Source organism: Canis lupus, chromosome 16, assembly GCF_011100685.1.
Source record: "Canis lupus familiaris isolate Mischka breed German Shepherd chromosome 16, alternate assembly UU_Cfam_GSD_1.0, whole genome shotgun sequence".
In the NCBI taxonomy this organism is placed as follows: domain Eukaryota; kingdom Metazoa; phylum Chordata; class Mammalia; order Carnivora; family Canidae; genus Canis; species Canis lupus.
The window spans coordinates 21993832-22061772 of NC_049237.1; the positions used below are offsets into that span (position 1 = coordinate 21993832).

At 40.8% G+C, this 67941-nt stretch overlaps 1 pseudogene; it reads right to left on the reverse strand.

Annotated features, from left to right (window-relative positions):
- Positions 1-56488: 56488 nt before the first annotated feature.
- On the reverse strand, positions 56489-58506 carry LOC100682550 (annotated as a pseudogene).
- Positions 58507-67941: the final 9435 nt, after the last annotated feature.

Genomic DNA, 67941 nt, shown 5'->3' on the forward strand with positions numbered 1-67941 from the left:
GCAAAAATTCTCAGTAAAATACTAGCAAATAAAATTCAGCAGTACATTAAAATAATTATTCACCACAATCTAGTGAGATTTATTACTGGATTGCAAGCATGGTTCAACATTCACAAATCAATCAATTTGATACACCACATTAATAAAAGAAAGGATAAGAACCATATGATCTGTCAATAGATGCAGAAAAAACATTCAACAAAATACAGCGTTCTTTCTTGGGAAAAAAAAAAAAAAAAAAAACTCTCAGCAAGGTAGGGATAGAGGGAACATACCTCAGCATCATAAAGGCCATATACCAAAGATCTACAGCCAATATCATGCTCAGTGGAGAAAAACTGAGAGTCTTTCCTATAAACTCAGAAACGAGACAGGGATGGGATGTTCACTCTCACCATTCCAATTTAACATAGTACTAGAAGTCTTGGCCTCAGTAACCAGACCACAAAAAGAAATAAAAGGGATACAAATAGGCATGGAAGAAGTCAAACTTTCACTATATGCAGACTACATGATACTCTATGTAGAAAACCCAAAAGACTCCACCAAAAAAATTACTAGAAGTCAAACATGAATTTGGAAGAGTTTCAGGATATAAAATTAATGTGCAGAAATATTTGCATTTCTATATAACAATAATGAGGCAGCAGAAGGAAAAATTATGGAATCAATCCCATTTATACTAGCACCAAAAACATTAAAACACATAAGATTAAGCCTAACCAAAGAGGTGAATGACCTGTACTGTAAATACTATAAAAAATTTGATGAAAGAAATTGAAGATGACACAAACAAAATGGAAAGACAGTTCATGCTTATGGATTAGAACAAATATTGTTTAAAGAGCTATACTACTCAAAGCAATCTACACATTTAATGCAATCCCTGTCAACATAACAATAGCATTTTTCACAGAGCTGGAGCTAATAATCCTAAAATTTGTATGGAACCATGAAAGACTGAAAATAGCCAAAGTAATATTGAAAAAAGAAAGCCAAAGCTGGGGCATCACGACTTCAGACCTCAAATTATATCACAGAGCTCTAATGATCAGAAGAGTATGGTGCAGGCACAAGAAGTAGACACATAGATCAATAGAACAGAATGGAAAACCGAAATGAGATATGAACAGATAACTCTATGTTCAGTTACTCTTCAACAAAGCAAGAAAAACTATTCATGGTTAAAAGATAGTCTCTTCAGAAAATGGCGTTGGGAAAACTAGACAGCCACATTGGACCATTGGTATATTCATACACCATTGGTGTATTCTTACACCATATATAAATAACAAATTCAAAATGGATTAAAGACCTGAATGGGAGACATAAAACCATAGAAAGAAGACAAGATAGGCAGTAATGTCTTTGACTTGGCCATAGGATCTTCTTTGTGAATATGCCTCTGAGGCAAGGGAAACAAAAGCAAATATAAACTATTGGGACTTCATCAAGATAAAAAGATTCTGCACACGGAAGGAAACAACCAAAGCTGAAAGACAACATAGAAAATGAGAGAAGATATTTGCAAATGACAAATCCAATAAAGAGTTAGTATCCAAAATATAAATCTCAACATCCAAAATGAATTATCCAATTGAAAATGGGCAGAAGACATGAATGGACATTGTCTCTAACAAGACATCCAGATGGCCACCAGACATACGGAAAGACACTCAACATCACCCATCATCAGGGAAATGCAAGTCAAAACTACAATGAGATATCACCTGACATCTGTCATAATTGCTAAAATTAACAACATAAGAAACAACAGATATTGGTGAGGATGGGGAGAAAGGGGAACTCTCTTACACTGCTGGTGGGAATGCAAATAGGTGCAGCCACAGTGGAAAACAGTATGGAGGTTCCTCAAGAAGTTAATAAAGAACTACCCTATGATTCAGGAATTGCACAATTGGTATTTACCCAGAGGATACAAAAGTACAGATTCAAAGGCGAACATACACCCCAATGTTTCTAGCAGCACTATCAACAATAGCCAAACTATGAAAACAGCCAAGATATCCATCAACGATGAATGGATAAAGGAGATGTGGTAAATATACACACTGGAATATCACTCAACTATCAGAAAGGATGAAACTATGCCATTTACAACCTGAAAAGAATTATACTAACTGAAATAAGTCAGTCAGAGAAAGACAAATACCATACAGTTGCATTCATATGTGGATTTTAAGAAACCAAACAAACTGGCAAAGGGTAGGGGGAATTAGAGAAGCAAACCAAGAAACACACTCTTAACTATAGAGAAAAAACTAATAAAAACCTGTGGAAGGTGATGGGGGAATAGAGAAAACAGGAGATGGGGATGAAGGAGGGCATCTGTGATGAGTCCCAAGCATTGTATACAACTGTTGAATCACTACGTTGTACAACTGAAACTAATATTATACTATGTTAACAAACAGGAATTTAAATAAAACTTTAAAAATAACAACTGTTAGTATTGATGACAAAGGTACACACATACAGATAAAAACAGAAAGTAAATTGAATATCCTTACATAGAGTCACAAATCCCCTCCTTAGCTCAGGAGATGCCTTCCACGTCTATTCTAACCCTAGTAGAGGCCTGGACAGGGATTCTTGGGAGAGGCCTCTGAGTTGGTTGAGCCAGGACATCCTCAAAACAACAACCAGAATATCTCGCTTAAAACAAACCCACCAAAGTTACTGGGAGTCTCAGATGCCAGGCACAAGCCAAGACACAAGCTCACATTCTACAAACAAACAATAACCCTACACAAACAATAACCCTACTCTAAACTTAATCCTAACCTTAGAATATAAATAATAATGAAAGGGAATAAAGGGGAAAGGAGGAAAAATAAGTGGGAAATATCAGAAAGGGAGACAGAACATGGAAGACTCCTAATTCTAGAAAACGAACTAGGGGTGGTGGAGGGGAGGTGGGCGGGGAGTGGGGGTGACTGGGTGGTGGGCACTTACGTGGGCACTTGACGGGATGAGCACTGGGTGTTATTCTGTATGTTGGCAAATTGAACACCAATAAAAAATAAATTTATTATTTAAAAAAAATCCTAACCTTAACTTCACCATAATACTAGATATATCACTAACAGAAAACCAAACACACACTATAAGCTCCAAAGACATACAACTGACCCAAATGCCAACCCTAACCCTACCCCTAACCCCTAACCCCTAACTCTAACCCTAACTAACCCTTTACTTTAACCCTAACCCTGATCCTGACCCTACCCGAAAACCAAACCCTATACGTGACCCTGACCCTAACCTTTCTTTTTTCATTTTTTTTATTGGAGTTCAATTTGCCAATGTATAGCATAACACCCAGTGCTCATCCCACCAAGTGCCCCCCTCAGTGCCCATCACCCTATCACCCAAACTCCACACCCACTTCTCCTTCAACTACCCCTTGTTCATTTCCCAGAGTTAGGTGTCTCTCATATTTTGTCACCCTCACTGATATTTTCACTCCTTTCCCTTTATTCCCTTTCACTAATTTTTATATTCCCCAAATGAATGAGACCATATAATGTTTGTCCTTTTCTGACCGACTTACTTCACTCAGCATATACCCTCCAGGTCCATCCACGTTGAAGCAAATGGTGGGTATTTGTCGTTTCTAAAAGCTGAGTAATATTCCATTGTATACAGAGACCACATCTTCTTTATCCATTCATCTTTCGATGGACACCGAGGCTCCTTCCACAGTTTGGCTATTGTGGACATTGCTGCTAGAAACATCGGGGTGCAGGTGTCCTGGCGTTTAACTGCCTCTGTATCTTTGGGGTAAGTCCCCAGCAGTGCAATTGCTGGGTCATAGGGCAGGTCTATTTTTAACTCTTTGAGGAACCTCCACACAGTTTTCCAGAGTGGCTGCACCAGTTCACATTCCCACCAACAGTGCAACAGGATTCCCATTCTCCACATTTTCTCCAACATTTGTTGTTTCCTGTCTTATTAATTTTCACCATTCTCACTGGTGTGAGGTGGTATCTCATTGTGGTTTGCATTTGTATTTCCCTGATGGCAGGTGATGTGGAGCATTTTCTCATGTGCATGTTAGCCATGTCTATGTCTTCCTCTGCGAGATTTCTGTTCGTGTCTTTTGCCTTTGGATTCTTTCTTTCTTTGCTGTTGAGTTTAATAAGTTCTTTACAGATCTTGGAAACTAGTCCTTAATCTGATAGGTCATTTGCAAATATCTTCTCCCATTCTGTAGGTTGTCTTTGAGTTTTGTTGACAATTTCTTTTGCTGTGCAGAAGCTTCTTATCTTGATGAAGTCCCAATAATTCATTTTTGCTTTTGTTTCTCTTACCTTCATGGATGTATCTTGCAAGAAGTTGCTGTGGCCAAGTTCAAAAAGGGTGTTGCCTGTGTTTTCCTCTAGGATTTTGATGGAATCTTGTCTCACATTAAGATCTTTCATCCGTTTTGAGTTTATCTTTGTGTATGGTGCAAGAGAGTGGTCTAGTTTCATTCTTCTGCATGTGGCTGTCCAATTTTCCCAGCACCATTTATTGAAGAGAGTGTCTTTTTTTCAGTGGATAGTCTTTCCTGCTTTGTCAAATATTAGTTGACCATAAAGTTGAGGTTCCACTTCTGGGTTTTCTATTCTGTTCCATTGATCAATGTGTCTGTTTTTGTGCCACTACCACACTGTCTTGGTGACCACAGCTTTGTAGTACAACCTGAAATCTGGCATTGTGATGCCCCCAGCTATGATTTTCCTTTTTAAAATTCCCCTGGCTATTCAGGGTCTTTTCTGATTCCGCACAAATCTTAAGATGATTTGTTCCAACTCTTTGAAGAAAGTCCATGGTATTTGATAGGGATTGCATTAAATGTGTAAATTGCCCTGGGTAGCATTGACATTTTCACAATATTAATTCTTCCAACCCATGAGCATGGAATATTTTTCCATCTCTTTGTGTCTTTCTCAATTTCTTTCAGAAGTGTTCTGTAGATTTTAGGGTATAGATCCTTTACCTCTTTGGTTAGGTTCATTCCTAGGTATCTTACGCTTTTGGGTGCAATTGTAAATGGGATTGACTCCTTAATTTCTCTTTCCTCAGTCTCATTGTTAGTGTATAGAAATGTCACTGACTTCTTGGCATTGATTTTGTATCCTGCCACACTGCCGAATGGATGTATGAGTTCTAGCAATCTTGGGGTGGTCTTGTGGGTTTTCTATGTAGAGTATCATGTCATCTGCTAAGAGGGAGAGTTTGGCTTCTTCTTTGCCAATTTGAATGCCTTTTATTTCTTTTTGTTGTCTGATTGCTGAGTCTAGGACTTCTAGTACTATGTTGAATAGCAGTGGTGAGAGTGGAGATCCTGTCTCATTCCTGACCTTATGGGAAAGGCTCCCAGTGTTTACCCATTGACAATTATATTTGCTCTGGGCTTTTTGTAGACGGTTTTTTAAGATGCTGAGGAATGTTCCCTCCATCCCTACACTCTGAAGAGTTTTGATCAGGAATGGATGCTGTATTTTGTCAAATGCTTTCTCTGCATCTATTGAAAGGATCATATGGTTCTTGTTTTTCTCTTGCTGATATAATCAATCATATTGATTGCTTTACAAGTGTTGAATGAGCCTTGCATGCCGGGAATAAATCCTACTTGGTCATGGTGAATAATTTTCTTATGTACTGTTGGATCCTATTGGCTAGTATCTTATTGAGAATTTTTTGCATCCATGTTCATCAGGGATATTGGCCCATAATTGTCCTTTTCAGTGGGGTCTTTGTCTGCCTCTGGAAGGAAGGTTTGGCAGGCCTCATAGAACAAATCTGGAAGTACTCCATCTCTTTCTATCTTTCCGAACAGCTTTAGTAGAATAGGTATGGTTTCTTCTTTAAACATTTGATAGAATTCCCCTGGGAAGCCATCTGACTTTTGTATCTTGGGAGGTTTTTTTTTTTTAAATTTATTTATGATAGTCATACAGAGAGAGAGAGAGGCAGAGACACAGGCAGAGGGAGAAGCAGGCTCCATGCACCGGGAGCCTGACGTGGGATTTGATCCTGGGTCTCCAGGATCGCGCCCTGGGCCAAAGGCAGGCGCCAAACCGCTGCGCCACCCAGGGATCCCCTCTTGGGAGGTTTTTGATGACTGCTTCAATTTCCTCCCTGGTTATTGGCCTGTTCTGGTTTTCTATTTCTTCCTGTTCCAGTTTTGGTAGCTTGTGGTTTTCCAGAACTGCATCCATTTCTTCTAGATTGCCTAATTTATTGGCGTATAGCTGTTCATAATATGTTTTTAAAATTGTATTTCCTTGGTGTTGGTAGTGATCTCTCCTTCCTCCTTCATGATTTTATTCATTTGAGTCTTCTCTCTCTTCTTTTTAATAAGGCTGGCTAATGGTTTATCTATCTTATTAATTCTTTCAAAGAACCAACTCCTGGTTTTGTTGATCTGTTCCACAGTTCTTCTGGTCTCTATTTCATTGAGTTCTGCTCGAATCTTTATTAACTCTCTTCTTCTGTTGGGCATAGGATCTATTTGCTGCTTTTTCTCTAGCTCCTTTAGGTGCAAGGTTAGCTTTTGTATTTCAGTTCTTTCCAATTTTTGGATGGCTGCTTGTATTCTGATGTATTTCTCCCTCAGGACTGCTTCTGCTGTATCCCAAAGATTTTGAACAGTTGTATCTTCATTCTTATTAGTTTCCATGAATCTTTTTAATTCTTCCTTAATTTCCTGGTTGACCCTTTCATCTTTTAGCAGGGTGGTCCTTAACCTCCATGTGCTTGAAATCCTTCCAAACTTCTTCTTGTGATTTATTTCTAATTTCAAAGTATTATGGTCTGAGAATACGCAGGGGACGATACCAATCTTTTGGTATCAGTTCAGACCTGATTTGTGACCCAATATGTGGTCTATTCTGGAGAAAGTTCCATGTGCACTTGAGAAGAATGTGTATTCAGTTGCGTTTGGGTGTAAAGTTCTGTAGATGTCTGTGAAATCCATCTGGTCTAGTGTATCATTTAATGCTCTTGTTTCTTTGGAGATGTTGTGCTTAGAAAACCTATCGAATGTAGAAAGTGCTAGATGGAAGTCACCAAGTATAAGTGTATTATTATCTAAGTATGTCTTAACTTTGGTTATTAATTGATTGATATATTTGGCAGCTCCCACATTCGGGGCATATATATTGATGATTGTTAAGTCCTCTTCTTGGATAGATCCTTAAGTATGATATAGTGTCCCTCTTCATCTCTCACTACAGTCTTCAGGATAAAATTTAGTTTATCTGACATAAGGATGGTTACCCCTGCTTTCTTTTGAGGACCATTTGAATGGCAAATGGTTCTCCAACCTTTTATTTGAAGGCTCTAGGTGTCTTATGTCTAAAATGAGTCTCTTGTAGACAACATATAGATGAGTCCTGCTTTTTTATCCAGTCTGAAACCCTGTGCCTTTTCATGGGTTTATTAAGCCCATTCACATTCAGTTACTATTGAAAGATATGAGTTTAGTGTCATCATGATACCTATTCAGTCCCTGTTTTTGTGGATTATTCCATTGGACTTCCTCTTTCTTTTACAGAGTCCCCCTTAAAATTTGTTGCAGAGCTGGTTTGGTGGTCACATATTCTTTCAGTTTCCTGCCTATCTTGGAAGCTCTTTATCTCTCCTTCTATTCTGAATGAGAGCCTTGCTGGATAAAGTATTCTTGGCTGCATGTTCCTCTCATTTAGGACCCTGAATATATCCTGCCAGCCTTTTCTGGCCTGCCAGGTCTCTGTGGATAGGTCTGCTGTTAACCTAATACTTCGTCCCATAAAGGTTAGGCATCTCTTGTCTCTTGCTGCTTTGAGGATCTCTTTATCTTTAGAATTTGCAAGTTTCACTATTAAATGTCAAGGGGTTGAATGGTTTTTATTGATTTTAGGGGGGGTCTTTCTATCTCCTGGATCTGAACGCCTGTTTCCCTTCCCAAGTTAGGGAAGTTCTCAGCTATGATTTATTCAAATACACTTTCTGGTCCTCTGTCTCTTTCAGTGCCCTCTGGAACCCCAATTAAATGTAGATTTTTCCTTTTGAGGCTGTCATTTATTTCCTTTAACCTATCCTCATGATCTTTTAATTGTTTTTGCCTTTTTTCCTCAGCTTCCTTCCTTGGCATCAACTTGTCTTCTATGTCACTCACTCATTCTTCTACCTCATTAACTCTCGTCATTAGGACCTCCAGTTTGGATTGCATCTCATTTAATTGATTTTTAATTTCTGCCTGATTACATCTAAACTCTGCAGTCATATTCTAAGTCATAGGACTTAGCTCCTAACATCCTTAGGTTCGATGCTGGCAGAGGTTGTGGGAAAAGCATGTGGAAGTGGCGGCCCATAGTCTTGTGTATCTGAATTCAATACAGAGATTTCCAAACACCGTCCTCAATAAAGGTGGAGCTGGGTTCTACTCCCATAAATGAGCACCTAGCGGATAGCTGCCTCCAAGGCATACAAACTCCTGAGAGTAGAGCTTAGGGCCTATACCGCCCATATCCTGACTGCCTGTATGCTTGCTCTCAAAAGGCTTAGGTTCAATGTGAGAAAGAAGTGGTAGGAGGGGAAAGTGGAACGTGCAGGGCCAGAAAACTTGTGTCTCCAAGCTCAATCCAGTGATTTCCGAGGAACTCTTCCCTTATATGAGAGCTACATACTTCCTTCCATACCTGAGAAGCTAGTTGGAACCTGAATCCTAGGGGATCTACCTTCTGCGAAGTGAGCTCACCCACGGGCCTCCCAGGTCCACACTGCTTGCAGATGGAGTTTCGAACATCCTCAATAAATGTTGGTCAGAGGCTCGTGGGAGGCAAGTGGCAAGGTGGGAGTTGGATGGCTTGTGTCTCCGAGTCCAGGAGAGTGGTATTCATGGAACCTTGTCACTTGGAATGCTGCTGGTTCCTCACTCCATGAGACTGCAGCTAGTTGAAAGCTGGCTTCTCGGCATGCTTGCTTGTGAAAGCTGAGCTCAGGCCAGGACCCTCCCGCATCCTGACTGCCTGGAGACAGAGCTCCTAACCTCCTTATGTTCGAGCTGGAAGAGGTTGAGTGAATAGCATGTGGAAGTGTCAGGCCTGTACTCACGTGTATCTGTGTCCAACACAGCGATTTCCAAACACCGTCCTCAATAAAGGTGGCGCCCGGGTTCTACCTCCCATAAATGAGCGCCTAGTGGATAGCTGCCTCCAAGGCATACAAACTCCTGAGAGTGGAGCTTAGGGCCTGTACCTCCCACATCATGACTGCCTGTATGCTTGCTTCCAAAGGGCTTATGTTCGAGGCGTGAAAGAAGTGGTAGGAGGGGAAAGTAAAAGGTGCAAGGCCAGAAAACTTGTGTCTCCAAGCTCAATCCAGTGATTTCCGAGGAACTCTTCCCTTATATGGGAGCTACATACTCCCTTCCATACCTGAGAAGCTAGTTGAAAGCTGTCTCCCAGGGGATCTTTCTTCTGCGAGGTGAGCTCACCCACGGGCCTCCCAGGTCCACACTGCCTGCAGACGGAGTCTTGAACATCCTCAGAGGATGTTGGCCAGAAGCTCGTGGGCGGCAAGTGGCAAGCTGCGTGCTTGGATGGCTTGTGTCTCCGAGTCCAGGAGAGCGGTATTCATGGAACCTCGTCACTTGGAATGCTGCTGGTTCCTCACTCCATGAGACTGCAGCTAGTTGAAAGCTGGCTTCTCGGCATGCTTGCTTGTGAGAGCTGAGCTCAGGCCAGGACCCTCCCGCATCCTGACTGCCTGGAGACAGAGCTCCTAACATCCTTATGTTACGAGCTGGAAGAGGTTGAGTGAATAGCATGTGGAAGTGTCAGGCCTTACTCACGTGTATCTGAGTTCAGTACAGCGATGGCCAACGGCCTTGTTCAATTAGAGTGTAGCTAGGTCCTAATGCCCATAAATGAGTGGTCGCAGACATCTGCCTCCAAGGCATGCACACTTCGGAGACTTGAGCTTATGGCCTGTACCTCCCACATGCTGACTGCCTGTTTTCTTCTAACAGGACTAGGTTCGATGCATGACAGAAGTGGTGTGAGTGGTTAGTGGAAGGTGCAGTCCCAGAACACAAGTGTGTACACGCTCGATCGAGCGATTTCCGAGGAATTCCTTAGATTGTTGCTACATACTTACTTGCATACGCGGGATGCTAGATGAAAGCAGTGTCCAAGGGTTCCTTGCCCCTGAGAGTTGAGCTCACACGCTGTCCCTCACAGTTCCACACTGCCCGCAGATTGAGTTTTGAATGTCCTAACTACAGATTGTCAGAATCTCGTGTGAGTCACGTGGCACCCTGAAGGCATGGAAGGATTGTGTCTCTTCGGACTGTAAGACTGTATTCATGGAACGTCCTCACTTAGAATGCTACTCCGTTCTCATGAATGCAGCTAGTTGAAAGGTGGCTTCGAGGCATGCTTCCTCCTGAGAGCGGAGCTAAAGCCCAGACCATCCCGCATCCTGACTGCCTGGAGACAGAGCTCCTAACATCCTTATGTTACGTGCTGGAAGAGGTTGAGTGAATAGCATGTGGAAGTGTCAGGCCTGTACTCACGTGTATCTGAGTTCAACACAGCGATTGCCAACGGCCTTGTTCAATTAGAGTGTAGCTATGTACTAACTTCCATAAATGAGTGGCTGCAGACATCTGCCTCCAAGCCGCATGGAGGCAAATTTTCCAGGTTTCCAGGTTTTTCCAAAACCATCCTCAATCAGAGTGGAGCTGTGTTCTACCTCCCATAAATGAGCACCTAGCGGATAGCTGCCTCCAAGGCATACACACTCCTGAGAGTGGAGCTCACGGCCTGTACCTCCCACATCCTGACTGCCTGTATGCTTGCTTCCAAAAGGCTTATGTTCAAGGTGTGAAAGAAGTGGTAGGAGGGGACAACGGAAGGTGCAGGCCCAGAAAACTTGTGTTTCCAAGCTCAATGCAGTGATTTCCAACCTCCTTACTTGGAATACTGCTGCGTTCTCACACGCAGCTAGTTGAAACTGGCTTCTAGGCATGCTTGCTCATGAGAGCTGAGCTCAGGCCAGGATGCCCCGCATCTTTCATTCAGAAGGACACCTACAGCCTGAAAATAAAAAGTTGGAGAACCATTTACCATTCAAATGGTCCTCAACAGAAAGCAGGGGTAGCCATCCTTATATCAGATAAATTAAAGGTTATCCTGAAGACTGTAGTAAGAGATGAAGAGGGACACTATATCATACTTAAGGATCTATCCAACAAGAGGACCTAAGAATCATGAATATTTATGCCTGAATGTGGGAAACACCCTTTGTGAACTTGGCCAGAGCAACCTTTTGCAAGATACATCCATGAAGGCAAGAGAAACAAAGCAGAAATGAATTATTGAGACTTATTCAAGATAAAAAGCTTTTGCACAGCCAAAGACACAGTCAACAAAACAAAAAGACAACCTACAGAATGAGGAAGATATTTGTAAACGACCTATCAGATAAAGGGCTAGTTTCCAAGATCTATAAGGAACTTATGAAACTCAACAGCAAAGAAACAATCCAATCACGAAATGGGCAAAAGACATGAACAGAAATCTCACAGAGGAAGACATAGACATGGCCAACAAGCACATGAGAAAATGCTCCACGTCACTGGCCATCAGGGAAATACAAATCAAAACCAAAATGAGAGCCCATCTCACACCAGTGAGAATGGGGAAAGTTAACAAGACAGAAAACAACAAATGTTGGAGAGGATGCGGAGAAAGGGGAACCCTCTTGTATTCTTGGTGGGAATGTGAACTGGTACAGCCACTCTGGAAAACTGTGGAGGTTCCTCAAAGAGTTAGAAATAGATCTGCCCTACGACCCAGCAATTGCACTGCTGGGGATTCACCCCAAAGATACAGATGCAGTGAAACGCCAGGACACCTGCACCCCAATGTTTATAACAACAATGTCCACAATAGCCAAACTGTGGAAGGAGCCTCGGTGTCCATCGAAAGATCAATGGATAAAGAAGATGTGGTCTATGTATACAATGGAATATTAGCCATTAGAATTGACAAATACCCACCATTTACTTCGACGTGGAGGGAACTGGATCGTATTATTCTGACTGAAATTAGTCAATCGGAAAAGGACAAACATATGGTCTCATTCATTTGGGGCATATAAAAATTAGTGAAAGGGAATAAAGGGATAGGAGAGAAAATGACTGAAAATATCAGTGAGGGTGACAAAACATGAGAGACATCTAACTCTGGGAAATGAACAAGGGGTAGTGGAAGGGGAGGTGGGTGGGGGGTAGGGGTGACTGGGTGATGGGCACTGAGGCAGGCACTTGGCAGGATGAGCACTGGGTGTTATGCTATATGTTGGCCAATTGAACTCCAATAATAAAAATTAAAAAAAAAAAACAGAACTGGCCCCAACCTTACCCCTATTGGTACTCTTTCTCCTACCCCTACACCTACCCCTGATCTTATACTTAGCCATCTCCTACCCCTAATCCTACTGCAACCTCAACACCTAATCTTACCCCTACCTCTGAATTTAACCCTAACCTTACCCCTCCCCTCCCCATACCTCTATCCCTAGCCCAGCTCCTACCCTAATCCTACTGGCACCACTACCCTTACTCTTACCCCTACTTCAACCTGTACCCCTACCCCTACACCTAGCCCCAAACCTATCCCTAACCCTAATTTACCCCTAAACCTAACCTACACCTATCCATACCACTACACTTACACATATCCCTACACTTAACCCTGCCCTTAATCCTACCCCTAACCCATCCATTAACCCTGCCCTTATCCTACTCTTACCCACAACCATACCCCTACCCCTAACCCTGTCCCTACCCCTAAACCTACTCCTAACTTTCATCCTACCACTACCCCACACCTACTCATACCCCTACCCATAAGACTACTAGTCCTATCTCTAGTCTTTCATCTACCCCAACCATATATCTAACCATACTGCTAACCTCAACCCTATGCATAACTCTACCCCTACACCTACAATGACATTAACCCAACCTCTACCCATATGCTTACCCCTACCCATAACACTAACCCTACTCCTATCCTTACTCCTATGCCTACTCCTACGCATAACCATACTCCTACTCCTGCACTACCCTTAACACTAATCCTACGCCTAATCTTATGCCCTACACATACTCCTAACACTACACCAACCACTGCACAAAAGCCTACCCTACACCTAACCCTAAATGCTTTTTTACACCTAACCTTACCCCTACCCTTTACCCTACCCTACTCATACCCCTACACCCACCCCTACCTACCAGTGCCCCTACTCCAACTCCTAGCGCTGACCCTCATTCTACCCCTACTCCTACACCTACCCTTACCCCTACCCCTAACACTAAACCTACTCTTACACCTATCTCTAGAACTAATACTACCCATAACCCTCACCTCCCCTACCCCAACTCTTAACCCTAACCCTAGCCCTAATGCTCCACCTCACCTTAGCCTACACCTACACCTACCTTTACCACTAATCCTACCCCTACACCTACAACTAACCCTATCGATATTCCTAACCCTATGCCTACCCTTATCCCTAAAACTAAACCTACTACAAACCCAACCTCTATTACTAACCCTAAACCTAACTCTATACCTACCCCTAACCTTGCTTCTACCCACACCTTACCCCTAACCCCAAACCTACTCCTACACCTATCCTTACCCATAAACCCATAACCCTACAGGTACTCCTAACCCTACTTGTACCCTTAACTCTAGCCTTGACTCCACACCTACCCTTAAACTTACACATTACTCTACCTCTACCTCTCACCAAATCCTATCCGTAATCTTAATGCTAACCCTATGCCTACCTTGTCCCTTACCCTTAAATATAACCCTACCCCCAACACTACTCCTACCACTAACCCTACTGCTATGCCTAATCTGGCTCCTACTCCTATCCCTACCCCTACCACTACAGTTAATCCTATCCTACCCCTATCGTTACCCCACCTTAACCCAACCCGTAAACCTACCCCTACCACTCTTCCTACCCCTACCCAGAACCCTTAATCCTACACATAACCCAGCCCTACACCTACACCTACCCTTCCATTATTCCTGCCCTTAGCCTACCCCTACACCTAACCCAAATCATACCCCTACCCCTACCCATACACCTATCCCTACCTATAACACTACCCCTAGCCCTATTCCTACCCCTAACCCATCCACCAACCCTAACACTTACCCTTTTTCTCATACCCATACTCCTAACAATAACCCTGCCCCTATCTCTAACCTTACCCCTAAACCTCACCCTACTTACTCATAGTCCTACCTGTAACCCTACTAGTCCTACCTCTAGCCCTACCCCTACCCCTACTACTAACCCTATGCCTAACACTACACCTGCCCTTACCCCTAAAACCTACAACTACACATTTGCCCAACATTTCTACCCCTCTGACTACACTTATCTCTACACCTAAACCTACTTCTAAATCCTACCCCACCTCTATCCCTATCCCTACCACAACCCCTTCTGTACTCATACCCAGACCCTTACCCCTACCTTTGCCCTTAACTATTACTCTATTTCTACCTCAACCCCTACCTCTACCCTACCCCCAACACTAACTCTACCCTACCTGTACAGTTAATCCTACCCTATCCATAACCCTTTCCATACCCCTACCCCTAACCCTATCCTTTCCTCTAACCCTTCATCTACCTCAACCTACCACTAACCCTACCACGACCCCTAATCCCTCCCAACACCTAATTCTCCCCTACCTCTACCTCTACACCTAACCCTACATCTAACCTGTATCCCTAACCCAAACTCTACCCCTACACTTACACCTACCCATACCCTACTCCTACCACCACCCCTACTCCTAACCTCAAACCTACCTGTGAATCTAGTCCAACCCCTATCACTACCCCTACCCATACACCTAAACATAAATCTGCCATACACCTACCCCTATATCTAACCCTACCACTAAACCTACCTCTACCCCTAGCCCTACTCCAAACCTTATACCTTACATTATCATAAAACCTACTTCTACTCCTACCCTTTCCTCTACCCATACTAATAACCCTACCACTACAGCTACTGCTAACCTTACACCTACCCCTACCTGTACCCTAACCCCAAATCTAATCTACCCATATTTTTATCCCTATGCCTACACTTACATCAACCTTTAACCTTACCCCTACCTTTAATCCTAACCCTAACACTACTCCTACTCCTAACCCTACCCCTACTCATATCCTTACCATGTCCTTACATCTAAACCCACCCCTACCACTACATCTGACCCTCACCCTACCATAACCCTTACCCCTACAAGTACCTCTACCCCAAACCTATCCCTAATGATACTCCTACCACTACCCCACACTACCCCTAACCCTACTGTGATTCCCAACACAACCCATACCCCTATATCTATGCCTACCTCTACCCCTTCCCATAATCCTAACCCTAACCAAACCCCTAATCCTACTTTACACCTACCCCAACTCTACACCTATCCATAACCTTACACCTACACCACCTACTATAACCCTACACCTTATCCTACAATTAACCCTACCCCTAACCCTACTCCTATCAGTACCTCTACCCCTTATTCTAACCATAACCTTACACCTACCCAACCCCTACCACTACTTGTATCCCTACCCTACTCTCTACCCCTAACCCTATTCCTACCCCGACCCATAACCTAACCCTACTCCTACACCTACACTCACATCTACACCTATCCTAACCATACCCATACCCTACCCCTACCCCTACTCGTATCCCAACCCCTAACACTACCCCTACCCCTACCCCAATCCCTAACCCTACCCTGACACTAAACTTAATCCTACCCCTAACCCTATCCCCTATCTATACCCCTAAACATACCCTACCCCTACACCTACCCCTACCCATAGCCCTGCCCCTAAATGACTCTTACCCCTAGCCATACCCCTACCTGTATAGTGCATTTCCATTGTGCCTCCACACTTTCTGTTGCAATAAGTTCTATCCCTTATGTGAGAGGGTAGTTGAAAGCTGTATTCAAGGAATACTTGTTTCTCAGGTTTATGTTCAGTGCATTTCCATTGTGCCTCCTCACCTACTTTTAAGATAGGTTCTAACTCCCTTATATTAAAGGCTAGTTGAGAGCTGTATTTAAGGAAAGCTTTTTTTCACAGTTAAGTACAGTGCATTTCCATTGTGCCTCTACACCTACTGTTGAGATAAGTTCTAACTCCCTTATGATATCTAGTGGTTGAAAGTTATATTCAAGGAACACTTATTCTCAGAGTTAAGTACAGTGAGTTTCCATTGTGCCTCCACAATCCCTTTTGAGATAGGTTTTAACTTCCTTATATGAGAGGATAGTTGAAAGTTGCATTCAAGGAAACCTTGATTCTCAGAGCTACTCATAACCCTACACCTACCCTTACCCCTAAACCTACCCTTATACTTACTGCTAACCCTAAACCCACCCCTACACCTAACCCTAACCCTACTCCTACCCCAACACCTACTGCTATCCATACTCCTAATTCTAAGCTAACTGCTACTCCTATGCCTACTCCTACCCCTACACCAAACCTCAACTATACCCCTACCCCTTATCCTACTTCTACCACTAATCCTACCCTTACTTTGAACCCTACCCTACTCCTACTGCTTCTCCTACTCCTACATCTGTCCCTAATCTTATGCATACCCCTACCCTAAACCTTACTGCCACCCCTACCACTTCCCTACCTGTACCCTTATCCTTACCCCTAACCATCTACCTAATCCTACACCTACTCCTAACACTACCCCTAAACCTACCACCAGCCCTACACCTACACCTACCCCTGACCCTATCCCTACACATACCCCTAACCATAGTTACCTCTAACCCTACACTTAACCCTAATCCTCTCTTACCCATATCCCTATCCATAATCCTACCCTAACACCAACACTAAACCTACCACTACCATTAACTCTACCCCTATCCCTACTGCTATCCTTACCCCTAACCATAATGCTACACCTAACCCTACACCTACACCTAATACTAACCCTACCATTACCCCTGCCCCTAACCCTACTCTCAGCCCTTCCACTACCTTATCCCAAACCCTACACCTACCCCTACCACTAACCTACTCCTACACCTACCACAATCCTTACCCTTACCCCTACACCTAACCCTAACCCTACTCCTACCCCTACTCCAAACCCTACTCCTACCCCTACACCTAAACCTACTCCTAAATCCTACCCCTATCACTACCACTAAACCACCCTCTACACTTACCCCTCCCCTTACACAGATCGCTACCATACCCCTACCCCTATTCCTACATCTACCCCTACACCTACACTTAACTGTATTCCTATACTCTTCTATCACTAACTCTACTCCTACACCCATCCAACCACTACACGTACCCCTACCCCTAACCCTTCCCATTCCACTCCCCTATTCCTATGCAACTGCTACACCTACCCATACACCTACCATCACATTACACCTACTCCTATGCCTACCCCTAACCCTACTTCTACCACTATGCTATCACTATCAGTACCATTAACCTTACTCCTACACCAATCCTTACCTCTACCACTAACCTTACCCCTACCCATACCCTTACCAAAACCCCCAACGTACTCCTACCCATACCACTACCCCAAACCCTACCCCTACTCTGACCTTTACCCCAGCCCTAACTCTAACCTGACCCTAATGGTATACCTAACACAAACCCTAACCCTTAAACCTAACCATAAACACAACCCTAACCATAGCCCTAAACCATAACACTTAATGCTAACCCTAACCCTAACCTAAATCATAAACCTAACCCTAACCATAACTCTTAACCCTAAACCTAATCCTAACCCTAACCTTAAGCTTAACAGTAACCCAAACCCTAACCCTAAACCATAAACATAAACAGTAACCCAAACTCTAACCCTGACCCTAACCAACCACTAGCTATACTAACTGAATCACTAACAATAAAATTACTTTTAATCCTAGCTTAACCCTATGCCCTAACCCTAAGACTCACCATAACACCTAAATAGATATAACAACTAACGCTAAACCTAACCTTAACCCTAACCCTAACACTAAATCCATAACTAACACTAACTCATACCCCTAACCTTAACTGTAACCCTAATCCTGACCTTAACACTAACCCTAACCCCTAACACTAATCCTAACCATAACCCCAAATCATAAACCTAATCTTTAACCTAATTCTAACCCTAACCTTAACCCCTAACCCTAAATGTAACCCCTAATCCATAACCCTAAACCTACTACACCTAACCCCTCATCCTAACTGTAACCTTAATCCCTAACCCTAACCCTAATCCCTAAATCTCAAATTTACCCTAACACTAACCCTTACCCTAACCATAACCCTAACCTCTAACCCTAACTTTAACACTTATACTAACTCTAAAACTAACCCATAGCCATAACCCTAACTATAACCTTAACCCTAATCCTAACCCTAACCCTAACCCTACCCCTAACCATAACCCTAAAAGTAACACTAAGATTAACCCTAATGATAACCCATAAGCATAATCCTAAATCTATCTTAAACTTAACCCTAACCTTAACCCTAACATTAACACTAAATTCTAACACTAACTTTAACCACTACCCTAAAACTAAACACTAATCATAATGCTAAATCTTAACCATAAATCAAACCCTAACCCCTAATCCCTAATCCTAACCCCAACCCTAAACCCCAAACCAAACCCCAACACTAACCCAAACACTAACTCTAATCATAACCCTAATGATAACCCTAACCCAAAACCATAACCCTACCCTAACCATAATGAATAACACTAAACCTAACCCCTAAACCAAACCCTAACCCATAACCTAAACCCTAAACCTAAACCTAACCATAGCCTAACAGTACACCAAACCCTAACCCATAACCAGAACCAGAATCTAACTCATAATCCTCAACCTAACCCTAAACAGTAACCCTAATACTTAACGCTAACATTAACCTTAACCCTAACCCTAACCCCTAGCTTTCAACCTATCTGTAACTCCTGACCCTAACACTAACCCACCCACCCTATCCCTGCCCGCACCCCTATATCTATGCCTACACCTAACCCTTACCCTAGCCCTCCCTTAACCCTAACCCTACACTTACCCCTGACCCTAACCCTAACCCTATCCCTACTTCTACCCATACCACTAACCCTAACCCAAACCCTACAGCTCCAAGCACCCATCAACCTAAATCTACCCCTACACCTAACCCTAGCCCTACCCCTCCCATATCCCTACCCCTACCCCTAAACTGACTTTAATGCGAACCTTAATCCTTACCCTACCCTAACCCTACACCTAACCCTACCTCTACACATACTCCTATGTCTAATCCTAACCCTCACCCTCATCCTAAAGCTAATACTAACTCGGATCCTGACTCTGAATCTGACTCTGACCCTGACCCTGACCCTGACTCTGACCCTAACTCTAACTCTAATCTAACCCTCACCCTAACACTAACCTTAACCTTAACCCTAACCCTAAATCTAAACCTAAATCCAACCCTAACAGTAACCCCTAACCATAACTCTAATCCCTAGACCTAACCCTAAATATAACCCTAACTAACTGTCCAAGCACCTGTGCCCTAACACTAATCTTAATTAAGGCTCTGCCCTGACCACACCCTAAGACCTGGCTCTGAACTTCGAAGGATGGGAGACTAGTAAGTGACACCATAAAGGTCAGCTGACCCCCCATGTGGAAAATATGCCATTCAGATGAGGGGCAGAGAGGAGGACCCTGAGATAGATGAGGAGCTCCCTGAGTGCAGGGTCGATATTCAGTGCCCCCCCGCCTGCACATCAGCTGTGAGTCTGAGCCTCTCACTCAACCTGGCCTCACCTCAGCCCTCCGGGGAGGTCTCCATAGGCAGATAGGACTTTAGAAGCTCCAGGGTCATAACCATAACCATAACCATAACTCTAACCCTAACCCCAACTCTTACCTCTACCCCTAACACTAACCCAAACCCTACCTCTATCGCTAAATCAAAAACAAACTTAATCCTACACCTACACCTAACCAACCCTACCCCTAACACTACATCAAACCTTAACCTAAACCTAACCATATGCCAACTCTAAGCCTAATATTAACCCCTACCCATACCCCCTCCCCTACCCCCAAACCTACCCCTAACCTTAACACTAAACCTATCCCAAACCTTACCCCTACCATGAGCCTTACCCCAAACCAAACCTAATCCTAAACTGAACTCTACCCTTACCCCTAATCCTAACCCTAAGCCTAACCATGAGCCTTCCCTGACCCTAACTCATACCCCTACCCTTAACCCTAACCCTCCACTTACCCATAATCTTACCCCAAACCCTATCCCTATCCCTACCCCTAACTGTAAGAGTAACCCTAACCATCACCCTAACCCTAACCCTACCCAAATCTTAACCCCTACACCTACCTCTACACCTAACTCTAACCCTAACCCTAACTCTAACACTATCCTTACCCCTAACCCTACCACTATCCCTACTACTACCTCATCCCTAAGCCTAACCCTAAAACTAACCTTAACCCTAACCTTAGCCCCTACCCCTAACTCATTGACCTTGATCCTGACCCTAACTCTAACCACTCTAACACTAACCCTACCCCTACCTCTCCCTACACTTAATCCTACCCCACCCCAAACACTAACCCTAACCCTAATTCTAACTCTACCCCTACCCCTGACCTTTATCCTGATCCTAACTCTAACCTAATCTTAGCCCTATCCCTACCCCTAACCCTACCTCTACCCCTACCACTACACCATCCCTAACCCTAACCCTAAACTTAACCTTAAACCTACTCCTAATTCTACCCCTACTCCTAATCCTACCCTTAACACTAACTCTAACAATAACCCTGCCCCTGCCCCAGACCCTGAATTACCTCTAACCCTAACCCTACCATTACCCCAACCTTAAACCTAACCCTACACCTACACCTACCCTGACCCCTAAGCCTAACCAACACCTCACCCTAACTCTACCATTACCCCTAATCCTATCCCTATCCTTGACCCTGACCCTAATTCTAACCTAACACTAACTGCAACCCTAAAACCTTAACCTACTGAGTTCCTGGACCCTAATACTAACTCTAATTTGGGTTCTTTCCCGACCATGCTTCAAGGCTTGGCTCTGAGCTTCGAAGGATGGGGGACTACTGAGCAACACCATAAAGGTCAGCCAACACCCAGGTGGAAAAAGTGCCATTTGTATGAGGACAATGAGGAGGAGCCCGAGATAGATGAAGTGCTCCCTGATCCCAGGCAAATATTCAGCACATGCCTGCATATCTACTGCGAGTCTGAGCCTCATGCTGGGCCTCACCCTCCACTCAGCCCTGGGGAGGTCTCCACCATGGAGGCAGGTAGTACCTTCCAAGCTCCAGAGCCTTAACCCTAACCCTAGTTTGGGTTTTTACCCCAACCAGCCCCAGGGCCTGGCTATAAATCCGGAGGGATTGAGGACACATAAGTGACACCAGAAAGCTTGGCCAACCACTGAGATTGATACAGTGCCATTTGGGAAAATGGCATAGAGATAGATTTCGAACAATCTGAAGGGCCCAATGACACCAGTTCCAAGCTCAGTGCCCCCATGCACCCATGCCCTGCACCTGAGCCTCATGCTAAGCCTTGTCCTTAACAGCCTTGCTGGGAGGTTTGCCCAATGCCAGCTCGTCCAAGCTCCTGGGCCCTAACCCTAAAACTAGATGGTTTCTGTCCTGACCCAGGCCCTGAGCCTGGCTCTGAATTCCAAGGCATTAAGGACACGTGAGTGACACCAGAAAGCTCATCCATGCATCCAGATGAAATTGTGTAATTTAGAATTCCAACAGATGATTAAAGCCTGGAAAATCAGAAGGACTTCCTAAGCCCAGTCAACATGTTACCTGGCATCATGTTCCCTGAACATCAGCAGCAAGTCTGAACTTCACTCTGAGCCTTGCCCTCAACTCAGGTCTCTCGGGAGTTCTCCACCATATGGGCAGATAGGACCATCCGAGCTCCTGGGCTCTAACCCTAACTCTTTAAAAAAAGAGAGAAACATCATTTAAAAAAAAAGATTTTTATTTATTTATTCATGAGAGACACATAGGAAGAGACACAGGCAGAGGGAGAAGCAGGCTCCAATGCAGGGAGCCCAATGTGGGACTCGATACCAGGACCCGGGATCACAAACTGAGCCAAAGGGTTAATTTTAGAATAGGAATTGATGTTGGGGGGGATTACAAGAATCTTTATTTTATTTTTGGATGAAATTTTTATCTATTATATATTAAACATTCTTGCTGCTGCGCTGCAAAGCCATAGCAGATTTGAGGCACTGTTGAGGGCCGAAGTAACTCTCCCAGTTGAGAGATGTCCTTGGGTTGAATTAAAGCCCTACCTGAAACTGAAGTGGGGAGGAGAGCCTCTGCCTCCACTATCCCTCCCCTGCTCCCCCCCCCATAAACCCTCTGCCTTTTGGAAGCAAATTGTTCTCACTGCGATATTGGACACTACAGGTATCTGTCCCCAAGCCAGCAGGGACCTCTGAAGCCTTCTTCATCGCCTGGATCTTTGTTTTGTTTGGTTTTGTTTTTCCATCCTGTGGTTTTTCTAACGGATATTCAAGACTTTTGTAATCTCATAGCTACTTGAGTTCCACTTTCCAAATTTTAAGAACTTTAATTGAAAGTTTAAATTGAAGGTGCTGTTTGTAGACACATAACACCCGATGAAAGCCCAGCCATCATGACAAACCCTTCAGTGTTGTCTTGAGAAAATGATGCTGGTCATCACAGCTTCAGCATCTCCTGGTTTTTGATGTTCGGCTCCCCCGGCTGATCTCAGAGTTTCCTGGCTTTTCCTCCTCCCCCTCTCACCCCTTTGCTGTCCTGTGTAGTGATTTGGTGAGAGAAATTATTGCTGCCTACCCCCCCAAACCCACCTGCCCGCACTACGTATGAGTTTCAAGTTTTATTATTGCAATAAAAGTGCTTTATGCTGGATTTTCTCAAAAAAAAAAAAAAAACTCAGCTCAACCACTGAGACACCCAGGTGCTCCCTGAGAGAAACATCATCCTTATAAAAGTATCTGCTCTCTGTTAAGTGATTTTCACTGCATGAGGACTAGAGAATTATCAAAACTGGTATTTTTCCCTATTGTTCTCATTCTTTGATACATAAGACCCTGAAATCTTGAATTTATATCCAAAACTTTAAATGGAATGTTTAAAAGGAACATTATGATCCAGAAGGTAACTTCCACTTCTCAATCAATAGCCTTCTAAAAATTATGAATGCATATGCTCATGTTAACATACACACAAATGTATCATCACATATTTTCAGACACATGAATGTACCACCATGTATTTTCAGTCTTAAGAGCCAGAAGACCTAGGTTCTAGCATGGTCCCATCCTGGCCCTAGCATTACACTTTGCCTTTTGGCAAACATTTTCCACATTAGAACCTCACTTTCTGCTGCTGTGAAAAATAAGTTGCATTAAATGATTCAATGGTTTATCTTGTATAGCCCACTATTTTATAAGTAATCCACAAGTCAAAATGCATTAGACATAAAAACAATGATTGAAACCTGAAGATTGTGGTGGAGTAGGAGGACCCTAGGCTCATCTGAACCCAGGAAATTAACTAGATAAATATCAAATTATTATAAATACTCCAGAAATCAACCTGAAGATTGACAGAATAAATTCCACAACTAAAGGGAGACAAATAGCCACATTGAAGAAGGTAGGAAGTATGGAGATGTGGCTTAGGGGAGAAACACATCATAGGTGCTGCAGAGGGGAGGGAGCCATGGTCATGGAGAAAGGTAAGAAAGAGAGAGAATGGAGCACACAAGAATGTACAAGGAGAACATTTCCCTAGGCCCTCTTATTTGGCTGCAAAAATAAGAGGGGTTGATTATTTTGAGTACTTTCAAACAGCAAGGCTTAAAGATAAGTTTGGGCGGTCAGCAAGGGTTGTTATTTGGAAGAAGATGGAGTAGTAGGGGCTTGTCTCATCCTTAAACACAGCTAGATCAACATCGATTCATTTTGAACCACTAGGAATATGATCTGAGAATTAAGAAAACAGTCTGCACAGCTGAAGGGAGAGAACGTGGCAGATGCAATGTTCAGAGCTGTGAACTTGGAGCAAGGAAAGGCTGGAAGTCATGAAGGAGACATAACCCTTTCTGTGGAGCAAAGTCAGGGAGAGAGAGAAAGTGGGACAGAACACAGTGGGTAGGGATCACACAATGAGCCACGGTGAGGAGATCCCCTGGGTGCACTTGGAGAGATTGTTCCTCTTCCCAGAGTACATTTGGAAAAATATATTTTGCCTCTCCAAGGACAAAAGGACAGCTGGGAGCCACTGAGCACTGCTCAGCAGCAAGGTCAGAGTGTGCACAAAAGGGCAGAAAGCTTCTTAACAACACCTTGCTGTGAGAAACAATAGGCTTAGACCTCTCTGTGCACAGAAAGTGGCTTCCTTTCTGTGGCAGAACTGAGCAGAGAGCATATACCCCAACAGACCTCAGATAACCTGGTCACTGCTCTTCCCTGTCTGCCACAGTAGATTCAAGTCTCTGTATGACAGCTTTTCTGGGACAGAACGGAGTGGGGGGCTGAGTCATGTGCAGAGGGGTTAACCTGATTCCAACTTTCAGTAAATCTGGCTTCTGCATGCACACTGTGTAACTGCTCTTCAGGGATGGCATGATGCATGCCATGAAGACCTCTTCAGTGGGAGATAAACAGGCCTGCTCCTTGCCAGGGCCTTTAAAACTTGGAATATTGAATCCCAGCCTCTAGCCAGAGATAAAATACAGGAGATCTGGGGCTCTGGGCACACCAATGACCTGGGGACTAATGGGTTAAGGGCAGGGAACTGATGTAAGGCCAGGACACAGGAGATTTTTCATCTTTCTGAGAGGGCCTCCTAAAGAGTGGTGGCCAGGAATTCCCCTTCCTGTGGATAAGAGGGCAAGATGACACCATATTCTTCCTCCTCCACCACCCTCTCTCCCCCGCACACACACCAGGACAGTCAGATTTCAGAAATAGTGGAGGCTGGAGTCCCCTATGCTAAACTCTACCTGTGCTTGGCAGGGGCATCTTTTCAAGGACAAGTCAGCTTGTGAGCCTCCCCAGCAGGCCTCTCCCTCCGAAGACCAATACAAGCCCCCTAAAAGTACCAAGTCCACTGATTAGAGAATGCTCTCGAACCTCAACTTCTGATGAGAAATAGGACGAGGCTTGCTTTTTTTCTCCTTTGTTCTTTTCTTGATTTTTTTATTTTTCTATTTCTTATTTTTTATTTTTTATCTATTTTTTCTCTTATTTTTCTTTTGTCTTTTAAACTTTAAACTTTTTGTCTTTTAAACTTTAAACTTTTTGGGGGGTGTATCCGGCATACAGTTTTTTGTTCATTTGTCTGCTTCTCTTATTTATTTATTTTTTTTACTTCTCTTATTTTTTGGATCAAGCTTCTTATTAGTTTTTTCTCTTTTCTTCTTTCCTTACTCGTTTTTTCTTTCTTTCCTTCTTATTCTATGCAATCAGGCTAATAAATTTTTGTTTGTCTATTTATTTGCATTTTTGTTCATTTTCTCTATGTCTTTGATTAGGCTTTTTGTTTTCTGTTTTCTTCTTCTCATTTTTCTTTTACAGACTTCTCTTGACAAACAAATCAAAGTATACCTATTTAGATGTCCAAACGCTCCCCCACTATAAGCAAGGAGGAACTCTGTAAAGACCAGTGGGAAAAAGCACTCAAAATACAACAGCAGGGGGTACAGGGCATGCAACAGAAACACCTTCTGAAGAACTTGCTGTTGCTGTTTTTCTTGTTGTTGTTGCTTTTCTTTCTCCCTTTCCATTCTGGAAAAAATGATTATATTCACTCCAAAAGAAAGAACAAGAGGTAGTCTTCACTGCCAGGTATTTAATCGATATGGGTGTAAGTAAGATGTCTGAACTAGAATTTAAAACGATTAAAGATACTAGTCGGGCTTGAAAACACATAGAAGACACTAAAGAACCCCTCTGTGTAGAAACAAAAGAACTAAAATCTAGTAAGGCCAAAATTAAAATTAGTATCACAGAGATGCAATAAAAAAAAAAAAAGGAGGCTCTAACTACCAGGATAAACAAGGCAAAAGAAAGTCGGTGATATAGAAGGCAAAATGATGGAAAGCAAGGATGATGAAAAGAAGAGAGAAAGAAACTATTAGATCAGCAAGGAAGACTTGGAGAATTCAGAGATTTCATAAAGCAAAGTAATATCCAGATTATAGGGATCCCAACAGATGAAAGAGAGAGAAGGTTTATTTGAATAAATTATACCTGAGAACTTCCATGGTCTGGGGAAGGAAACAAGCATTCAAGTCCAGGAAACAGAGAACTGCTTCTCAAAATCAATAAAAATGGGTCAACACCTCAAAATAGAATAGTGAAGATTGCAATTTTCAAAGATAAAGAGAAAATGTGGAAAGAAGCTCAGGACAAGTGATCCTTAACCTAAAAGGGTAGAAACATCTGGCTGGTGGCACATCTGACCACAGAGACCTGGCAGGCCAGAAAGGACTGGCATGATATATTCAGGGTGCTAAATGGGAAAAATATTCAGCCAAAAATACTTATCCAGCAAAGCTGTCATCAGAATGTAAGGAGAAATAAAGATCTTCTTCTAGGAAAACAGAAACTAAAATAATTTATGATCATTAAACTGACCCTGCAAGAAATATTAAAGAGGATCCTTTGAGTGAAGAGAGAATCCAAAAATAACAAACACCAGAAAGGAACAGGAACTATCTACAGAAACAATTACTTTACAGGAAATACAATGAAACTAAATTTATATTTTTCAATAATTACTCTAAATGTAAATAGACTAGATGCTCCCAATCAAAATACACAGGATATCAGAATAAATAAAAAATAAAGCCCATTGGTATCCTGCTTACAAAAAAACTCATTGTAGACTCAAAGACACGATCAGATTTAAAGTGAGGATGGAGAACCATTTTATCATGCTAGTGGACAACAAAAGAAAACTGGAGTAGTCATCCTTCTATCAGACAAACTAAATTTTAAACCAAAAACTGCTCTAGAGATGAAGAAGGACTGCCTATTACAATACAAGAGTCTATTCAACAGTAAAATCTAAAAATTGTGAATAGTGAACAGATCATCTAAGCAGAAGATCAACAAGGAAACAAGGACTTTGAATAACACACTGGACCAGATGGATTTCACATATATTCAGAGCATTTCATCCTAAGTCAGCAGAAGATACATTCTTCTCCTGTGCACATGGAACATTCTTCAGTATATATCAGACATGAGGTCACAAAACATGTATCAAGTGGTATCAGCATATTGAGATTATTCCCAGCATATTTTCAGATCACAATGCTTCAAAACTTAAACTTCTCAGTATCTTATGGTTTTGGGTACAACTGTAAGTGGGATTGATTCCTTAATTTCTGTTTCTTCATATCACTGTTAGTGCATAGAAATGCCACTGATTTCTGGGGATTGATTTTGTATCCTGCCACACTGCCAAAATGCTGTATGAGTTCTAGTAATCTTGGGGTGGAGTCTTTTGGGTTTTCTAGGTACAGTATCATGTCATCTGCGAAGAGGGAGAGTTTGACTTCTTCTTCGCCAATTTGAATGCCTTTTATTTCTTTTTGTTGCCTGATTGCTGAACCTAGGACTTCTAGTACTATGTTGAATAGCAGTGGTGAGAGTGGACATCCCTGTCATGTTCCTGATCTTAGGGGAAAGGCTCCCAGTGTTTCCCCATTGAGAATATTTGCTGTAGGCTTCTCATAGATGGCTTTTAAGATGCTAAGGAATGTTCCCTCTATCCCTACACTCTGAAGACCTTTGAGCAGGAATGGATGCTGTATTTTGTCAAATGCTTTCTCTGCATCTATTGGGAGGATCATATGGTTCTTGTTTTTTCTCTTGTTGATGTGATCTATCATGCTGATTGTTTTACGAGTATTGAACCAGCCTTGCATCCCAAGGATAAATCCCACTTGGTCATGGTGAATAATCTTCTTAATGTATTGTTGGATCCTATTGGCTAGTATCTTTTTTTAATAAATTTATTTTTTATTGGTGTTCAATTTGTATTGGCTAGTATCTTGTTGAGAATTTTTGCATCTGTGTTCATCAGGGATATTGGTCTATAATTCTCCTTTCCGATGGGGTCTTTGTCTGCTTTTGGAATCAAGGTGATGCTGGCCTCATAAAAATGAGTTCCAAAGTATTCCATTCCTTCCTATCCTTCATAACAGCTTTAGTAGAATAGGTATTACATATTCTTAAACGTTTGATAGAATTCCCATGGGAAGCTATCTGACCCTGGACTTTTGCATCCTGGGAGGTTTTTGATGACTGCTTCAATTTCCTCGCTGGTTATTGGCCTGTTCAGGTTTTCTATTTCTTCCTGTTCCAGTTTTGGTAATTTGTGGTTTTCCAGAAATGCATCCATTTGTTCTAGATTGCACTACTGGGGATTTACCCCAAAGATACAGATGCAGTGAAATGCTGGGACACCTGTCCCACAATGTTCACAGCAGCAATGTCCACAATAGCCACCATGTGGAAGGCGGCATGGTGTTCTTTGACCAATGATGGATAAAGAAGATGTGGTCTATATATACACAGAAATATTACTCAGCCATCAGAAAGGACTAATACCCACCATTTTCTTCAACGTGGATGGAACTGGAGGGTATTATGCTGAATGAAGTATAGGTTTACTTCAACAACAGCAAATAAAGCCTAAATTCAGCAAAAGAAGAGAAATAATAAAGATCAGAGCAGAAATCAATGAAATAGAAATCAAATGAAACTAACAGCTTGTTCTTTGAAACAATAAGATTGATAAATCCCAGACAGACCTATCTAAAAGAAAAGAGAAAAGGCCAAATAAATAAAAACATAAAGGAAAGAAGAGAGATCACAACGCTGAAGAAATGTCAACAAGTATAAGAGAATATTAGAGCAATAATATGCCAATAAATTAGACAATCAGAAAGAACTGGAGGCATTCCTAGAAACCTATAAAGTACCAAAATTGAGGCAGGAAGAAATAGAAGACCTGAACAGACCAATAACTAGCAAGGAAATTGAAGCAATCATCAAAATATCTCCCAATTAGACTCCAGGCTGGACAGTTTCCCAGGGGAATTCTACCAAGCATTTATTTTTTAAAAAGATTTTATTTATTTATTCATAAGAGGCTCAAAGAGAGAGGAAGAGGCACAGGAAGAGGGGGTAACAGGCTCCATGCCGGGAGCCCAATGTGGGACTTGATCCCAGGACCCCAAGACCATGACCTAAGCTGAAGGTAGATGGTCAACCACTGAGCCACTCAGGCATCCATACCAAACATTTAAAGAAAAATTAATACCTATTCTGAAGCTGTTTAAAAAAATAGAAATGGAAGGAAACTTCCAAACTTTTTCTATGACCCCACCATTATCTTGATCCTAAAACTAAAGATCCTACCAAGAAGGAGAATTACAGAGCAATATCCCTGATCAACATGGATGCCAAAATTCTCACCAAGATACAAGCCAATAGGATCCAACAGTACATTAAAAGGATTATTCACCATGACCAAGTGGGATTTATTCCTAGAGTGCAAATTTCCAAAGGATATCCAAAGAGTGGTTGAACATTCACAAATCAATCAGTGTGACATGCTGCATTAACAATAACAACAAAAACAAGATAAGAACCACGTGATCTTCTCAATAGATGCATAAAAAACATTTGACAAAATATAGCATCCTTTCTTGATAAAAACTCTTAACAGTATAGTGATAGAGGAAAAATACCATCATATCATAAAAGCCATATATAAAAAACCCACAGTGAATATCAGCCTCAAAAGAGAAACTGGGATCTTTTCCCCTAAGGTCAGAAGCATGACAAGGATGTCCACTCTCATGACTGCTGTTCAGTGTAGTACTGGAAGTCCTTTCCTCAGCCATCAGACAACAACAATAAAAAATGCATCCAAATCACAAAGAAGTCAAACTTTCATTCTTCACAGATGATATGATATTCCTTGTTAAAAACCCAAAGGGCTCCATCCAGAAATTGCTAGAAGTGATGCAGGAATTCAGGAAAATGGTAGGATATAAAATCAATGTACTGAAGTGAGTTGCATTTCATTCCACTAACAATGGAGTGGAAGAAAGAGAATTGATCCTATTTATAATTGCACCCCAAACTATAAGATACTAGAAGTAAACCTAGTCAAAGAGGTAAAGGTTCTGTACTCTGAAAACTATAGAACACTTACAAAGAAAATTGAGGAAGAGACAAAGAAATGGAAAAACATTCCATGCTCATTGAATTGGAAGAAGAAATATTGTTAAAATGTCTATGGTACCCAAAACAACCTACACATTTCTTGAAATTCCTATCAAAATACCATTGACATTTTTCACAGAGCTGGAAAAAACAATCCTAAAATTTGTATACAACTAGAAAAGACCTCAAAGGGGATCCCTGGGTAGCACAGCGGTTTGGCACCTGCCTTTGGCCCAGGGCGCGATCCTGGAGACCCGGGATCGAATCCCACATAGGGCTCCCGGTGCATGGAGCCTGCTTCTTCCTCTGCCTCTCTCTCTCTCTCTCTCTCTCTCTCTCTGTGACTATCATAAATAAATAAAAATTTAAAAAAAAAGAAAAGACCTCAAAAATCCAGAGGAATATTGAAAAAGAAAACCCAGGCTGGTGGCATCACGATGTCTGATGTCAATCTGTATTACAAAGCTGTAATTATCAAGACAGTATGTTACTGGCACAAAAACATACACATAGATCAATGGAACAGGATAGAGAACCTGAAAATTGACCCTCAACTCTATGGTCAATTAATCTTCGAAAAGCAGGAAACAATCAGATATTCTTTCCTACTTTGTTGAAGATATTCTTTCCTGGAAAAAAGTTTCTTCAGCAAATGGTGTTGGGAAAATTGGACAGATACATGCTGAAGGATGAAACTGGTCCACTTTCTTATACCATACACAAGATAAATACAGATCAAAACCACAATGAGATACCACCTCACACCAGTCAGGTCAGCTGCAGTTAACAAGATAGGAAATAACAAATGTTGGCAAGGATGTGGAGAAAGAGGAACCCTCCTACAGTGTTGGTAGATATCCCTCTAAAAGTTAAAAACAGCTGGAATGCTAGAGTGAGAAGAGTTCACGCTTCTATCAAGGTAGGAAGACGGGGGAAAAAAGAAAGAAACAAAAGGCATCCAAGGGGGAGGGGCCTCGCGAGGAGCCAGGACAAGGCCGGGGCCAGTGCCCCCAAGACAGGAAAGCCCCGTCCCGGAGAAGCAGGAGCTTCACCAATCTTCCCGGGCGGAAAGGCCAGCGCAGGGAGTTGGAGCAGGACCCAGGAGGGGCGGGGATGCCCTCGGGCTCTCGGGGACACTAACAGACACCTGCGCCCCGGGGGAGTGCGCCGAGCTCCCTAAGGGCTGCAGCGTGCACGGCGGGACCCGGAGCAGCTCGGAGGGGCTCGGGCGGTGGCTCCGTGGAGGGGGCTGCGGGGCGGGAGCAGCTCGGGGGCGGGGGCTCGGGCGGCGGCTCAGCTGAGAGGGGTCTGCCCCGCCAGGAACGTGAATCCAACAGCGCAGGCCCCGGAGCCCAGGGCGCCGGGACACAGCCCAGGATCCGGCCTCCCCCGGGACAGGCAGAGGCCAGGAGGGCCCAGGACAGCAAGGACGCTCCTGACCGGAGCTGAGCAGATCAGCGGCTCCGCCCCAGAGCATCCAGGCCCTGCAGACTGAGAGCTCGGTAGTTACTGCGGGAGCCGAATCCAGAGCTCTGGAGCTGCAGCAGCCACTGGGGTTGTTCCTCCTGGGGCCTCACGGGGTAAACAACCCCCACTGAGCCTCACAGTGGCCTCACCGGATAAACAGGATAACATCACTCACTGAGCCCTGCACCAGGCAGGGGGCAGAACAGCTTCCCCAAGCGCTAACACCAGAAAATCAGCACAACAGGCCCCTCCCCCAGAAGAACACCTAGAGGGACAGGGGAAAAACAAATTATTGACCAAGCAGCACTGGAAAGTTCCAGGGGAAGTCAAGGGATTTACAGTATACAGAATCAGAGGATACTCCCCTTTGTTTTTTTGTTTGTTTGTTTGTTTGTTTTGTTTTTTTGCTTTTGTTTCTTTTTTTGATTTTTGATTTCTGTTTGCTTCCCCCACCCCTTTTTTTCCTTTCTTTCTTTTTTTTCTCTTTTTCTTCTCTTTTTTTCTTTTTTCTTCCTTTTTCTTTTTTCTTTTTTTTCTTTTCTTTCCTTCTTTCTCTTCTCTCTTTTTCTCCTTTTCCCGGTATAACTTGTTTTTGGCCACTCTGCACTGAGCAAAATGACTAGAAGGAAAACTTCACCTCAAAAGAAAGAATCAGAAACAGTCCTCTCTCCCACAGAGTTACAAAATCTGGATTACAATTCAATGTCAGAAAGCCAATTCAGAAGCACTATTATACAGCTACTGGTGGCTCTAGAAAAAAGCATAAAGGACTCAAGAGACTTCATGACTGGAGAATTTAGATCTAATCAGGCAGAAATTAAAAATCAATTAAATGAGATGCAATCCAAACTGGAGGTCCTAACAACAAGGGTTAACGAGGTGGAAGAACGAGTGACAGAGAAGACAAGTTGATGGCAAAGAGGGAAACTGAATAAAAAACATACAATTAAAAGATCATGAGGACAGATTAAAGGAAATAAGTGACAGCCTGAGGAAGAAAAATCTACATGTAATTGGGGTTCCCAAGGGCGCCGAAAGGGACAGAGGTCCAGAATATGTATTTGAACAAATCATAGCTGAAAACTTTCCTAATCTGGGAAGGGAAACAGGCGTTCAGATCCAGGAAATAGAGAGATCCCCCCCTAAAATGAATAAAAACTGTTCAACACCTCGACATCTAATAGTTAAGCTTGCAAATTCCAAAGATAAAGAGAAGATCCTTAAAGCACCAAGAGACAAGAAATCTCTGACCTTTATGGGCAGGAGCATTAGGGTAACAGCAGACCTCTCCACAGAGACCTGGAAGGCCAGAAAGGGCTGGCAGGATGTATTCAGGGTCCTAAATGAGAAAAACATGCAGCCAAGGATACTTTATCAGCAAGGGCTCTCATTCAGAATGGAAGGAGAGATAAAGAGCTTCCAAGACAGGCAGCAACTAAAAGAATATGTGACCTCCAAACCAGCTCTGCAAGAAATTTTAAGGGGGACTCTTAAAATTTCCCTTTAAGAAGAAGTCCAGTGGAACAATCCACAAAAACAGGGACTGAATAGATATCATGATGACACTAAACTCCTATCTTTCAATAGTAACTCTGAACGTGAATGGGCTTAACGACCCTATCAAAAGGCGCAGGGTGTCAGACTGGATAAAAAAGCAGGACCTATGTATTTGCTGTCTACAAGAGACTCATTTTAGAAATTAGGACACCTACAGCCTGAAAATAAAAGGTTGGAGAACCATTTACCACTCAAATGGTCCTCAAAAGAAAGCAGGGGTAGCCATCCTTATATCAGATAAACTAAAATTTACCCCGAAGACTGTAGTGAGAGATGAAGAGGGACACTATCTCATACTTAAAGGATCTATCCAACAAGAGGACTTAACAATCCTCAATATATATGCCCCGAATGTGGGAGCTGCCAAATATATCAATTAATAACCAAAATTAAGACATACTTAGATAATAATACACTTATACTTAATGACTTCAATCTAGCGCTTTCTACACTCGATAGGTCTTCGAAACACAACATCTCCAAAGAAACAAGAGCTTTAAATGATACACTGGAACAGATGGATTTCACAGATATCTACAGAACTTTACATCCAAACTCAACTGAATACACATTCTTCTCAAGTGCACATGGAGCTTTCTCCAGAATAGACCACACACTGGATCACAAATCAGGTTTCAACTGATACCAAAAGATTGGGATCGTCCCCTGTGTATTCTCAGACCATTAATGCCTTGAAATTAGAACTAAATCACAACAAGAAGTTTGGAAGGACTTCAAACACGTGGAGGTTAAGGACCATCCTGCTAAAAGATGAAAGGGTCAACCAGGAAATTAAGGAAGAATTAAAAAGATTCATGGAAACTAATGAGAATGAAGATACAACCATTCAAAATCTTTGGGATACAGCAAAAGCAGTCCTGAGGGGGAAATCGCACTACAAGCATCCATTCAAAAACTGGAAAGAACTCAAATACAAAAGCTAAACTTACACATAAAGGAGCTAGAGAAAAAACAGCAAATAGATCCTACACCCAGCAGAAGAAGAGAGTTAATAAAGATTCGAGCAGAACTCAATGAAATCGAGACCAGAAGAACTGTGGAACAGATCAACAAAACCAGGAGTTGGTTCTTTGAAGAATTAATAAGATAGATAAACCATTAGTCAGCCTTATTAAAAAGAAGAGAGAGAAGACTCAAATTAATAAAATCATGAATGAGAAAGGAGAGATCACTACCAACACCAAGGAAATACAAATGATTTTAAAAACATATTATGCACAGCTATACTTCAATAAATTAGGCAATCTAGAAGAAATGGACGCATTTCTGGAAAGCCACAAAACACCAAAACTGGAACAGGAAGAAATAGAAAACCTGAACAGGCCAATAACCAGGGAGGAAATTGAAGCAGTCATCCAAAACCTCCCAAGACACAAAAGTCCAGGGCCAGATGGCTTTCCTGGGGAATTCTATCAAATGTTTAAAGAAGAAACCATACCTATTCTACTAAAGCTGTTTGGAAAGATAGAAAGAGATGGAGTACTTCCAAATTCGTTCTATGAGGCCAGCATCACCTTAATTCCAAAACCAGACAAAGACCCCACCAAAAAGGAGAATTATAGATCAATATCCCTGATGAACATGGATGCAAAAATTCTCAACAAGATACTAGCCAATAGGATCCAACAGTACATAAGAAAATTATTCACCATGACCAAGTAGGATTTATTCCCGGGACACAAGGCTGGTTCAACACTCATAAAACAATCAATGTGATTCATCATATCAGCAAGAGAAAAACCAAGAACCATATGATCCTCTCATTAGATGCAGAGAAAGCATTTGACAAAATACAGCATCCATTCCTGATCAAAACTCTTCAGAGTGTAGGGATAGAGGGAACGTTCCTCAACATCTTAAAAGTCATCTATGAGGGATCCCTGGGTGGCACAGCGGTTTAGCGCCTGCCTTTGGCCCAGGGCGCGATCCTGGAGACCTGGGATCGAATCCCACGTTGGGCTCCCTGCATGGGGCCTGCTTCTCCCTCTGCCTGTGTCTCTGCCTCTCTCTCTCTCTCTCTCTGTGTGACTATCATAAATAAATAAAAATTAAAAAAAAAGTCATCTATGAAAAACCCACAGCAAATATCATTCTCAATGGGGAAGCACTGGGAGCCTTTCCCCTAAGATCAGGAACAAGACAGGGATGTCCACTCTCACCACTGTTATTCAACATAGTACTGGAAGTCCTAGCCTCAGCAATCAGACAACAAAAAGACATTAAAGGCATTCAAATTGGCAAAGAAGAAGTCAAACTCTCCCTCTTTGCCGATGACATGATACTCTACATAGAAAACCCAAAAGCCTCCACCCCAAGATTGCTAGAACTCATACAGCTATTTGGCAGCATGGCAGGATACAAAATCAATGCCCAGAAGTCAGTGGCATTTCTATACACTAACAATGAGACTGAAGAAAGAGAAAATAAGGAGTCAATCCCATTTACAATTGCATCCAAAAGCTTAAGATACCTAGGAATAAACCTAACCAAAGAGGTAAAGGATCTATACCCTCAAAACTATAGAACACTTCTGAAAGAAATTGAGGAAGACACAAAGAGATGAAAAATATTCCATGCTCATGGATTGGAAGAATTAATATTGTGAAAATGTCACTGTTACCCAGGGCAATTTACACGTTTAATACAATCCCTATCAAAATACCATGGGCTTTCTTCAGAGAGTTAGAAGAAAGTATTTTAAGATTTGTGTGGAATCATAAAAGACTCCAAATAGCCAGGGGAATTTTAAAAAAGAAAACCATATCTGGGGGCATCACAATGCCAGATTTCAGGTTGTACTACAAAGCTGTGGTCATCAAGACAGTGTGGTACTGGCACAAAAACGACACATAGATCAATGGAACAGAATAGAGAATTCAGAAGTGGACCCTCAACTTTATGGTCAACTAATATTCGATAAAGGAGGAAAGACTATCCATTGGAAGAAAGACAGTCTCTTCAATAAATGGTGCTGGGAAAATTGGACATCCACATGCAGAAGAATGAAACTAGACCACTCTCTTTCGCCATACACAAAGATAAACTCAAAATGGATGAAAGATCTAAATGTGAGACAAGAGTCCATCAAAATCCTAGAGGAGAACACAGGCAACACCCTCTTTGAACTCGGCCACAGTAACTTCTTGCAAGATACATCCACAAAGGCAAAAGAAACAAAAGCAAAAATGAACTATTGGGACTTCTTCAAGATAAGAAGCTTTTGCACAGCATAGGATACAGTCAACAAAACTCAAAGACAACCTACAGAATGGGAGAAGATATTTGCAAATGACCATCAGATAAAGGGCTAGTTTTCAAGATCTATAAAGAATTTATGAAACTCAACACCAAAGAAACAAAGAATCCAATCATGAAATGGGCAAAAGATATGAACAGAAATCTCACAGAGGAAGACCCAGACATGACCAACAAGCACATGAGAAAATGCTCTGCATCACTTGCCATCAGGGAAATACAAATCAAAACCATAATGAGATACCACCTCACACCAGTGAGAATGGGGAAAATTAACAACGCAGGAAACCACAAATGTTGGAGAGGATCCGGAGAAAAGGGAACCCTCTGACACTGTTGGTGGGAATGTGAACTGGTGCAGCCACTCTGGAAAACAGTGTGGAGGTTCCTCAAAGAGTTAAAAATAGACCTGCCTTACGACCCAGCAATTGCACTGCTGGGGATTTACCCCAAAGATACAGATGCAATGAAACGCTAGGACACCTGCACCCCTATGTTTCTAGCAGCAATGTCCACAATAGCCAAACTGTGGAAGGAGCCTCGGTGTCCATCGAAAGATGAATGGATAAAGAAGATGTGGTTTATGTATACAATGGAATATTACTCAGCCATTAGAAATGACAAATACCCACCATTTGCTTCAATGTGGATGGAACTGGAGGGTATTATGGTGAGTGAAATAAATGAATTGGAGAAAGACAAACATTATATGGTCTCATTCATTTGGGGAATATAAAAAATAGTGAAAGGGAATAAAGGGGAAAGGAGAAAAAATGAGTGGGAAATATCAGAAAGGGAAACAGAACATGAGAGACTCCTAACTCTGGGAAATGAACTAGGGGTGGTGGAAGGGGAGGTGGGCGGGGTGTGGTGGTGAATGGGTGACAGGCACTGAGGGGGGCACTTGACGGGATGAGCACTGGGTGTTATTCTGTTGTTGGTAAATTGAACACCAATAAGAAATAAATTTATTATAAAAAAGAAGAAGTGGGGTATATATATACAATGGAGTATTAGCTATTGAAAAGAATGAAATTTTGCCATTTGCAAGGACAAGGATGGAACTAAAGGATATTAGCAAATAAGGATATTATGAAATAAGTCAATCAGAGAAAGACAATCATCAGATGATTTCACTCATATGTGATATTTAAGAAATAAAGCAGATGAACATAGGAGAAGAGAAGGAAAATACAATGAAATGAAATCTTAGGGATAAACCATGAGAGATTCTTAACTCTAGGAAACAAATTGAGGGTGCCTGGAGCGGAGGTTGGTGGGGGGATGGAATGACTGAGTGATCAACATTAAGGAGTGCACTTGATGGAATGAGCAGTGGTGTTCTATGAATCACTAGGCTTTATCTCTGAAACTAATGATATCTAAGTAATTGATTTTGAATAAAAGTAAAAATTAAAATATCTATAGCACTCAAAGCAATCTAGACATTTAATACAATCCCTATCAAAATAACAATAAGCATTTTTCACTGAACTAGAGAATACAACCTTAAAATTTGCATGGAACCACAAAAGAGCCCAAATAACCAAAGCAACCTTGAAAAAGATAAGTAAAGCTAGAAGCATCACAATTCTGGACTTCATGCTGTATTACAAAGCTGTAATCATCAAGACAGTGTGGTACTGGCAAAAAACAGATATATAGATCAATGGGACAGAATAGAGAACCCTCAGAAATGGACCCATACTTATATGGTTAATTTATTTTGACAAAGCAAGAAAGAATATCCAATGGGAAAAAGTAAGTCTCTTCAACAAATGGTGTTGAGAAAACTGGACAGCAAACCATTGAAATTGAACCTCTTTCTTTTACTATCCACAAAAATAACTTCAAAATGGACTAAAGATCCAAATGTGTGACCTGAAACCATAAAAATCCTTTATGAAAGCATGGGCAGTAATTTTTCTTATACAGCCATAGCAACTTTTTCCTAGATACATGTCCTGTGGTAAAGGAAACAAAAGCAAAAATGAACTATTGGGACTACATCAAAATAAAAAAGCTTCCACACAGTGAAGGAAACAATCACAAAACTAAAACCAACCTAGAGAATGGGAGAAGATATTTGTAAATGATATACCTGATAAAGGGTTAGTATCCAAAATATATAAAGAACTTAAAAAACTCAACACCCTAAGAATGAATAATCTAATTAAAAAATGGCCAGAAGAGATGAATAGAAATTTTTCCAAAGAAGACATACCTATGGCCAACAGACACATGAAAAGATGCTCAACATCACTCATCATCAGGGAAAATCAAATCAAATAAAATCTCACACCTGTCAGAATGGCTAAAGCCAAGAACACAAGCTACAACAGGTGACAGGTGTTGGTGAAGATGTGGAGAAAGGGAAACCCACTACCTTTTTGGTGGGAATACAAACTAATGCAGTCACTCTAGAAAACAATATGGAGGTGCCTCAAAAGGTTAAAAATAGAACCACTGTAGGATCCAGCAATCACACTACTGGATATTTACCAGAATACAAGAATATTAAGTCAAATGATACATATGCCCCAATATTTATAACAGCTGTATCTACTATAGCTAAATTATGCAAACAGCCCAAGTGTCCATCAATTGAATGGATAAAGAAGATGTGGTATATATACAATGGAATATTACTCAGTCATAAAAAATGAAATTTTGCCATTTGCAATGACATGGAAAACTAGAGAGTGTCACGCTAAACAAAGTAAATCAGTTAGAGAAAAACAAATACCATATGATTTCACTCATATGCAGAATTTAAGAAATGAATCAAGCTAACAAAGGGGGAAGAAAGAGAGAAGCAAACTAAGAAAAACTCTTAACTATAGAGGACAAACTGATAGTTACCAGAAGAGATGTGGTTGGGAAAATGGGTCAACTGGGTGATAGGGATTAAGGAGTGCACCTGTTGTGATGGGCACCACGTGATGTGTGGAATTGTTGAATCAATAAATTGTACACTTAATATTACAATTTATGTTAATTCACTGGTATTTTAAAAAAAACTTTACAAAATATAAGCAAACCAAATCCAATGATACATTTAAAAAATTCACTGATAAAGGATGGAAGAGTGGAAAGGTGAGTCATTATTCACAAATCAATGTGAAATGTCACATCAATAAAAGAAAGGATAGGGGTATCTGGGTAGCTCAGCCAGTTAAGCATCTGCCTTTGGCTCAGGTCATGATGCTGGGGTCCTCAAATTGAGCCTCACATTGGGCTCTCTGCTTGGCAGGGAGCCTGCTTCTGCCTTCCCCTCTGCTTGCTGCTCTGCCTACTTGTTCTATTTTTCTCTCTTTCTCTTTCTCATTCTATGTCAAATATATACTACACACATATATACATATATAAATAAAATATTTTTTAAAATGAGAGAAATTATAAAAATCATATCATTTCAATAAACGTAGAAAAAGCATTTGATAAATTACAACATCCATTCATGATAAAAACTATCAACAACGTTGGTCTAGAGGGAGCATAGTTTAACATAATAAAGACCTTATATGAAATAGGAACCCTCATGCACAAACTGGTGCAGCCACTGTAGAAAACAGTAAGGAGGCTTCTCAGAAAGTTAAAAATAGAACTGCCCTATATCTAGTAATTGCACTAGATATTTGGATATTTACCCAAAAAATACAAAAACACTAACTCATATGTTTATTACAGCATTATTTACAATAGCTAAATCATAGAAGGAGCCCAAGCATCTACTGATTAATGAATGAATATAAATATGTGGACTATTATTCATCCATATAAAAGAATGAAATATCGCCATTTGCAGTGATGTGTATGGTGCTAGAAAATATAAAGACAAGTGAAATAGTCAGAGAAAGACAAATATCATATGATTTCACTCATACAGGAATTTAAGGAACAAAACCAATGAACAAAGAAAAGAGAGACAGAGAGAGAGAAGACAATAATCGAACTCTTAGCTATAGAGAACAAATTGATGTTTACCAGAGGGGTGATGAATGGGGTGGGTGTAATAGATGATGGGAATTAAAGAGTATACTTATCACAATGAACACAGAGTAATGTATAGAGTTTTGAGACACTATATTGTACACCTGAAACTAATATAGCACTGTATGTTAACTATACTGGAATTAAATATAAATATAAATAATAAATAGAGAAGTTGATGCTCAAAACAATTACTTTGATGTACCTGTGATAATAGTACTATTTCATGGGGTTATAGAGAAAACTAAATTAAGCCACAGTTTTGAGCTCAGTTTCTTTGTCTGCAAAATAATGAAGAATGTCAGGAAACTCATCTGAGGCCATGTAACAGGAAAGTCTTATGGATGAAAGTCAAATAATAAGCTTATATGTTCTCAGAGAGGTTTCAGATGCTACACTTCTAATTTTCTCATTTAGGAGTTGGTTCTATCTAGCTCACACAATTCTTTTGAGAGGAATTTAACTATAGTAGGCAGTGTTTCTCTGGATTGGCCTCTGGTTGTCCAGGGGCCTACTGCCCTTGCCAAAGGGATGGTGGCCCATTGTGAAGGGTTTTAAGATTCAAGGTTTGTCTAAAGTGTATTAAGTTCCTAGTAAGTTGAGTTGGAACTTATAGGTTTTCCCCATCACAGCCCAAGCCTGGCTGACCAGCACCTCCACTTCCACAAAGTTGTCTTCAACACAATGCACAGCAGACAAAAACCAGGTCTCTACAGCAGTCTGTGGGGTTCCATGGGACCATTTGGAGCATTGAGGTATGGGCTTACAAAACTCAATGCTCTCAACCTCATCAGCTAACAGGGAAATTAAAATTAAAACCACAATGCCATACCACTACCAACCCACAGAGATAGGAAATACCCATTATTAGTGAAGATATAGAGGAAACAGAACTCTCATATACTGTGTATGAGAGTGTAATTTTAATTGGTACAACCACCCTGAAAAACTACTGTCAAGATCTATTGAAACTGATTGTTTCCAGGGGATGTCTGTGTGGTTCAGCAGTTGAGCATCTGCCTTGGGTTCAGGGTGTGATACCAGAGTTCCAGAATCAACTCCCACATCTGGCTCTCTGCATGGAGCCTACTTCTCCCTCTGCCTATGTCTCTGCCTCTGTGTGTGTGTGTGTGTCTCATGAATAAATAAATAAATAATCTTTAAAAATTATTGTTCCCAGATAAAATGACCCAGAAATTCTATTCCTAGGCATATGCCCAACCGAAATGCATATATATGTCCACCGAAAACATGTCTAAGAATGCTCACCGCAGCACTATTTATAATAATCCCAAACTGGAAATGCCTGTTAACAGAAAATGAGCAAACATGTTGTGGTATGCTTATACAAAGGAGTATTATAAAACAAAGAGAATGAATAATCTACAATTACACACAACAATATGGCTGAGCCAAGGGAAAAAAAAAGGGGATCCCTGGGTGGCACAGCGGTTTGGCGCCTGCCTTTGGCCCAGGGCACAATCCTGGAGACCCGGGATCGAATCCCACATCGGGCTCCCGATGCATGGAGCCTGCTTCTCCCTCTGCCTGTGTCTCTGCCTCTCTCTCTCTCTCTCTCTCTCTCTCTGTGTGTGTGACTATCATAAATAAAATAAAATAAAATAAAGAACAATATGGCTGAGCCTCACAAACATAACTGAGAAAAGAAGCCAGACACAAAAGAGTACATATTGTATGATTTTCCATTATACAGTTCAAAACCAGATAAAACTGATCTATGGCATGAGAAAACAGGATACTAGTTACTTCTGGAGGTGAGGGAATAGAGACTGAAAGGAAATATGAGGGGCCTCTAAGGATAACAGTAATATTCTGTCTCTCAATCTGAGTGTTAGGTATATGGGTAGGTTCATTTCATAAAAATTCATTGACTTGTACCTTGTCAATATCTGTGCTTTAATATTTAGATTTTGCTTTATAGAGTGTAAAAACAAGCACTGAGTAATGGGTGGGGACATCCTGCTTATAGTTTTGCAGGGTGAGGAGTGAGATGGAGGTTAAGAAAAGAGTTAATAGGCCAGATATAATTAAGGGTAAGTATAGCACTTGGATGGTTAGTCACAATCTGAGAGAGGGCAGGTTGGGCAGAGTTGAGATCCTCCCTTACCACAGAGTGTGGCCTCCTATGCTGGCTGTTTTAAAAAGAAACAATAGGCATTTGTGAGTGAAGACACATACTGTCCACTCCCATCCCTCCCAGTGGTGATTGGGCAGTAGTAGCCCTTGTCACTATCATCTGGCTTCTACCAACAGAGGAGAGATGAAATGTATTTCTCCAGAATGGCACACATAAAGAAAGTGGGAGAATAAGACTGACAGGCTGACAAATTACCTGTTTCAGAGCCACAGGCATCAAGCTGGACATGACTGCAAAGCCAAACAGAGGCTTCTAGACTTAATGAAGGTAGGAAATGAGTGCTATCACAAAATCTGATCTAAGAATATTATGATGGAAGAATTGAAACCATACAAATCAGCTACTATTAGCTGAATGATCTCTCCAGAAATGGCCTGCTTGCTCAGAGGTTATTACAAGGCCCATTAGGATTTCTAAGTTTTTAAAAAAAGTTCCAAAATGCCTCAGCTCATAACTTCAAGCCATAGTACAAATATTTCTAAAGTTGATGGAGAAATTGTCCTTTTTAAAAATACTATGTTATTTGAACAAAAAATAGACCTTTTTATAAACCAAGCTATAAAATAAGCTTTTGAAATAAGCCTTTGCAAGTCTTGACAGGATTAGAAAAGGAGGCCAGATTCCCTATAGCTCAGGTCAACAGAAATATATGACAAGGTTTGAATTCACAGAGGTAAGTTTTATACACCCATGCTTACATGAAAAGCTTCAGTTGGGAACTCTAGAAATTATTTTCTTTACATTTTTATATTTATAAAATGTACATTCACATTAAACACACACACACACACACACATACACACACATAACACTGAACAGCTAGCACCAAGAGCCAAACTGAGAGCAGCAACTATTTTTATTGACAAGGACACTTTGATAACCACTGAGATGTGCTAGAGGTCCCAGGGAAGACTTTTAAAGAAGACACTTGAAGAAGACACTTGTGTTATAGAAAGAAATGGGGAAATAAATTCTTTATAGGTATTTACCTGGACACCAGGAATAGCACTTATGCTATCTTTGGCTTGGACTCAGATTTGAGGTCTATCCTCTGTAAGTTCTGTGTCTGCCTCCCAACATCATAAAAGCAGTATGATAACGCAGCCTAGAGACATAAAAAGGGCCTTGAGTTGGGACTCAGGAGATAAGGGCCCTAATCCCCTAATATTTGGGACAGTCCTGGGTTATATCTGTTTTCTTGATGTAATTCTTAAAGGCATCACCTTTCATTCTCAGAAAGGACCAATTTAAGATATAAATTATATGATAGGGTACATTGCAAAATCAATGTACCAATCTTTCACCAGCATCCTTTCCAATATGAATTTCAATTTCTCCATCAAAAAGGGGAATCTATTTCCCCTCCTTGAATCTGGACTTACTTATGACTTGGCTTTGGCCAATAAAACACAGTGGAAATGATGTGCTAGTTCCAGGCCCCAGAATATCTTGCATATTTTCATTGTCTCTTTTGGAGCTCTGTGCAGCTGCCATGAAAACATTCCTGAGTGAGCCTGTTAGAGGCTGAAAGATCATGTGGAACAAAGATAAAACCCTACCAGATGAGGCCATCACAGGTCAGCCAATCTCTAGATGACCTGGCAACAGCTGACTGTAGTTGCATGGATGTGCTCAGTGAACATTAGAAAGACTGCCCAGGCAAGCCTAGCTTAAATTTATGATCTGTAAAATTGTGAGCTAAATAAAAGTTCATTGTTTTAAGCCACTCAGTTCTGGGTATTTGTTATGCTTCAAGCTATCTGAAACATAGAGTCATCCTAGTTCTAATCAATACTTTGTCAGTAACCATTCTTGTGAACTTGGACAAGTCCCTTAACTCTGCTGAAGTTAAAAGTTAAGAGTAAATACATTTTGTAAAAAGGTAACTAACATTGCCTGTATTAGTTCCTTAGTGGTGCTGTGAGAAATTACCAAAAATTTAGTAGTTTAAAACCACAAAAATGTATTCTTTTAAAGTTTGGGAAACCAGAAGTCCCAAATTAGTTTCAATGGGCTTGAGTTAAGGTATTGGCAGGAGTCATTCCTTCTGGAGACTCTTGGGGAGAACCCATCCTCTTGCCTTTTTGAGCTTCTGGAGGCTACTTGCATTCCATGGCTTGTAACCCCTTCTTAACATCAGCTCCAACCCTTTAGCTTCTGTTGACACATCTACTTTCTTCCTGATCTCCTGCCTCCCTCTCATATGATCCCACTGATTATATTGGACCTATCTAGATTCCAGTTATAATCTCCCGTCTCCAGATCCTTAAACTTGACTTAATCTGCAGACTCTATTGTGGCATATAAAGAAACATTCACAGGTTCCAGAGAATAAGACCTAGATATCTTTGGGGAGCATACTCCATTCAGCTTACTACATTGCCTAAGAATTCTTTGCATGTTAGGCTCTCACTTGAGCAGTGAAGAAGTAGAGATGTAAAGAATAGTTCCTATTATAAAGTCAAGAAGTTAGACAGGAATGATTTACATGGAGTCCTAAACAATTATAATTGAGTATTCTGTATTTTTTGCAGTCACAATTGCATCTTGCATAAGATATGCCATTGCTTATGGGGGGATACAAAAACCAGCTTGTTCATTAAAGGTTTGAGTTTCAAGGGCAACTATTTCTCAGTGTCCCATCCTAAGTAAGTCATTTAACCAGAATGCATTAAAATGTTATATAGTCTATCCCTAAGGCAGTGATGGTTTAGTAAAAGCAGCTGGAAAAAGAAGTGGAAACTGAATGAGAGGGGTAATTCCAATCTGGGAGGAGAAATATTCTAAATATAAACTATTTGTTTAAGTGACACACTGCAGAGCAATCATTTATTTGTTATTGAGGATGCAGGGGAGGGAAAAGGATATGATAGTGAAAGAGAGAGCAATATAGATGAAGTATCAGAAAAGGGAGAGGAAAAATGTAAAGTGAAAGAAAAATGAAACAGCTCAGTTTAGAAAAGTAAATATTTTTTTATAAATTTACTTTTTATTGGTGTTCAATTTGCCAACATATAGAATAACACCCAGTGCTCATCCCCTCAAGTGCCCCCCTCAGTGCCTGTCACCCAGTCACCCCCACACCCCGCCCACCTCCCCTTCCACCACCCCTAGTTCGTTTCCCAGAGTTAGGAGTCTCTCATCTTCTGTCTCCCTTAGAAAAGTAAATCTTACAAAATACAAAATGGCACAGGAGCTAAATGCAGGCAGTTCAGGCAGAAAGAGAGGCAGAGCCACCATTCCAGCCCTCCTACTAGGATCCACAAGGCATTTGTATTCATTACCACTCCATCTGCTTTTATGATTAATTGCTTTTGAAGAAACATTTCTCCTCAGTGGAAAAATATCAGAATATTTTTTTCAATATGGTAAAATGATAAAAATGACAACTTGTCAAACTCAAGTTAAATTAGAAAGGAAAACAGGGTTAGCACATGCTACTAAGAGAGGATCTAGAACTAAAAGTCAGGTTCTCCCTCTCTGAGGATTCTTGATGCATGAGGAACCAGTGAAAGCACTACAATGTGTTTCAGAATAACAACATAAGGGACACCTGAGTGAATCAGTCAGTTAAGCATGTGCCTTCAGCTCAGGTCATGATCCCAGGGTCCTGGGATGGAGCCTCCCCACCCCCATCAGTGCGCTCTGCTCAGCAGGGCACCTGCTTCTCCCTGTCCCTCTGCCTGCCACTCTGTCTACTTGTATTCTCTCTGTGTGTCAAATAGATAAATAAAATCTTTTTTTTATGATAGTCACAGAGAGAGAGAGAGAGAGAGGCAGAGACACAGGCAGAGGGAAAAGCAGGCTCCATGCACCAGGAGCCTGACACGGGATTCGATCCCGGGTCTCCAGGATCGTGCCCTGGGCCAAAGGCAGGTGCTAAACCGCTGCACCACCCAGGGATCCCGATAAATAAAATCTTAAAGAAAGATTACCAACATAAGAACTAATATTTGTTGAACATTTAATACATGCCTATCCTAGGCTAGGAATTCTATATGTTTTACTTCATTTAATTCTGAAAATAACAAGAGGTAAGTTTTAGACATCTTGCTTTATTTTTTTAATAATAAATTTATTTTTTATTGGTGTTCAATTTAGACATCTTGCTTTAATATAAAGATCTGGAAGAAAGGAGTTAAGTGTCTGAGGTACACACACATCCTGGGTCTCCTGGAATAATGACAGAAGTCTGAATTAGAATATAACACATTCTACAAAAACCACTCAAATCACAAAGAAGTTCAAGGTAAAACTAACTTTAAAAACACCTGCACCCCGATGTTTATAGCAGCAATGTCCACAATAGCCAAACTGTGGAAGGAGCCTCGGTGTCCATTGGAAGATGAATGGATAAAGAAGATGTGGTCTATGTACACAATGGAATATTACTCAGCCATTAGAAATGACAAATACCCACCATTTGCTTCAATGTGGTTGGAACTGGAGGGTATTATGCAGAGTGAAATAAGTCAATTGGAGAAGGACAAACATTATATGTTCTCATTCATTTGGGGAATATAAATAATAGTGAAAGGGAACAGAAGGGAAGGGAGAAGAAATGTGTGGGAAATATCAGAAAGGGAGACAGAACATGAAGACTCTTAACTCTGGGAAATGAACCTAGGGGTGGTGGAAGAGGAGGAGGGCAGGGGCGTGGGGGTGACTGGGTGATGGGCACTGAGGGGGGCACTTGAGGGGATGAGCACTGGGTGTTATTCTATATGTTGGCAAATTGAACACCAATAAAAAGGTAAATTTATTATTAAAAAATAAAAATAATAATAAAAACATGCCTACAGTATGATTTCCTCTACAGGATAAAAGCATACTAAAACTTTAATTTGCATGTAAATAGGGGAAAAAAGCATCTGAAACAAATTGAGACAGCTCTAGAGTTCATACAGAAGAGAATCAAAGAGACACTTCACAGAAAAGAGAATGTGAGAGACTGACTAGTTGATAAATCAGGTCTCAACTGACACCAAAATATTGAAATTGTCCTGCTTCATATTTTCAGATCCCATTTCTTTGAAACTAGAACTAAATCACAAGAAGAAATTTGGAAGAAACTCAAACACATGGAGGCTAAAGATCATTATACTAAAACATGAATGGGTCAACCAGGAAATTAGAGAAGAATTAAAAAGATTCATGGAAACTAATGAAAATGAACACAACTGTTCAAAACCTTTGGGATACAGCAAAGGCAGTCCTAAGAAGGAAATACATTGCAATACAAGCATCCCTCAAAAAATGGGAAAAATCTCAAATAGTCAACCTAGCCTTACACATACAGGAACTGGAGAAAGAATGGCAAATCAAGCCTAACCAAGCAGGAGAAGAGAAATAATAAAGATTTGAGCAGAACTAAATGAAATAGAGACCAGAAGAACTGCAGAACAGCTCAACAAACGAGGAGTTGGTTATTTGAAAGAATTAATAAGATGGACAAATCAGCTAGATTTAATAAAATCATGACTGGAAGAGGAGAGATCACAACCAATACCAAGGAAATACAAACACTTAAAAAACTTATTATGAGCAACTATACACCACAAATTAGGCATACAGTATGGAAGAAATTGATGCATTCCTGGAAACCTACAAATTACCAATATTGGAACAGGAAGAAATAGAAAACCTGAACAGGGCAATAGCCGGGAAGGAAATTGAAGCAGTCATCAAAAACCTCTCAAGACACAAAAGTCCAGGGCCAGATGGCTTCCCAGGGGAATTCTACCAAACATTTAAAGAAGAAATAACACCTAATTCTACTGATGCTATTCTGAATGAGAGAAAGGGATGGAATACATCCAAACTAATTCTTTAATTCCAAAACCAGACAAAGACCCCACCAAAAAGGAGAATTATAGACCAATATCCCTGATGAACGCAGATGCAAAAATTCTCATTAGATCCTAAGCAATAGGATCCAACAGTATATTAAGAGGATTATTCACCATGACCAAGTGGGATTTATCCCCAGGATGCAAGGCTGGTTCATCACTCATAATACAATCAACGTGAGAGATCACATCAACAAGAGAAAAACCAAGAACCATAGGAGCCTCTCAATAGATGCAGAGAAAGCATTTCACAAAACACAGCATCTATTCCTGACCAAAACTCTTCAGAGTGTAGGGATAGAGGGAACATTCCTCAATATCTAAAAGCCATCTATGAAAAGCCCAAGGAAATATCATTCTCAATGGGGAAGCACTGGGAGCCTTTCCCCTAAGATCAGGAACAAGACAGGGATGTCCACTCTCACCACTGCTATTCAACATAGTACTGGAAGTCCTAGCCTCAGCAATCAGACAACAAAAAGACATTAAAGGCATTCAAATTGGCGAAGAAGAAGTCAAACTCTCCCTCTTCGCAGATGACATGATACTCTACGTAGAAAACCCAAAAGCCTCCACCCCAAGATGGCTAGAACTCATACAGCAATTTGGTAGTGTGGCAGGATACAAAATCAATGCCCAGAAATCAGTGGCATTTCTATACACTAACAATGAGACTGAAGAAAGAGAAATTAAGGAGTCAATCCCATTTACAATTGCACCCAAAAGCATAAGATAGGTAGGAATAGGTTTATTCCTAGGTAGGAATAAACCCAACCAAAGAGGTAAAGGAACCATACCCTAAAAACTACAGAACACTTCTGAAAGCAATTGAGGAAGACATAAAGAGATGGAAAAATATTCCATGCTCATGGATTGGAAGAATTAATATTGTGAAAATGTCCATGCTACCCAGGGAAATTTACACATTTAATGCAATCCCTATCAAAATACCATGGACTTTCTTCGGATAGTTGGAACAAATCATCTTAAGATTTGTGTGGAATGAGAAAAGACCCCAAATAGCCAGGGGAATATTGAAAAAGAAAACTAGAGCCAGGGGCATCAGAATGCCAGGTTTCAAGTTGTACTACAGAGCTGTGATCATGCAGGGGCAAGATGGCAGAAGAGTAGGGTCCCCAAGTCACCTGTCCCCACCAACTTACCTAGATAACTTTCAAATCTTCCTGAAAACCATCCTGAATACGGCCTGAGATTTATAGAGGACAGCTGGAATGCTACAGTGAGAAGAGTTTATGCTTCTATCAAGGTATGAAGATGGAAAGAAAATAAAGAAATAAAAAAGCATCCAAGGGGGAGGGGGCCCCCATGAAGAGCTGGGCTAAGGCCTGGTGGCAAGTGCTCCCAGGACAGGAAAACCCAGTCCCGGAGAAGCAGGAGCTTTACCAATCTTCCCAGATGGAAAGGCGCTTGCAGGGAGCTGGGGCAAGATCCCAGGAGAGGCAGGGATGCCATCAGGCTCCCAGAAGCACTAACAGAGGAGGTGCGTCTGGGGGGAGAGCACACCACACACCTTGGGCCCAGCTCCCTAAAGGGCTGGAGCCAGCGCTCTGTGGCCCAGGATCAGCTCAGGTGGCGGCTCTGCAAGGAGGGGGCTGCGAAGTCCTGGAAGTGTGATTCCAGCTGTGAAGGCCCGGGAGCCGAGGGCACTAGGGGACACAGCCCAGGATCCTGCGTCCCCCTGGGACAGGCGGAGGCCGTGAGGACACAGGGCAGCAAGGACGTTCCTGCTGCCATGTGGCCCCGAGCTGTGCAGATCAGTGTCCCCCGCCCCCGAAGCATCCAACACCTGTGGACTGGGAGACTGCAGAAGTTACTGCAGGAACTGACTCCAGAGCTGGAGAGCTGGCTACCACCACTGTTATTGTTCCTCCTGGTGTCACCTTGTTCCTGGGACTGAGCAGGAGCCTCACAGGATAAACAGCTCCCACTGAGCCATGCACCTGGCAGGGTGCTAGGCAGCTCCCCTAGGTGCAAACACCTGAGAATCAGAACAGCAGGACTCTCCCCCAGAAGACCAGCTGGAAGGACAGGGGAAAAGTAAGTTCTTGACCAAGCAGCGCTGGAAATTCCATGGAAGTCGAGGGATTTACAGTATAGAATCAAATTATACTCCTCCTTGTTTTTTGTTTTCTGTTTGTTTCCCCCTCCCCTTTTTTTCTTTATTTTTTCTCTCTTTTTTCTCCTTTTTCCAGTACAACTTGTTTTTGGCCACTTTGCACTGAGCAAAATGACTAGAAGGAAAAACTCACCACAAAAAGAATCAGAAACAGTCCTCTCTCCCATAGAGTTACAAAATTTGGATTACAATTCAATGTCAGAAAGCCAGTTCAGAAGTACAATTCTAAAGCTACTGGTGGCTATAAAAAAAGCATAAAGGATTCAAGAGACTTCATGACTGCAGAATTTAGATCTAATCAGGCCAAAATTAAAAATCAGTTAAATGAGATGCAATCCAAACTGGAGGTCCTAATGACGAGAGTTAATGAGGTAGAAGAATGAGTGAGTGACATAGAAGACAAGTTGATGGCAAGGAAGGAAACTGAGGAAAAAAGATAAAAACAATTAAAAGATCATGAGGATAGACTAAGGGAAATAAATTGACAGCCTCAGAAGGAAAAATCTATGTTTAATTGGGGTTCCCGAGGGTGCCAAAAGGGACAGAGGTCCAGAAAGTGTATTTGAACAAATAATAGTTGAGAATTTCCCTAATGTGGGAAGGGAAACAGGCATTCAGATCCAGGAGATATAGAGATTCCCCACCCCCCCCAAAATCAATAAAAACCGCTCAACACCTTGACATTTAATAGTGAAACTTGCAAATTGCAAAGATAAAGAGAAGATCCTTAAAGCAGCAAGAGACAAGAGATCCCTAACTTATATGGGGAGAAGTCTTATATTAATAGCAGACCTCTCCACAGAGACCTGGCAGGTCAGAAAGGGCTGGCAGGATATATTCAGGGTCCTAAAGGAGAAGAACATGCAACCAAGAATACTTTATCCAGCAAGGCTCTCATTCAGAATAGAAGTGGAGATAAAAAGCTTCCTAGACGGGCAGAAACTGAAAGAATATGTGACCACCAAACCAGCTCTGCAAGAAATATTAAGGGGGACTCTGTAAAAGAAAGAACAAGTCCAAGGAAACAATCCACAAAAACAGGGACTGAATAGGTATCATGATGACACTAAACTCATATCTTTCAGTAGTAACTCTGAATGTGAATGGGCTTAATGACCCCATCAAAAGGTGCAGGGCTTCAGACTGGATAAAAAGCAAGACCCATGTATTTCCTGTCCACAAGAGATTCATTTTAGAAGTTAGGACACCTACAGCCTGAAAATAAAAGGTTGAAGAATGATTTACCTTTCAAATGGTCCTCAAAAGAAAGCAGGGCTAGCCATCCTTATATCAGATAAATTAAAGTTTATCCCGAAGACTGTTAAGAGATGAAGCGGAACACCATCATACTTAAAGAATCTATCCAACAAGAGGACCTACACAATCATGAATATTTATGCCCCAAATGTGGGAGCTGCCAAGTATATCAATCAGTTAATAACCAAAGTTAAGACATACTTAGATAGTAATATACTTATACTTGGTGACTTGAATATAGCACTTTCTACAATCGACAGGTCTTCTAAGCACAACATCTCCAAAGAAACAAGAGCTTTCAATGATACACTGGACCAGACGGATTTCACAGATATTTATAGAACTTTACATCCAGGGCAGCCCCAGTGGCGCAGCAGTTTAGTGCCTGCCTGCAGCCTGCGGTGTGATCCTGGAGACCCGGGATTGAGTCCCACATGGGGCTTCCTACATGGAGCCTGCTTCTCCCTCTGCCTGTGTCTCTGCCTCTCTCTCGCTCTCTCTGAATGAATAAATAAATAAATCTTTAAAAAAAAAAAGAACTTTACATCCAAACGCAACTGAATACACATTCTTCTTTTTTTTAAATAAATTTATTTTTTATTGGTGTTCAATTTGTCAACATACAGAATAACACCCAGTGCTCATCCCGTCAAGTGCCCCCCTCAGTGCCTGTCACCCAGTCACCCCCACCCCCCGCCCACCTCCCCTTCCACCACCCCTAGTTCATTTCCCAGAGTTAGGAGTCTTCCATGTTCTGTCTCACTTTCTGATATTTCCCACTTATTTTTTTCTCCTTTCCCCTTTATTCCCTTTCACTATTTTTTATATTCCCCAAATGAATGAGACCATATAATGTTTGTCCTCAGATTGACTTACTTCACTCAGCATCATACCCTCCAGTTCTATCCATGTTGAAGCAAATGGTGGGTATTCGTCATTTCTAATGGCTGAGTAATATTCCATTGTATACATAAACCACATCTTTATCCATTCATCTTTCGATGGACACTGAGGCTCCTTCCACAGTTTGGCTATTGTGGACATTGCTGCTATAAACAGCGAGGTGCAGGTGTCCCGGCGTTTCATTGCATCTGTATCTTTTAATACACATTCTTCTGAAGTGCACATGGAACTTTCTCCAGAATAGACCACATACTGGGTCACAAATCAGGTCTTAACTGATACCAAAAAATTGGGATCGTCCCCTGCATATTTTCAGACCATAATGCTTTGAAACTAGAACTAAATCACAAGAAGAAATTTGGAAGGATTTCAAACACTTGGAGGTTAAGGACCATCTTGCTAAAAGATGAAAGGGTCAACCAGGAAATTAGGGAAGAATTAAAAAGATTCATGGAAACTAATGAGAATGAAGATACAACTGTTTAAAATCTTTGGGATACAGCAAAAGCAGTCCTGAGGGAGAAATACATTGCAATACAAGCGTCCATCCAAAAACTGGAAAGACCTCAAATACGAAAGCTAACTTGCACCTAAAGGAGCTAGCAAATAGATCCTACACACAGCAGAGGAAGAGAATTAATAAAGATTCGAGCAGACCTCAATGAAATAGAGACCAGGAGAACTGTGGAACAGATCAACAAAACCGGGAGTTGGTTCTTTGAAGAATTAAAAAGATAGATAAACCATTAGCAGCCTTATTAAAAAAGAGAGAGAAGGGGAACCCTGGGTGGCGCAGCGGTTTAGCGCCTGCCTTTGGCCCAGGGCGCGATCCTGGAGACCCAGGATCGAATCCCACGTCAGGCTCCCGGTGCATGGAGCCTGCTTCTCCCTCTGCCTTGTGTCTCTGACCTCTCTCTCTCTCTCTCTCTCTGTGACTATCATAAATAAATAAACATTTTAAAAAAGAAGAGAGAAAAGACTCAAATTAATAAAATCATGAATGAGAAAAGAGAGATCACCACCAATACCAAGGAAATGCAAACGATTTTAAAAACTTATTAAGAGTAGCTATACGCCAATAAATTAGGCAGGATTTGAATCCAGATATTGTTTTCTTTATATGGAGACTTTTTTTTTTTGACTCAGCAGTATGCCAGTTATCAATGCATTGCCTCTAGGCCTAAATTCATACTTCATTGCCTGCTCTGTAAAAGTGGGTCTGGGCCCTTGAAATCTGTTTCCTTTGCCAGCTGGCACAAAAGCTTTGTTAGTAGAGGGTTTTTTTCTGGATTGGAAGTGCCCATTCAACAGTCTCCTGCAAAGCCTCTCCTGCGGTGGATGTGGCTTCACCTGTGCTCATTTCCATAGCATGAATCTTTTCCAGCAATTAGTTCCTATAGTAAGCATGGCTCATGCAGTGAACTTGTCTTGCCCAGTACTCAGCAATTTCAGTGATGCAGTGTCCCCAGCATCCAGATCCTGCAGGTTGAGTAGCTTCTCCAGTGCCAGGTTCCTGAAGTATACAGTGGTCAGCAAACTGCAATGGCCAGCAGCTTCTTCCTGCATCTCCTTGGGCAGTTTTTTCACAGAGTGACTCCAGTAGAAAACCTTTCCATGAGATACTTTCCCTGGCATTCTTGAGGATAGATTTCTAGCAATTTCTAGAGGGCAAATGCCCAACAGCTTCTACTGGCATAGTGGCATGGCAATTTATCTACCATTTAGTGAGTATAGCCATGCCTTTCCAAGATCTGGATTTCAGCCCTGGGGGAGATGTGGACTCTTCTTTGAGTGCTTTTTTCTCAGCCTTACTGGTAGTTGCTGCACCTTTTATTTAGTATTCCTATTTTCTTTAGTGTTTTTCTTACCCTTTACTCATTATTTCAGTCCTTTTTTTAAAAGAAAAAAAAGCAGAATTATTCCTTTTATTACAAAACTTAGTGATCTAATGACTTCTGTACTTTTCCTTATAAGAATAAGATATAAAAAAAATCACTACTGATGTTCAAAATCGGAAACCAGATAATCAGACCAAAAAAAAAATCACATTTATTTCAATTGTTCAAAATGAAAATACAGCAAGTCAATTTACAATGTTTCACATTCAGTTGCATTTGGATGTAAAGTTGTTTGTTTTTTTTTTAAAGATTTATTTATTTATTCATTCAGAGAGAGCGAGAGAGAGGCAGAGACACAAGCAGAGGGAGAAGCAGGCCCCATGCAGGAAGCCCGATGTGGGACTCAATCCCGGGTCTCCAGGATCACACCCCAGTTTTAAGTATAATGAAAACTTGATATACAAAAATGAAAGGGTAAATAGCACAAATAAAGCTCAATTAAAAAAAAAATTCAAGTAACCCGAAAACCTTTAGACTAAAATATCCCATTTATGACAATTTGGAAACTCCTTAATTTACAGACACCAGTAGCACATTGCTGTCGAAAGGGCTTCTCAGAGAAGGAGAATCACCCCAAACCAGTCAGCTCAGGACCAGAGTGGAAGTTTTTGGGGCAGGCTATTCTGGATTTGGCCTGCCTCACTCTCACTGTTGATCCATAAGGTTCGACCCATGATACTTGGATGTTTAGGCAAATTCTAGAAAATGTTTAAAGTTCAATATGAGGCCAACACCCTGCTAAGAGATACTGAAATGGCCACTATATATTTACAAGATTTTAAAGACCAATCTTAGCTTCAGGCCTCTGGTGTTACAGGGGAAAGACAGACTGATACTTCTTCCATTACTTAGAACCTTTCTGTAAGGTTAGCAACACGGCCTTTACAACCTCCTCACGAAAATCATACTTCGTTATAGATTTACTTATTTCTACACATACAGAACTTTTTACATAAAAGTAGAAAAAGTTCCCGCTAGGAAGGTAATTAAAGGTTGTTAATGTTCTTTGTTTCTCAGTTAATGTTTTCTCAGCCTTACTGGTAGTTGCTGCACCTTTTATTTAGTATTCCTATTTTCTTTAGTGTTTTTCTTACCCTTTACTCATTATTTCAGTCCTTTTTTAAAAAAAAAGCAGAATTATTCCTTTTATTACAAAACTTAGTGATCTAATGACTTCTGTACTTTTCCTTATAAGAATAAGATATAAAAAAAAATCACTACTGATGTTCAAAATCGGAAACCAGATAATCAGACCAAAAAAAAATCACATTTATTTCAATTGTTCAAAATGAAAATACAGCAAGTCAATTCACAATGTTTCACATTCAGTTGCGTTTGGATGTAAAGTTGTTTGTTTTTTTTTTAAAGATTTATTTATTTATTCATTCAGAGAGAGCGAGAGAGAGGCAGAGATACTAAGATATCACTTAGCAGCCAAGACACATGTTTATTTCTGCTCCGCAGAAGCAAGGTTAGCTATTCGCTTCAATTCAGGAAGGTGTGTGCTTTCAGGATGGTGGAGATGAGATATTTATTGCATCTTTTTCTCAGTCTTCTTCATCTTTTCATTATAGGCAGTAAATTTGAGAATCTGTTCCGAAAATTCTATCCCACCATGTAAATGTGGAAGCATAGTTTCCGATAAAGTTCATGTGGTGGAAATCATGATGCCGAGAACCAGCATAGAAAGGGATCAGATTTAAAAGGTTCAGGGGAATGTCATAGCCACAATGGACATCAATAGTTTCTATCAAAAAGGGTGTTGCCTGTGTTCTTCTCTAGGATTTTGATGGAATCTTGTCTCACATTTAGATCTTTCATCCATTTTGAGTTTATCTTTGTGTATGGTGAAAGAGAGTGGTCTAGTTTCATTCTTCTGCATGTGGATGTCCAATTTTCCCAGCACCATTTATTGAAGAGAGTGTCTTTCTTCCAGTGGATAGTCTTTCCTCCTTTATCGAATATTAGTTGCCCATAAAGTTCAGGGTCCATTTCTGGATTCTCTATTCTGTTCCACTGATCTATGTGTCTGTTTTTGTGCCAGTACCACACTGTCTTGATGACCACAGCTTTGTAGTACAACCTGAAATCTGGCATTGTGATGCCCCCAGATATGGTTTTCTTTTTTAAAATTCCCCTGGCTATTCGGGGTCTTTTCTGATTCCACACAAATCTTAAAATAATTTGTTCTAACTCTCTGAAGAAAGTCCATGGTATTTTGATAGGGATTGCATTAAACGTGTATATTGCCCTGGGTAACATTGACATTTTCACAATATTAATTCTGCCAATCCATGAGCATGGAATATTTTTCCATCTCTTTGTGTCTTCCTCAATTTCTTTCAGAAGTGTTCTATAGTTTTGAGGGTATAGATCCTTTACCTCTTTGGTTAGGTTTATTCCTAGGTATCTTATGCTTTTGGGTGCAGTTGTAAATGGGATCAAACTAATGGTCACCCATGCCCAAAGGAGAATGACATGATCACATAAAAGCATGATTCCAATGAAAAATCCAGTTCCAAGAATCAGAGTTTCCAAAGGATGCGCATATTCAGCTTCCATTCCAAATGGAGCCTGAAACTAATGATGAACTTTATGAATATATTTACATATTCTTTTGTGATGCAAGAGCCTATGCAGGAAATAGTGCCAGGTATCCTCAATCACCTCACAGACAAAGCATCTTGCCAAAAGCATATACTACCTTGATTCTTTCCCAATCATAAGGTATATTAAAATACTCTGTAAAATAATAAGTTCCACAGATCAAAGGAAGCTGGATACAAAAGTGATTAAAGAGAAGTACTTTAAAATATTTCCATTGGTTTTCGCATGTTTCTGGTTTATCCTTTTGAATTTTGTACTTTTTCATGAAAGGTATTAATTGAAACAAAAATCCAGGTAAACAGAACAAGAAATAAGGAACTTTGTGAACTATCAAGGATCCCCATGTTGCAATCTGGAACTTTGTGTAATTATTCAAGAAATAGTTCCAAGCATTTTTAAATGGTTCTTGTAGAGGGTTCTCAGGTAAAAGTGAATCTACATACTCCACAGCCAAGGATGCTGACCTAAGATGCTGATACTTTCATTTGTGCCATTTTTCAAATCTCTGCAGAAAGCCTTAGAATTCTGGCGGAGCCATTTCAGTCCTTTCTTATACTCTTTTTTTTTTTTTTTTTTTTTTTGGTATTCAATTGTCCTTGATCAAATTACTGTGCATTTTCTCTTCTGATTAGACCCTAACTAATACAAGTAGTTAGCTTTGTGGCTATAAGCATGGATCCTGGTGCTATCACTTATAAGTAACCTGGGGCAATTTATTTGTAGGGGTTTACTGAAGTAATATATTTAAATGCTTTGCACAGACTTTTTTCAGTAAATAACAATTTTCATCATATTTTTAAAAATTAAATTTTACTTAACATACAGTGCAATATTGGTTTCTGGAGTAGAACTCAGTGATTCATCACTTACATACAATACTCGGTACTCATCACAAATACCCTCTTTAATACCCAGCACCTGTCTAGCCCATCTCCCATCCATGTTCCTCCATTAACCCACAGTTTATTCTCTATCATTAAGAGTCTTTTAGGGCAGGGCACCTGGGTGGCTCAGTGCTTGATCGTCTGCTCAGGTCATGATCCCAGGGTCCTGGGATCAAACCCTGCGTCAGACTCCCCACAGGGAGCCTGCTTCTCCCTCTGCCTGTGTTTCTGCCTCTCTCTCTGTGTCTCTCATGAATAAATTAATAAAATCTAAAGAAAATAGTCTCTTAGGGCTTGCTTCCATCTCTCCTTCCCCTCTTCACATATGTTCATCCGTTTTCTTTCTTAAATTTCTTTCTTTCTGTCCACATATGAGGGAGATCATATGGTATTCGTCTTTCTCTGACTTATTTCACTTAGTATAATATACTCTAGCTCCATCTACATGATTGAAAATGGCAAGATTTCATTCTTTTTTATGGCTGAGTAATATTCTATTATATATATAATATAAAAAATAGGTTGCTATATAAAATAAAATATAAATATAGGGGATCCCTGGGTGGCTCAGCGGTTTCCCACCTGCCTTTGGCCCAGGGTGCTGTCCTGGAGTCCCGGGATCGAGTCCCGTGTCGGGTTCCTGGCATGGGGCCTGCTTCTCCCTCTGTCTGTCTGTCTGTCTCTCTCCTGTCTATCATAAAAAATAAATCTTTAAAAATAAATAAATAGGGATCCCTGGGTGGCGCAGCGGTTTGGCGCCTGCCTTTGGCCCAGGGCGCGATCCTGGAGACCCGGGATCGAGTCCCACGTCGGGCTCCCGGTGCATGGAGCCTGCTTCTCCCTCTGCCTGTGTCTCTGCCTCTCTCTCTCTCACTGTGTGCCTATCATAAATAAAAAAAAAAAAAAAAAAAAAAAAAAAATAAATAAATAAATAAATAAATAAAATAGAATAGAATATATAATATACTATATAGGGATCCCTGGGTGGTGCAGCGGTTTAGCGCCTGCCTTTGGCCCAGGGCGTGATCCTGGAGACCCGGGAGTGAGTCCCACATCAGGGTCCCTGCATGGAGCCTGCTTCTCCCTCTGTCTATGTCTCTGCCTCTCTCTCTCTGTGTGACTATCATAAATAAATAAATACAAATAAATAAATAAATAAATAAACAAATAAATAAATAATATACTATATATAATGGACATTTGGGCTTGATGGATATTTGGGCTCTCTCCACAGTTTGGCTATTGTTGATGCTGCTATAAACATCAGGGTGCATGTATGTATTTTAATCTGCATTTTTGTATCATTTGGGTTAATACCCAGTCATGCAATTGCTGAATCATAGGGCAGTTCTATTTTTAACTTTTCGAGGAACTTACATACTGTTCTCTCAAGTAGCTGCACCCCAACAGTGCAAGAGAGTTCCTCTTTCTCTGCATCCTCACCCAAACCTGCTGTTTCTTATGTTATTAATTTTAGCCATTCTGACAGGTATGTAGTGGTTTCTCATCATGGTTTTGATTTGTATTTCCCTGATAATGAATGTAGTTGAGCATCTGTTTCATCTAGATAGTCTGTTAGCCATCTAGATGTCTTCTTTGAAAAATGTCTATTCATATCTCCTGCCCATTTCTTAACTGGATTATTTGTTTTTTTTGGTTGTTGAGTTTGGTAAGTTCCTTATAGATTTTGAATACTACTAACCTTTTATTGGATTTGTCATTTGCAAAAATCCCATTCTATGGGCTGATTTTTAGCTTTATTGATTGTTTGAACTCTCAATAGTTCATTTTTGCTTTTGTTTTCCTTGTTTTCAGCGACCTAATAAGAAACTGCTACAGTTAAGGTCAAAGAGGTTTCTGCCTGTGTTTTTCTCTAGGATTTTTAAGGGCTTTCTGTCTCACATTTAGGTCTTTCATCCATTTCGAATGTATTTTTTTGTATGGTGTAAGAAAGTGGTCCAGTTTCATTCTTCTGCGCATGCTGTCCAATTTTCCCAATACCTTTGTTGAAGAAACTTTTTTCCACTGGATATTCTTTCCTACTTTGTCAAAAATTAGTTGATCACAGAGTTGAGGGTCCATTTCTAGGTTCTCTATTCTGTTGCATTGATCTAGGTGTCTGTTTTTCTTTTTGTTTTGTTTTGTTGTTGTTGTTTTTAATATATTTTTTTAAATAATAAATTTATTTTTATTGGTGTTCAATTTGCCAACATACAGAATAACACCCAGTGCTCATCCCTTCAAGTGCCCACCTCAGTGCCTGCCACCCAGTCACCCCCACCCCCGCCCTCCTCCCCTTCCACCACCCCTAGTTCATTTCCCAGAGTTAGGAGTCTTCCATGTTCTGTCTCCCTTTCTGATATTTCCCACTTATTTTTTCTCCTATCCCCTTTATTGGAGTTCGATATGCCAACATATACTATAACACCCAGTGCTCATCTCGTGAAGTGCCTCCCTCAGTGCCCGTCTAGGTGTCTGTTTTTGGGTCATTACCATACTGCCTTGATGATCACAGCTTTGTAATATAGCTTGAAATCCAGAATCATGAGGTCTCCAATTTTGTTTTTCTTTTTCAAAATTGCTTTGGCTATTCAGAGTCTTTTGTGGTTCCATATAAATTTCAGGGTTGTTTGTGAAAATTGCTGGTGGTTTTTTGATAGGAATTTTATTAAATGTATAGATTGCTTTGGGTAGTATAGACATTTTAACAGTGTTTGTTCTTCCAACCCATGAACATGGAATGCTTTTCCATTTCTTTGTGTCCTATTCAATTTCCTTCATAAGTGTTCTATAGTTTTCCAAGTAAACATCTTTTACCTCTTTATTAGGTTTATTCCTAGGTATCTTATTGTTTTTGGTGCCTTTGTAAATGGAATCAGTTCCTTGATTTCTTTTTCTGCTGCTTTGTTATAGGTGCAAAGAAATACAACAGATTTCTGCACATTGACTTTTTAAAACTTTTATTTACTTATTCATGAGAGACAGAGAGAGAGAGAGAGAGAGTGGCAGAGGCAGAGGGAAAAGCAGATTCCCCATGGAGCAGGGACCCTGATGCCAGACTCCATCCTAGGACCCCCAAACCATGATCTGAACCAAAAGCAGATGTTTAAGCAACTGAGCCACCCAGGTGCCCCCTGGACATTGATTTTATATCCTGTAACTTTGCTAAAATTTATGTATCAGTTCTAGCAATTTTTTGGTTCTGAGGTTTTCAACATATACTATCTGTTGCCTACAAATAATGAAAGTTTGACTTTTTTCTTGCCAATTTGGATGCTTTGTATTTGTTTCTGTTGTCTGATTCCTGAGGCTAAGACTTCTAGTACTATGTTAAACAGTAATGGTGAGAATGGACATCTTTGTCTTATTCCTTTTTTTTTTTTTTTAATTTTTATTTATTTATGATAGTCACAGAGAGAGAGAGGCAGAGACACAGGCAGAGGGAGAAGCAGGCTCCATGTAGGAAGCCCCATGTGGGACTCGATCCTGGGTCTCCAGGATCGCACCCTGGGCCAAAGGCAGGCGCTAAACCGCTGCGCCACCCAGGGATCCCCTGTCTTATTCCTGACTGTAAGGGAAAGGCTATCATTTTTTTCCCCATTGAGAGAGATATTAGCTGTGGGTCTTTTGTATACAACCTTTGTGATGTCAAGGTATGTTCCCTCTATTGCTACTTTGTTGAGAGTTTTTATCAAGAAAGGATGCTGTACTTTGTCAAATGCTTTTTTTTTTTTTTTTGCATCTATTGAGAGGATCATGTGTTTCTATCCTTATTAATGTGGTGTATCACATTGATGGACTTTCAAATATTGAAGCTTCCCTGCACCAAGGAATAAGTCCCATTTGATTGTGGTGAATAATTCTTTTAATGTACTGTTGGATTTGATTAGCTAGTATCTTGTTGAGAATCTTCGCATCCATGTTCATCAGGGATATTTGCCTGTAATTCTCCTTTTTAATGGGGTCTTTGGTTTTGGAATTAAGATAATACTTTTGATTGGAGCATTTGGTCCATTTACATTTAGAGTTATTATTGAAAAATATCAGTTAAGTGCTGTTGTGTTACCTGCAGAATTGGTGTTTCTGATGATATTCTCTGGTCCTTTCTAGTCTGTTGTTTTTGGAGATTTTTTTTTTTAAATCCACTCAAAGAGTCCCCTTTAAAATTTCTGGCATGGCTGGTTTAGTGATCACAAATTCCTTTAGTTTTTGTTTGCCTGGGAAACTCTATCTCTTCTATTCTGAATGACAGACTTGTTGGATAAAAAGTTCTTGGCTGCATATTTTTCCCTTTCAGCACATTCAGTATTTCTTTCCACTTTTTTCTGACCTGCCAGGTTTCAGTGGACAGATCTGCTGTGAACCTGATTTTCTCTTATAGGTTAAGAACCTTTTTCCCTGTTGTTCCTTTTAGGATTTTTTTCCTTGTCTTTGTATTTTGTGAATTTGACTGCGATATGCTTTGGTGATGGTTGGTTCTTGAGTTTAATGGGAGTTTTCTGTGCTTCTTGGATTTGGATGTCTAGGTCTTTCCATATTTAGGGAATTTTTCAACTCAAATTTTCTCAACAAAACTTCTACCCTTTTTTCTTTCCATCTTTTGGGATACCTAAGATATATTATTATGCTTTAATAAGTTCCTGAGATCCCTACATCTACCTTCATGGTCTATTACTTTTCCTACCTCCTACCCTCTTCTTTTCAGTTTCATTATTTTCCAAAATTTTATCTTCTATATCACTGATTCACTTCTCTGCTTCACCCATCCTTATTTTTAGGGCCTCCACTCAGGACTGGATCTCAGTGATAGCATTTTTAACTTCAGCGTGACTAGATTTTAGTTCTTTTATCTCTGCAGTAAGGGGTTCTGTAGTGTCTTACTTACATGCTTTTTTTCAAGCCCAGATAGTCTGCTTTTAAAAGAATCTAGATCCCATTAAACAAAAAAATAGATAAAGTAAAATACAATGAAAGTAAGTTAAAAATGAAAATATAAATATAAAGTATACATAAAATATGAAAAAGGAAAAAAATTAAAATGAATGAAAAATAATAATTCAAAAATGAAGAATAAAATACAAAGGTAGGTAGATAATATTTTCCCCTACAGCTGAAGATTTACAGCTCTACAACTCTCCATGAGCAGTAAACTTTGTGTGATTTGTTTTCTGCTGGTCTTCTGGAAGAGGGCCTGTTGCTCTGATTCTCAGGTGGATTTGCCCTAGTGAAAATATGCCTCCAGTGCATGGGGAGACAAGGTTTGGTAAGCAGCTCTGGAGTCCACTAAGTGGTGCTATTTTGCTCCCTGAAGGCTTTCAGCCATGATTAGCAAGATGAATATGGCCACACCCAACTCTCTAGCCCAATCTGAAAGTTTTCACCTCCCACTCTTCAGTGAGACTCACAGAAGAGCAACCCATCACATTTTTGTCCCCAGTTTTGGTCAGAACCCTGCATTAACCCTGCCTGTATCTGAACTTTTTTATCTCATGCTCGTGACTTTCAAAACTTCAAATTTTAGGGACTCCTGTGGTGTGGATCTATGCTGTTCTTCTGGGGGAGGGAGTCCCCCCCATGCTTTCCAATTGTCATCATTGTTAATAGCACAATTATTTTTTTCCAAAAAACTTACTGAGCCTCCCTGATTCAAGTGCCTTTTAGGTACATTGGAAATCCAAGTGGGCATTTACAACTGTTTAGATTTAGAATTTAGCTAGGCTTTGAGGAGAATATACTAAGAAAAGATGGGCTGTAGATGCTTTCAGGTAGAACTGAAATCCCCAGATCTGAGCGTTCATCTACCCCTGTCCATGAGCATGTCTCTTATTATGGTTAGGAATCATAGATTACCTAAACATCAAGTACAGAGAGGCAAACCACAGATCACACTGCCCAAAAACCAGCCTCTTCAGGGTGGAGACACTGCCTCTCAAAGTTGTCCACAACCTGGCTGCAAGTTGTTCTCAACCCTAGCATGGAATAGCCCAACTTCCATATCTCCTAGTAGACAAACTGGAGGAGTACATTCAGGGAGATCATTCTATCACCCCTCTTTTAATAGTTGTAGGGAAACGAAGAGGAATAGCGATCCATATTTCAAAGGAAGAAGTAAAAACAAAAACTCAGAGCAGACTTGCTCATTGGGTTGAATTACACAATTTTTTTCAGTAAATTTCATTAGTTCTTAACTTATTTCAATTAGATCTCTGTTATACTTTATATTATTTTTATTGGAATTTTTTTCTGAGGCTATTTAGCGATACTATACTTATCTTTTTATGTAAGGGCTAAAGTAATGTTTGGATATATGGTTTGCTGCTATTATTGAGCATGGTTCCGTGGCAGAACAAATATTTCTTAAATGAATGAATCAATTTTTGGTACCTAAGTCTTGATCCATAAAGATGTTTTCATGGTTATCTTATGTGCTATGTAAAGTGCATGAAAAATCTCAGCTTAAACATGCATCTAGAGTAGTATTGTCCAGTAGATGATTGAGATGTGTATATAACACATATAACATATGCTATATATATGTTACTTAAAAAAATATTTTATTTATTCATGAAACACACACACACAGAGGCAGAGACATAGGCAGAGGTAGAAGTAGAAGCAGGCTCCACGCAGGGAACTCAATATGGGACTTGATCCCAGGACTCCAGGATCATGTTCTGAACCAAAGGCAGATGCTCAACCACTGAGCCCCCCAGGTGTCCCAGTATATATATGTTATATATTAGTGATATGTAGGTCAGGTAACTAAAACAAAATTTTAAATTTGCACATGTGATTGGTGGCTATCATATTGAACAATACTTTTCTAGAGGACCAAGATCATAACTAGTAGTAGATATCATCAAAGTAGTAGTATCATCAAAAGTAGCTGATGGGAGTACTAAATACTTGTTAACCTTTATGTGCAGACTGTGGCTTAGTAAAGTAGCCCGCTCCAAAATTCTTCTAAGAGTTAAATTACAAAATCAACACAGTGTGGATGAGCTGAGATATATGCTAAAAACACAATTCTTCCTGGGCCAGAAGCCAGAGGAACAAGCTGACAACTACTATTAATGGAATTAATGCCATCAATAAGGTAATGTTAGTTAATATTATCTATTATTATTATTTTATATTACTATTATTACAAGGGTTTGTTAAGGGCCAAATACTGTGTTAAGTGTTTATATGTAATGTCTTATTTGAGCTCCATAACAACCTGATGAGTGAGTGTTATTATTCACATTTTAAAAATGTGGAAACAGGAACAGAGATTAGGTAATTTGACTAGGGTCACACAACCAGTAAGGTGCATGGTGTGGAGTTAAAGGCAGCTCTTTTGGATTCCAGTATATCTGTTATTAACCATTTATTCTACTGAACAGAAATAAGCATGTGAGGCCATGTATATTTAACGCTACATAGTGTGGTGTCCATCCAAGACCCTGTGAATTATGTTTGTAAAGTCACTCCTTAGGAGGGAAAAGTGTCACAAATGACTTCAAAGGAAAGGTGACCTAGAAGACATAATGCCTTTCATTTTGATTCCATCCAAAATGTATTCATTGAGCAGCTTCTTGGGATGCCACGTACATAGCACATTACTTCACACAAAGTTGAGTAAGGTAGTTTTTTTCTGCCCTTGAGGAGCTAAATTATACTTTGTAGATATGCCTAAGGGGGAAAATGTTTGTTACCACAACAGCAACATTCCAAGTCACTTTATGATTTTATTTTTATTCTCATAAAAGATTGACATGTGACTTTACCCTTCCATCCTCTGAGTCTGTCAGCACAAATGAGCTTCTGTGGATCTTATTAACCTGAAGATATTGACAAAATCCTCTTTTTGGCCAGCAAAGGAAATGCTACCTAAAGGGACCCCCTGGGAGGACTCCCAGATAAAATATAGAATACTCAGTAACATTTGATTTTCAGATAAACGACAAATACTTTCCATAGTATAAGTATGTCTCAAATATCGCATGGGGCATATGCTAAAAAGCCATTGTTGTTAATCTGCAATTGAAATGTAGTTGAGCATCTTATATTTTATCTGCAACTGTACTCTAGAGAGATTGCCAGTTAAGAATTTCATGGATATACTCTTCCAGGCCATAAAGGCCTCTCACAAATTTTAGTAGTGTGGCCAAAATTGTTTTTTTCCCCCCAAATTCTGTTATAACTTAGGACAGAACTATCTGTAGTCAGGAAACGTTACCTAGAAAAGGAGCAGCAGATTGTCCTTAAAGCAAGGGTAGGCAAATGAATTGACAGAAAGAGCTGTTTCAGAAGGGCAAGCCCAAGGCACATACTTCAGGCAGGGTTTATGCAATGGGCCAGTAGGAAGCCCCCTAACACAGAGAAGAGAGTGCTGGGCTCCCCATTCACTTCTACGTATAAGCAAGCCTTCTGGCCAGCTCAGTAGCAACATCCAGGTCACGTTTCATAATACAGTGGTCAAAGCCTGGTCTCCCTTCTTTATGAGGAGAGCTAACAGATACAAGGCAGAATGGGTAGCACTGCATCATGCACAATAATGGCAGGAAACAACCAGTTGCCCTTTGTGAGTACAGAAGGCTTCTGTAGCCATGTGAGTTAACAAAGCAATGATTCTCAAACTTTGTTGGCATCAGCTCCATCTGAAGGGCTTGATAAAGCACATATGGCTGGGCTTCATCCCCAGAGTTTCTGACTCAGTAGATCCAAGGTAGGATGGAGAATTTGTATTTTAAACAAATTCTCAGGAGATGCTGCTAGTGCTGCTTCAGGACCACAGTTTGGGAACTGCTCTAAAGCGGGGTTTCTCAAGTTTTAATGTACACCTGGGGACATCATTTAAATGCAGAATCCTAACTCACCAGGTCTGGGGTGAGGCCTAAGATTCTACTTTTCCCAAAATGTCCAAGGGGATGTTACTAAGTTGCCAAGCTCCAAGGAAGTAGTTCTCAAGCCTGGGTGCATGATAGAATCACCCAGGGAACTTCTAAAATTTCCATATTCCAGATCAATTCATTCAGAATTTTGTGGGTGGCATCCAGGCATATGGAGCTATAAAGACTATTTTTACTGCCAGCTCCTCCCAAAGATACACAGAGATTCCTACTCCCGTGATGGAGTCATTGCTTCTCAAAACGGAGGCTGACAAGAAAGATACTGACTCTGATTTCTGTATATCAAGATAGAAGCTGTTGAGGTATTAAAATGCTAAATATCTGAAGAGATGGAACCTGATGCAGGCTTGTTCTCATCTGTAAAATGGGGGAAATAATAGTGCTATATCACAGAATTTCATAAAGATTGAATGAGAGGATCTATGCTAAGTAGCTGGCATAGTGCCAGGTGCTCGATAGATATTTTAAATAATAATATTATCTGTCATTGTTACTACAATCCAACTGCCCACCTGAGTTTTCTCTTATTTCTCAATATTACAACCTTCCACATGGGTGCCAGACCAAATCTGAACTACTCTATTGGCAAGTGATTTGTC